We start from the raw sequence: 72,089 nt of genomic DNA on the forward strand, positions 1-72,089 counted from the left end.
TCAAAAGGATTCATCCATGATCATCACCATACGCATCATATGCATAAAAATTATTTTCAGATCTGATATTTAACTGATTATTTCATCTCATGACTTGCTGATCATGCTAGATTTGACTCTAAATATTTGTAATCAGATTATCAAAGCATTGGAATCATTAATCTAAGCATCTAAATATTAGTATGCAGAAAAATCAGCAAGCTGAAAATTCTGCATACATAAATTTCAGCAAGCATAATCCCTTAAATTTCAGATCTAAAATACCTTAAAAAAATTTAATTCTAATCTTAATCTACATAACCTGGCTCTGATACCACTGTTAAGCATCCCTCATATGCCATGAAAATTTCGAAATAATTTTCAGATTGCAGCGGAAAAACATATGCGGGATCTGTTCATCGCATGAACGTATTTTAAAACCATTCGTTTGTAGATAGATTAGAATTAAATTATTTTAAACTATTTTAAAATTATTAAGAAGATCAGATCTTCACCTTGTGCGGGTTGATGGTCTCCGCAAATCTGATTCACGTGGATTTGTAGAAGGTTCGATGGAAGCCGCACACGCGTCCGGCCTCTACATGTATCCACACGAGGTAATGATTCGATCGAAGCCTACGTATCTCCCCGGCGTGCTAGCTCCCTTGCAGAGATGGCTTTTGATGGCTGAAGTCCTCCCTTTCAATCAACTCTTAAATGCTTAGGGAGGAGGAGGAAGAAGGATGGATCAAAAGGAACAAGAACAAAGCCCTACAGCCTTTTTCTTTTTCTTCCCTTTTAAAACCGAAATGAAGAAGGAAGAGGGCGATCAAGGCTCTTCTTTTTCTTCTCTTGATGGCGGCTCAAAAGAGGAAGATGGAGGAGAAAGGTTGCTGTCGAAATGCATCAGGAAAGGATGAAGAAGAGGGGTCACACGCCTCCTCTTTTAATCCCTAAAGTGATAAGGATGAGTTCCTATTTTTTAGGAACTCATCTTTATCTTTTGTTTTGGCCAACAAGGAGGGGCGTGCACCCCTCCTCTTTCTCCCACGCATACCCCAAGGGGAGGGGCGTGGGCCTCTCCCTCAAGTTCATTTAAATCTGCTATTTAAATAAATTAAAGGAGGTTTTAATTTGGGTCCATTGCATGAGTCCAATCCTAGTCAAAATAGGATTTTTATGAACCCATTTCAATTTCCTCCAATTTCTAATCCAATTAGAATTTAATTGAGCCATGACTCTATTGAACTCTTCAATCATAATCCAATTATGAGTCATAAAATTAATTAGATTAAATTTAAAATTAATTAGGACTTAAGAAAATCCTAATCTAATCAGGACTTGTTCAATTTTCAGCCCTAAGACAATTAGGACTTTAGAAATCCTATTCCAAATAGGATTCTAATTTAATTTGAAATCCTAATCCAATTAGGACTCCAAAGATCCTACTCCAAGTAGGACTCATGATCAAGTCCAATTAATTAAATCCAATTAATTAAATTAAATTGCAATCCGATTGCAATTATTCCTTCTTCTAACCACTAACTCTTAGCGGGTTTTCATTTATCAATCTAATTGATTATTTGTGATTCCTAATCACATTCAACCATCGGATCGGTCATTACCTAATATGTGTGACCCCATAGGTTCCATTCTGACTGGTAGTGAGATATATTGTGATCTCTATCACAATATCATTGAAAACTCTTTTCAATGGGTTGAAACAATTTTAACTCCACTCATCAGGGTTTATCGACCATCAAGATGATCCCTGTGAGTCTCACCATCCACCAGTGACACCTAGCAGTATGTAGTGGCCACCCAGCAGAATAGAATGATGAACCTCTAGGTGCAGTTATCGTATGATATAGTCCTTCTATCGTGGATTCCTACAGATCGGAGGTCATGGATAACTCGTCAAACCCCGTCGTCTGTCATATGTCTAGATTTATTCGACTTGAGTTCGATAGTGGAAAACTCTTTCTCCACTGTATATTATTGCCCTGGCCAAGGTCTTAGAACTCTGTCTAATAAATCACATAGGATCACTCTTCTTCTATCAAGGTCGATAGATTCCATGTAAGTGCATACCCTACTCCTACAGTGAACCTACTGTAGCCAATCTACACAACAAGGACCCATATGACTAGAGACCATGTATATGTGCAGTCAAACTACAATAACCTCACTGTGAGTAGCTGAAGCACCGCAGGTCAAAGGACCAGTCATACTACTGCAACATCAAGTAAGTCACTGACGAGTGGATAGACATCCAAGTGACTTCTTGTCTTGGTCACGCTCAGTACCCTTGTTCTCTAACAAGCACCTGCACTCTCACTTCAGTGTCCTTACACTGTGGACTCGAGTCTCGTCCATCCATAAGGAAAGCGATCTGTGCACTGATCGGATCGATCACCATCCTCGTGATGATCCATTGATCAGGAGCATTTAGAAATTAATCACCAATGATACATGGCTCAAATTCTCAACTCTTGAGAATATGTATCATCATCTTATTAATTTCTTGGACGATTCATAGATACATAAATAATATGAATGAAAAGATGCCCATTTATTATTCAATAATTATAAAGTCAAGTACAAAATTTATGTTCCAGATAGCAACGTGAATAGGAGGAATTGAAGAAACCAATAGAGGCACCTGCACAATAGGGAGAAAGCTCAAGCGGTAAAGAGGCCCGCACAGAAGAGGGAGAGGCCCTGTTTTTCAGACATAAAGTTTTGGTCCCCTGTCTCGGCTACAAGCTCAGGATTTCAGTCTTCAGCTATAAGAACATTCGAACAGAGCATAGCTTGCCTTACCCTTACTCTTCTTCGCATCTCGAAAGATAAATCGCCTTTGAAACGATAAGCGCAAAATAATGTGTCTGCCAGATTGGCTTCTAGGGCATACATCTAACAATCTCCCACTTGCACTAAAGCCAATCAGCCATATATCTAAGTCCCATCTTCTTAAGATGGGCTTCAGTCTTCTGCTGACTTAGCTATTTAGTGAGCGGGTCTGCCACGTTGTCCGCGGAGTCTACTCTCTGTACCTCAACATATTTCTTCTCGAGATAGTCGCGTATGAGGTGGAAACGTCGCTCTATGTGCTTGGACTTCTGATGAGACCTTGGCTCCTTAGCGAGAGCTATGGAGCCATTATTATCGCAGTAGAGTGTGATGGCATCTGATGGCATTACATCTAGCTCTGCAATGAATTTCTTGAACCAGAAGGCTTCCTTTGCAGCTTCAGAGGCGGCGATATACTCAGCTTTCATGGTAGAATCAGCAATGATCGGTTGTTTGGAACTCTTTCAATTTACCGTACCACCATTGCACAAAAACACATATCCAGATGTAGACTTTCTATCATCAATATCAGTCATAAAGTCTGAATCTGTGTATCCTTCTACCTTTAACTCCGATGCTCCTCCAAAGACCAAGAACAAATATTTAGTTCTTCTTAAGTACTTAAGAATGTTCTTCACAGCTGTCCAGTGCTCTTCGCCTGGATTCGACTGATATCTGCTAGTGACACTCACAGCAAGGGCTATATCAGGTCGTGTACATAGCATGGCATACATGAGGCTCCCTATTGCAGAAGCATAAGGAATCCTGCTCATGCGTTGAATCTCTTCAGATGTGTTGGGGTACATCTTCTTGGAGAGATGAATCCCATGCCTAAGGGGTAATAGACCCCTCTTGGAGTTTTCCATACTGAACCTCTTCAGTACCTCCTCTATGTACATCTTCTGTGATAGGCCAAGCAACCTCTTAGATCTATCTCTATTGACCTTAATCCCCAAAATATAGGATGCTTCTCCAAGGTCTTTCATGGAGAACTCTTTTGACAACCAGACCTTGACCGAGGTTAGCATGGGAACATCATTCCCAATCAAGAGGATGTCATCCACATACAGTACGAGGAACACGACAGCACTCCCACTAACCTTCTTGTAAACACACGGTTCCTCTTCGTTCTTGATGAAATCAAACGATTTGATTGCATCATTAAAACGAGTATTTCAGCTCCGAGATGCTTGCTTTAGTCCATAGATGGACCTTTGCAACTTGCAGACCTTGTGATCTCCATCACTGGAAGTGAAATCCAAAGGTTGCTCCATATAGATATCTTCATCAAGATATCCATTCAGGAAAGCAGTTTTCACATCCATCTGCCATGGCACTGATCTTAAAGTTTTTTAAATTACTGTTTATTTACAATTATGAAAATGTATTGGTTATGATATATTTTTCTCAAAATTAGGATCAAGTATATGATTGCATGTGATTCATGAATTTGATTAAAGAGCATCCTTCATGAATATTTGATGGTGTATGAGTTTTGAAATTATGATTATATTAGACTGTATGAAAAAAGATATTTGAGGCATGTTTATGCATTTTAAATTATATAATGCCATTTATCATTTTCCAACCTATTTATGATGATTATGATTTATGAAAGAAAAAGAATATGATTTATGAACTCTCAGATAGCTATGAGCACCTCTAGAAATAGAGGCCAGTCGACACCCTGGAGCTAGCATCCAAAGAATAACAGGCCCTCTGCCAACGGGTTAAAGTTGGTAACAAATAACAGAATTAGTCGACTAAGATTAACAGGCCCTGTCTGTTAGAAAGCCCGCCCATGCCGCTGATATTTCAAAAAAAATTTAGATGGCAGCGGAATCGGCATAAGCGGGATCGACGTTCATCGCATGAACGTTGTTTCATGAACCGTTCGTAGATAGGTAAGGATTAAAAACTTTTAAATATATTAGAAAGATCAGATCTTCACCTTGTGCGGGTAGATGATCACCACAAACTGAAGTTCGTGGTTTAGGATGAAGGTTCGCTTGAAGCCGTTCAAGTGCCCGGCCTCTACGGGTATCCACACGAAGTAGAGGACCGATCAAAGCTTCCTTGTCTCCCCGAAGTGCTAGCTCCCTTGCAGAGACAACTTTGGATGGCTGATTTCCTCTCTATCAATAAACCCTTGATTGTGCTTGAGAGGAGGAAGAAGAAGAAGGGATCTTGAAGAAGAACCAAAGCCTTCACTGCAGCCTTTCTTTTCCCTGCGTTGGATGAAGGAAGGGAAGGGGAGGAGGCCGCCAAGGCTTCTTCTTCCTTTCTTCTTGCTTTCGGCTGAAACAAGGAGAGGAGGAGGGGAGGGCATACGGCAGCAAGAGGAGGAGCTTCTCTTCTATTAGGTCAGCCCCCAAGCCTCCTCTTTTTATAACATCTAGGGCTCCTACAAGTTAGGAGCCCTTGATGTATTACCAAGAGGGGCGCCGGCCCCTCTTGTTGCCGCACCAAGGGATCAAAGGAGGAGGGGCGTGAGCCCCTCCCTCTCATGTTGCCCTAATCCTCATCTAATGAGGATTGGGAGGCCCTAATGTGGTTTAGCCCTAATCCAATTAGGCTTAGCCCAAGGGTGAACCAATTTGGATCCAATCTAGGTAAGTCCTAATCCAATTAGAACTTAAATCAATTTTGACTCAATTGAACTCTTCAATCCTAATCCAATTAGGAGTCTTATTGATTCATTAGATTAATAATTAATTGTGACTTAAGAAACTCTAATCCAAATTAGGACATATTTAATTTTAGTCCTAATCCAATTAGGACTCTATTTGAATCTGAAGTCCTAATCCAATTAGGACTCTATTTGAATCCGAAGTCCTAATCTGATTAGGACTCTAGGAATCCTACTCCAAGTAGGAATCCGATTTTAATTCAAAACTCCTAATCTCATTAGGATTGTAGGAATCCTATTTCAAGTAGGAATCCCAGTCCTACTCCAACTAGGATTCCCAGTCCTAATCCAATTAGGACTCTAGGAATCCTACTCGAAGTAGGACTCTTGTTTCAAGTCCAATTAATTAATTCCCTTTGTTCCTTCTTCAACTGAATATCAATCGAATTGATTACTTGTGATTTCTAATCATGATTCAACCATCGGATCGGTCAATACTTCTAGTGTGTATGACCCCATAGGTTCTACTCTGACTGGTAGTGAGATATATTATGATCTCTATCATAATATCATTGAAAACTCCTTTCAATGGATTGGAACGATTCCAACTCTACTCATTAGGGTTTATCGATCATCGAGATAATCCCTGTGAGTCCCACCATCCACCAGTGACACCTAGCAGCATGTAGTGGCTACCCAGTAGAATAGAATGATGAACCTCTAGGTGTAGTTATCATGTGATACAGTCCTACTATCGTGGATCCCTACAGGATGGAGGCCATGGACAACTCGTCAAACCCCATCGTCTGTCATATGTGAAGATTTATTCGACTTAAGTTCGAGAGCGGAGAACTCTTTCTCTACTGTGCAATCTGCCCCGGCCGAGGTCTTACGAACTCAGTCTTATAAATCACATAGGATCTCTCCTTATCTATCAAGGTTGATAGATTCCTTATAGGTGCATACCCTACTCCTACAGTGAACTTACTGCAGCCAATCTACACTGCATGGACCCATATGGCTAGAGACCATGTATGTGTGCAGTCAAACTACAATAACCTCACTGTGAGTAGCCGAAGCACCGCAGGTCAAAGGACCAGTCACACTACTGCAACATCAAGCAAGTCACTGACGAGTGGATAGACATCCAAGTGACTTCTTGTATTGGTCACGCTCAGTACCCTTGTTCTTAACAAGCACCTGCACTATTACTTCAGTGTCGCTACACTGTGGACTCGAGTCTCGTCCATCCATAAGGAAAGTAATCTGTGCACTGATCTCATCGGATCGATCACCGTCCTCGTGATGATCCATCGATCAGGAGCGTTTAGAAATTAATCACTAATGATACATGGCTCAAATTCTCAACTCTTAAGAATATGCATCATCATCTTATTAATTTCTTGGACGATTCATAGACACAATAATAATATGAATGAAAAAGATGCCTTTCATTTATTCAATAATAATAAAGTCAAGTACAAATTATGTCCTAGAATTAATAATGTGTCAGCCAAAATTGGCTTCTAGAGCATACATCTAACACTGTCATGGGATTATAGTGACCATAGCAGCACATCCGTCTGAGAGTATGTTTTATAAAGTATGGATAAATGGCAATATTTCTATATGACTTGCATTATCATGGTTATGAACTTTCATGGATGGATCATGCATTGCTTTATAACTTGATTTGTGTATATCATCTATAAAATATTTTATTTTACTACAACTGTTGTCTTTTTGATCACTGCATTGGCATAATTGTACTTGATCCAATAAGATAGTACCTGGTTACTTACTGAGCTGTGTAGCTCATATCTTTTCATCTATTTTTTTCTACAGATGAATAAGACTACTAGGAGCAGGGAGCTTGGTGTTATTCAGGGTTGGGATAACTGAAATGTCATGTAATAATTAATTTTAGAAGCTCTGTACTGTTCCAACTTCATGAATAATGTTATGACACTAGTAAATGAAACTATTTATTTTTATTATAAAATTTCAAGTGGCTTCGTGTTATTGTGTGCATAAGATTGCAATAGCACGGCCGTGTCATGATCCGGATTTGGGGCGTGATATTTAGTAGTATCAGAGCAATAGGTTTAATCAAGAGTGAAAAAAAATAGTAAGGGAAATGGGTAGTTAATCCTCGTTCAATTAAATTCGGCATATTCAAAAGAAAGAAAATTAGTTAATTGAATTATGCTAATATTTTTGATAGGTGAAAATGAGGAACGGAGAGGAGGAAGTCTTGGCAATATTGCAGCTCGGAGAAGAGGAGCAAGAGGGAGAGGACTTGCCAGGCAGCTAGCTGAGCAAACTCCGAACCCAGCTGCCACCCAGGCCGATTTTGCCGGAGCAAGTCAGATGATGACTCAGCTCCTTCAGATGCAGCAGGAGATGCAACAACAGGTGCAGCAGCAGATGTAGATGCAGTAGCAGGTGCAGTAGCAGATGCAGATGCAGATGCAGCAGCAGGTGCAGACCACTGCCCGACCTGCACAGCCCATTGAGTCCTACTATGAGCGATTCCATAGGCTCAACCCACCTATGATTGATGGTGGAGCTGACCCTCTGGTTGCTGAGACCTGGATTCGGAAGGTAGAGAAGATGTTCATGTTGGGAACCCGCCCATGCCGCTGATATTTCAAAACAAAAATCAGATGGCAGCGAAAAGGGGGCATGTGCGGGATCGACGTTCATCGCATGAACGTTGTTTCGAGACCTTTCGTAATTAGGTAAGAATTAAAACTTTTAAAAACCTTTAGGGAGATCAGATCTTCACCTTGTGCGGGTAGATGATCACCGCAAACTGAAGTTCGTGGTCTAGGATGAAGGTTCGCTTGAAGCCGTTCAAGTGCCCGGCCTCTACGGGTATCCACACGAAGCAGTGATCCGATCAAAGCTCTTTTGTCTTCCCGGGGTGCTAGCTCCCTTGCAAAGACTTCTTTTGATGGCTGATTTCCTCTCTTTCAATCAACCCTTGATTGTGCTTGAGAGGAGGAAGAAGAAGGATGAAGAAGAGGAAGAAGAACGAAGCCCCTTGCAGCCTTTCTTTTTCTCCCTGCGTTGGAGCCAAGGAAGAAGACCAAGAGGAGGGAGATGCCTCCTCTTCTTTTTCCCTTTGCTGATGGCGGTTGAACCAAGGAAGGGAGAGGGGTGGCCACGGCTTGGAAGAGGAGAGGGAGAGCTCATCTAGGGCGCCGGCCCCATTTGCCCCTTTTTATAACCATCTAGGGCTCCTACAATCTAGGAGCCCTAGAGTAATTACCTTTCTCTTCTCCCTTCTCCACATGGAAAAGGGAGGGGCATATTCCCCTCCTCATGGTTAACCCTAATCCACATTAAGTAGGGTTTGAAATGCCCTAATGTGGTCAAGCCCTAATCCAATTAGGCTTAGCCCAAGGGTGAACCAATTAGGATCCAATCTAGGTAAGTCCTAATCCAATTAGAACTTAAATCAATTTTGACTCAATTGAACTCTTCAATCCTAATCCAATTAGGAGTCTTATTGATTCATTAGATTAATAATTAATTGTGACTTAAGAAACCCTAATCCAAATTAGGACATATTTAATTTTAGTCCTAATCCAATTAGGACTCTATTTGAATCCGAAGTCCTAATCCGTTTAGGACTCTAGGAATCCTACTCCAAGTAGGAATCCAATTTTGATTCAAAACTCCTAATCTCATTAGGATTGCAGGAATCCTATTCCAAGTAGGAATCCCAGTCCTACTCCAACTAGGATTCCCAGTTCTAATCCAATTAGGACTCTAGGAATCCTACCCGAAGTAGGACTCTTGTTTTATGTCCAATTAATTAATTCCCTTTGTTCCTTCTTCAACTTCTTATCAATCAAATTGATTACTTGTGATTTATAATCACTTTTCAACCATCGGATCGGTCAATACTTCTAGTGTGTGTGACCCCATAGGTTCTACTCTGACTGGTAGTGAGATATATTATGATCTCTATCACAATATCATTGAAAACTCCTTTCAATGGGTTGGAACGATTCCAACTCAACTCATTAGGGTTTATCGATCATCAAGATAATCCCTATGAGTCCCACCATCCACCAGTGACACCTAGCAGCATGTAGTGGCTACCCAGTAGAATAGAAAGATGAACCTCTAGGTGCAGTTAACGTGTCATACAGTCCTACTATCGTGGATCCCGACAGGACGGAGGTCATGGACAACTCGTCAAACCCCATCGTCTGTCATATGTCAAGATTTATTTGACTTGAGTTCGATAGTGGAAAACTCTTTTTCCACTTTATATTACTACCCTGGCCAAGGTCTTAGAACTCAGTCTAACAAATCACATAGGATCACTCCTCTTCTATCAAGGTCGATAGATTCCTTATAGGTGCATACCCTACTCCTACAGTGAACTTACTGCAGCCAATCTACACTGCATGGACCCATATGGCTAGAGACCATGTATGTGTGCAGTCAAACTACAATAACCTCACTGTGAGTAGCCGAAGCACCGCAGGTCAAAGGACCAGTCACACTACTGCAACATCAAGCAAGTCACTGACGAGTGGATAGACATCCAAGTAACTTCTTGTCTTGGTCACGCTCAGTACCCTTGTTCTCTAACAAGCACCTGCACTATCACTTCAGTGTCCCTACACTGTGGACTCAAGTCTCGTCCATCCAGAAGAAAAGTGATCTGTGCACGGATCGGATCGATCACCGTCCTCGTGATGATCCATTGATCATGAGCATTTAGAAATTAATCACCAATGATACATGGCTCAAATTCTCAACTCTTGAGAATATGTATCATCATCTTATTAATTTCTTGGACGATTCATAGACACATAAATAATATGAATGAAAAGATGCCTTTTATTTATTCAATAATAAACAGTCAAGTGCAAAATTATGTCCCTAGAATCAACAATGTGTCAGCCAAATTGGCTTCTAGGGCATACATCTAACAATCTCCCACTTGCACTAAAGCCAATTGGTCATATATCTTAGGCCCATCTTCTCAAGGTGGGCTTCAGTCTTTTGCTGACTTAGCTGCTTAGTGAACGGGTCTGCCACGTTATCCGCGGAGTCTACTCTCTGCACCTCTACATATTTCTTCTCAACATAGTCGCGTATGAAATGGAAGCGCCGCTCTATGTGCTTGGACTTCTGATGAGACCATGGCTCCATAGCTAGTGCTATGGTGCCAATGTTATCGCAGTAAAGTGTTATGGCATCTAATGACATTACACCTAACTCTGCAATTAACTTTTAACCAGAAGGTTTCCAATGCACCCTTAGATACGGCTTAACATTTAGCTTCTAAGGTAGAATTTATAATGATCGGTTGTTTGGAACTCTTCCAATTTACTGAACCATCATTGCACATATTCTGATGTAGACTTTCTATCATCAATATGTGTGCATCCTTCTACCTTCAACACTGATCTTCTCCCAAAGACCAAGAATAAATCTTTAGTTCTTCTCAAGCACTTAAGAATATTCTTCACAGCTGTCCAGTGTTCTTTACCTGGATTCGACTGATATCTGCTTGTGACACTCACAGCAAGAGCTATATCAGGTCGTGTACATAGCATGGCATACATGAGGCTTCCTATTGCCTATGCATAGGGAATCTTGCTCATGCGTTGAATCTCTTCAGATGTGTTGGGGCACATCTTCTTGGAGAGATGAATTCCATGCCTAAGGGGTAAGAGACCCCTTTTGGAGTTTTCCATGCTGAACCTCTTTAGCACCTCCTTTATGTACATCTTCTGTGAAAGGCCAAGCATCCTTCTAGATCTATCTCTATAGACCTTTATTCCCAAAATATAGGATGCTTCCCCAAGGTCTTTCATGGAGAATTCTTTTGACAACCAGACCTTGACCGAGGTTAGCATGGGAATATCATTCCCAATCAGGAGAATGTCATCTACATACAGTACGAGAAAAACGACAGCACTCCCACTAACCTTTTTGTAAACACACGGTTCCTCTTCGTTTTTGATGAAATCAAACATTTTGATTGCGTCATCGAAACGAGTGTTCCAACTTCGAGATGCTTGCTTTAGTCCATAGATGGACCTTTGCAGCTTGCAGACCTTGTGATCTCCATCACTGGAAGTGAAATCCAAAGGCTGTTTCATATAGATATCTTCATTAAGATATCCATTCAGGAAAGCAGTTTTCACATCCATCTGCCAGATTTCATAATCATGAAATGCTGCAATGGCAAGCAGTGTTCGGATGGATTTCAGCATGGCTATAGGTGAAAAGGTCTCCTGATAGTCAATGCCTTCGCGTTGACTATACCCTTTCGCCACCAGCCTTGCCTTAAAGGTCTCTACCTTTCCATCCGAACCTATTTTTCTTTTGTAGATCCATTTGCATCCAATAGGTACAATACCTTCTGGTGGATCTACTAAGGTCCAGACTTGGTTGGAATGCATGGAGTCTAACTCTGACTTCATAGCTTCCAGCCATTTCTCGGAATCGATATCAGATATCGCCTCGTTGTAGGTTTTGGGATCCTGTATGTGATCCCTATCTCCCACTAGGAACATTTCCTCGGTATCCTCTTCTAATATACCTAAGTATCTATCGGGAGGATGGGAGACCCTACTAGATCTACGAGGTGGTCGAGGGACATCGTGTACTGGCTCTGTATGAATGGGTTCAATAGGATCCATGACTCGTTGCTTTTCAGAGACTTTCTCTTCAAGCTCAATTTTCCTCCCACTGCCTCTATCAAGGATAAACTGATTTTCCAAGAAGATGGCATGACGGCTCACAAACACATTGTGATCCTCTGAGACGTAAAAATTGTATCCTAATGACTCTTTAGGATATCCTATAAAACGAGCACTTATGGTCCTAGCCTCTAACTTGTCTGCCTGTAGTCGCTTTACGTGGGCCGGACATCCCCAAATCTTGAGATGACCAAGACTTGGTTTCTTACCATGCCATATCTCATACGGTGTGGTAGGAACGGATTTAGAGGGAACTCTATTCAATAAATAAATCGCTGTGAGTAAGGCATCTCCCCAAAGGAACATAGGTAAATCAGTGAAGCTCATCATGGACCTGACCATATCCAATAGGGTCCGATTCCTCCTCTCTGACACTCCGTTGAGTTGAGGTGTACCCGGAGGTGTCCATTGTGAGACTATGCCATTTTCTTTGAGATAGTCCCGGAATTCCCCACTAAGGTATTCTCCTCCTCGATCTGATCGAAGAGCCTTAAGAGATTTTCCAGTTTGTTTTTCTACTTCATTCTTGAACTCTTTGAACTTTTTAAAAGACTCAGACTTGTGTCTCATAAGATACACATACCCATACCGTGAATAATCATCGGTAAAGGTAATGAAGTAAGAATAACGTCCCCTGGCTAGCACATCGAATGGGCCACATACATCTGTATGTACTAGGGTAAGTATTTCAGTGGTCCTCTCTCCATGTCCTACAAAGGGCAGTCTAGCCATTTTTCCTTGAAGACAGGACTCACAAACTGGATATGACTCGGAAGTCAATGAGCCTAAAAGCCCATCTTTATCCATTTTGTTCATTCTGTCCTCTCCAATATGGCCAAGCCTGAGGTGCCACAAATATCTTTGGTTTATCTCATCTCTGGATCTTTTGGATCCTTTGGCACTCACATCTTGCTCGGTAACATTCACAGATACATCCATATGTAAATGATAGAGACTGTCGATCATGAAACCACGTGCTACTATTTTATTTCTTAAATAAATAGAACAGCAGTCTTTGTCAAATGTAAAAACATGACCTTCCTGTGCTAGACATGAAACAGAAATCAAATTTCTGCTAGCAGCAGGTACATAATAGCAGTCTCTAAGTAATAAACTAAATCCAGACGGTAGTCGCAGATGGTAGGTGCCCACAGCCACAGCAGCAACTTTTGCCCCGTTGCCAATCCGAAGGGTTACCGCACCTTCCGCCAGCCTTCTACTTTCCTTTAGACCCTGCATGGTAGTGCACAAATGAGCACTAGAACCAGAATCTATAACCCAACTAGAAGTAGAAGAAACCGTTAGATTAGTTTCAATAATGAGCAAGTCTATACCTTCTGAAGGTGTGTCACCTTTCTTGTTCTTCAGGCTCTCGAGGTATGAAGGACAGTTTCTTTTCCAGTGGCCTTCGACATTGCAGTGGAAACATTTTCCTTTGTCGTTAGCCTTTTTCTTTTGAACTTCCTTCTTTGGCTTCTTGTCTTTCTTCTGCTTCTTAGCAGGCTTCTTTTTCTTCCAAGTAGACTTTCTTTTGGAACCAGAAGTCAACTCAGCAGCAAGGACATTGCCCCTTAAACCTTTCAAGGCTCCCTCAGCAGTTACCAACATGTTGATTAGTTCAGTCTTAGTGCATTCAATCTTATTCATGTGGTAGTTTACTATAAACTGACCAAATGAATCAGGAAGTGACTGTAGGATCAAATCCACTTGTAATTCCTTGTGCATGTCCATACCGAGCTTCTCAAGCTCCTCTAGGTCCTTGATCATGGTCAGACCGTGATCATGGACAGACTGCCCCTCGCGCATCTTTGTTTTAAAAAGCCTATTGGACACTTCAAAACGAGCTGTGCGACTCTGCTCACCATACAACTCTTGCAGGTGTGCCAGTATGTCCCTAGCAGTCTTCATATTGGAGTTCATTTGACATGGATGCCATCATATAGCATTTTACTCTAATGTCATCATCCAACCACTTTTTATGCATCTCACGCTGAACATCAGTAGGACGTGTTGGTAGTGTGGGGATATCTGAATCGAGTATGTAGCCTATTTTCTCACAGTCCAAAACAATTTTGAGATTTCTAAGCCAGTCCTTGTAATTGGTTCCGGTCAGTCGGTTGGTCTCAAGAATACGGGTCAAAGGGTTTGAAGCTGACATTGTATCTGCAGAGAGTAAAGATTCTAGTTAGACTTTTGTACTTGATCCTAATCTGTTCTAAGGTCTTTTAGAACAAATGTAACTCCCACTATTTTCTCGAATCCCTCACACTCCCCTGGTAGGGAAACGGAAATCCCACACGACTAGGGTTTCTAGTGGGTACTGCGGTCCCACCGATTTACATGCCACCTCACCTAACAGTTATTGGTGACACATAGATGGATGAGTGTACAACTCTTGTACAATGCTTCTCAAGCATGGTGCAGTGTAACTTGGTCTCTAAGCCATGAAGACCTCACCTAACAGTTATTGGTCCCATTTCTTAGTTAAGTCAGACCCACCGTATAACCGTAGGAATAAAGTCGTCATTGGGTCCTCACCTAACAGTTATTGGTGCCCAACCCCACCTTTACCCTACAACATCTCATGTCTATAGAGAGGTCCAGCCCTCCGATGCAACTTGACCACTATATCCAGCCGAGACAAATCAACATCAGAAAGGCCTTAGCAGCTCTACTACAGTGGAAGACCTATTGACTTAATATTGGTTAATCAGGTCTTAGTGTTTGCAACTTGAGCTCTTCATAAGAGGTAATCGAACAATTGGCCAGGTAAGCAGGTGGGAGGCTCTCCTTACTCAGAGAGTAAGGTCCTAATTAAGTAACCACCTTTCATGCTTTCCTAGACACCAATTAGATCAATTAATCTAATATGACTCGCTCATGTCGGTTCACTCTCGACTTGATTGAGGAGGTTTTGATTTAGGTCTCAATTGGGTTTGCTACATCACATGTAAACCTATCTACCCGACTCGCATTCACATCACATGCAAACGGCACATCACAGGCAGTTATAATCGCAGCATCAAATAAAGCTAAACTTTAAATAGGTGATGATCATGGATTCTAGTTAGGTCGTATTACAAGCACATGCACGTCAATCGATCAACTGGTCTTCAACTCTTGAATTGGTTCTAAGCCTCCTTGATTCGATCCTTGACCAACTCTTGATCCAATCGCCATCAACCGCTTAGACCCCTGTTCATCTCATGCATCGTCTTCGACTTGATCGTTGACGTACATCACATCACAGAAATACAACCAGATGTAAAATAAAAATAAAAATAAATTACATCTCCTTTTAGGAGGCACGCAGGCCTCTCAAAACATCAAATAAGATGCATGCAAGCATCTGAAAAATTACATGACATCGCAGATCACATCGCAGGTCATTACATTTGATACCAAAAGGGTTTGAATCCTATGATCATCACCATATGCAACAATTATAATTTTCAGATCTGAAAACTAACTGATTATGTCATGACATAGGTTGCTGATCATGCTAATCATGATTCTAAACTTTGTAATCTCATTAACAACGCAATTAGAATCATCATTTTATCACATAAAAATCAGCATGCAAAAATCAGCACCCCTGAAAAATCTGCATGCAGAAATTTTCAGCATGCATGATCATTCAATTTTCAGATCTAATAAGCCTTTAGATATTTAATTCTTACCTTAATCTACGAAGCCTAGGCTCTGATACCACTATTGGGAACCCGCCCATGCCGCTGATATTGCAAAACAAAAATCAGATGGCAGCGGAAAGGGGGCATGTGCGGGATCGACGTTCATCGCATGAACGTTGTTTCGAGACCTTTCGTAATTAGGTAAGAATTAAAACTTTTAAAAACCTTTAGGGAGATCAGATCTTCACCTTGTGCGGGTAGATGATCACCGCAAACTGAAGTTCGTGGTCTAGGATGAAGGTTCGCTTGAAGCCGTTCAAGTGCCCGGCCTCTACGGGTATCCACACGAAGCAGTGATCCGATCAAAGCTCTCTTGTCTTTCCGGGGTGCTAGCTCCCTTGCAAAGACTTCTTTTGATGGCTGATTTCCTCTCTTTCAATCAACCCTTGATTGTGCTTGAGAGGAGGAAGAAGAAGGATGAAGAAGAGGAAGAAGAACGAAGCCCCTTGCAGCCTTTCTTTTTCTCCCTGCGTTGGAGCCAAGGAAGAAGACCAAGAGGAGGGAGATGCCTCCACTTCTTTTTCCCTTTGCTGATGGCGGCTGAACCAAGGAAGGGAGAGGGGTGGCCACGGCTTGGAAGAGGAGAGGGAGAGCTCATCTAGGGCGCCGGCCCCCTTTGCCCCTTTTTATAACCATCTAGGGCTCCTACAATCTAGGAGCCCTAGAGTAATTACCTTTCTCTTCTCCCTTCTCCACATGAAAAAGGGAGGGGCATATTCCCCTCCTCATGGTTAACCCTAATCCACATTAAGTAGGGTTTGAAATGCCCTAATGTGGTCAAGCCCTAATCCAATTAGGCTTAGCCCAAGGGTGAACCAATTAGGATCCAATCTAGGTAAGTCCTAATCCAATTAGAACTTAAATCAATTTTGACTCAATTGAACTCTTCAATCCTAATCCAATTAGGAGTCTTATTGATTCATTAGATTAATAATTAATTGTGACTTAAGAAACCCTAATCCAAATTAGGACATATTTAATTTTAGTCCTAATCCAATTAGGACTCTATTTGAATCCGAAGTCCTAATCCGATTAGGACTCTAGGAATCCTACTCCAAGTAGGAATCCAATTTTGATTCAAAACTCCTAATCTCATTAGGATTGCAGGAATCCTATTCCAAGTAGGAATCCCAGTCCTACTCCAACTAGGATTCCCAGTCCTAATCCAATTAGGACTCTAGGAATCCTACCCGAAGTAGGACTCTTTGTTGCCCAGATAGACAACCCAAGAGGGGGGGGGTGAATTGGGTTTTAAAATGACTTAGCTATTTAAAACGTTTGTGGATGACTAATTAATGCTTTAGCGTGATGATTGATTCGTTTATATGTGCTGTGAATGAAATGAGAGAAATAGAGAGAGACAATCAATCACAAACACAATGTTTTATAATGGTTCGGAGCTAACCCTTGCTCCTACGTCCACTCCCCAAGTCTCACTTGGGAATTCACTATAACCCCTTGGATTACAGCCGGTTGTTTTACAAGCTCACAACCAAACTTGTTGTTTTACGAGCTCACAACGAACTCGGTCGGTTTTCCCTGGCTTACCGACTAGAACCACCCCGATTATTTTCCCGGGATCACAATCGAACCCTTACACACGTTGGTTTTACACTCGGCTCACCAACCAACCTCTATACCCTTGATTCAATCCTCCGATTGAACCAAGCAAAGACAAGATGTAAATAAAAGGGACAAACAGAAAACAAAGCTTCTCAAAAGCAGATAAATAACAATATAAACTGAAGAGAGGTTAGAAGCCCTCAAACACGTTTGAGTTGGAGTTGAGTAGGGATTCTTGAACTTCGGGTCTCCTCTTGAATGTCTGGTCGACTTGAATGCAGGAGGAGGCTTCTTTAAATGCTGGGAAGAGGAAGTTGGATGGAGTTAATGCCGCTCTTCCCTCTTTTCATTGAAAACCAACTTGCAGAGAATGAAAGCTTGATCTCTTTGAATGGAATGGTAGTTTTCTACCTTGCTACAGTCCTCTGTGGCTATTTAAACCATCCCCCACGGAAACTAGCCGTTAGAGACCTTTTTCTGCCCGTTCTGCATACTCTGCACAACCTGACAATATGTCCGTTGGGGGGTCGGAGTCGACTCGCGCGATCAGGAGTCAACTCGGCTGTAGCGAGAGTCGACTCATGCTTTTCTGGAGTCGACTCGGCAACTGTTCCGGATTTGAATTAAAGTAGCCTCTTCGACTGGGAGTCGACTCGTCTTGACCCGGAGTCGACTCGCCAACTTCTGGAGCTGACTTGGCATTTTCGGAGTCGACTCATCTCATGAAATCCACGGAGCCAATTTTCAACTTGGCCCACTCGAGTCGACTCGATAATCCTGGAAGTCGACTCGGCGCTCAGAGCCCGAACTCCCGATCTTCTGTCTTTTGGCTCGTCCAGTCTTGGAGTCGACTCGAACTTCTCCGGAGTCGACTCGGCTCTCAGTTTCCGAAACTTGGCCTTCTGTCTTTTTGGTGGAGCGCTGCCTTGGAGTCGACTCGTGTATTGCGGGAGTCGACTCGAATCTCAGAGTCCGAAAACTCCTCTCTGACTTTTTCTTTGTGTACCACTGAGAGTCGACTCTCGCTTTCTTTGGAGTCGACCTGCCAACCATCGGAGTCGACTCGCGTTCCACAGGAGTCGACTCGAATCTCAGGGTCGAAATAACGCTCTCTGACTTTTCTGTCTGTAGCTTCTTGGAGTCGACTCATATTACTCCGGAGTCGACTCGGTAAGCATCGGAGTCGACTCGCGCACTTCAGGAGTCGACTCGCTGACAGGTTTTAAGTTGATGCTTTCTGTTCGTCTGTCTGTTCTCAGTCGGAGTCGACTCGTACTGGTCTGGAGTCGACTCGAGCCCGTGCCAGTGATTCTGATACGCTTGGAGTCGACTCGTAATATCCTGGAGTCGACTCGAGTCTCAGACTTTGGTTCAAACTGACTTCATACCTTATCCAAAATATCTTGAACCAAGTCTAGAAATACTTAGACACGATTTTCACTGAAACACTTAATTGAATTCATTAGTAAACATAAGATATACTCAAATGCTTTGAGCTCATCAAAATCAAATAGGGATTTTAATCAATCACTCCACAATCTCTCCCTTTTTGATGATGACAAAACTTTGAGTATATGTAAAGTGAATTGCTCAATAAACAAGGAAATAAAATACATAAATGAATTCAAATGTCTGGTAATTTAATATATCCAAGCTTGAAAGGTGTGAAGCAATAAATTTTGGAATTAAAGCTCCCCCTTTCATTTGGAATTATATAAGCCTTCATATCATGCAATCAATTGTTTGGCTTATATATATTTAATGATTTAGCTTTCTTAAAAACATTCAGATTCTCCCCCTCAACATATGCATTCCACTTATGATTTGATTCTCTGAATTTTCTTTTAATGTATTGAATTTTTTGATTTTAAATTTTTGGTTTTTAGAGGGAAAATCTGTCAATTTGTTCTTGAGTTGGATTCAGCTAATCTCCGAATATTCCTTGAATAGATTCTGGAGATTACTCCATTAGGAGCCCCAACAGAGAGATAATGAGCCTCGAGGTACCAAATCCACTAAGAACAAATTATGTTTTAATTTTCATGTTGATTCCTTTTATGTTGATTCCATTTACATATCTATTAAATATTTCTCCCCCTTTTTGTCATCGTATCAAAAAGGAGGTAATCAGAACACACAATCAATCATAGATCAAATGGCACAGAATTGCAGAAAATATGGCTACTCATTGTATTGATTTGTATGTAAATACATTTGAGAATACAATAAGTAAAGCAAAACAATACATGTCAACACAAAAACAGCTAAGGTCTCCTCGAGGATGTAACTCCTCCTCTTGAGGATGTATCTCCTCCTCTCGAGGATGTGTCTCCTCCTCTCGAGGATGTGGCTCCTCGAGGCATGGTTGACCTAGAATGGGATGAAAACCTAATGGGCGATGAAAAATCGACGGGAAAAGGACCTAGGGGCGGCCGGAGACGATCTACGAGTCGACTCTAGGGTTTTGAACAGTGGCGGCGGTGAAAAGAAATGTTTTCTAAGCGATGAAGTTAGGGTTAAAAAGTCGGATCCCGACTGCGAGTCGACTCCTCTGAGTCGCGAGTCGACTCGACCTCGAGTCGACTCCAAAGTATGCGCGAGTCGACTCTCCTTATGCGCCTATTGACCTTGAGTCGACTCCCGACTGTATGCGAGTCGACTCACCCTCTGCGACCATTGATCTCGAGTCGACTCCCGTAAATGTGCGAGTCGACTCCCCCTTACGAGCCGACTCTGAAACATGCTCGAGTCGTCTCGAACCCTGGCACGCACCTTAAAATCATGCTATATTCGTGCCGAATGAGGGAAAATCACTAAATTATGATCTAATTTGATGATCATTGAAAAGAAACTCTATTTTAACCACAATCTAATCATCAAAATCAATGAATCTAGTGGAAACTACCACTAGGATGGATCAATCACTCCTAATCCCCTCCTAAGCACACTAAATCTCTCTTCACTTAAGAGTTTTGTAAAAATGTCAGCTAATTGATCATCAGTACAAACAAATTGAAGTGTCACATCACCATTCAGTACATGATCTCTTATGAAGTGATGTCTTATCTCAATATGTTTAGTTCTTGAATGCTGAATTGGATTTTTAGTTAGATTAATGGCACTTGTATTATCACAATTAATGGGTATTTTATCTTGTTTAATGCCATAATCTTCTAATTGTTGTTTGATCCATAAGATTTGAGCACAACAACTCCCGGCTGCAACATATTCAGCTTCAGCAGTAGATAATGCAACCGAGTTTTGTTTCTTGCTAAACCATGAGATTAGGTTTTCTCCTAGGAATTGACATGACCCGCTGGTGCTTTTTCTATCAAGTTTACATCCAGCAAAGTCTGAATCTGTATATCCTATTAAGTTCAGACTAGATTCTTTAGAATACCATAAACCTATGTTCTTAGTTCCTATTAGGTATTTAAAGATTCTCTTAACTGCAATTAGATGTGATTCCTTAGGATTAGACTAATATCTTGCACACATGCAAACACTAAACATGATATCAGGCCTACTTGCAGTAAGATACAATAAAGATCCTATCATACCTCTATATAGTTTCTGATCTACAGATTTACCTGATTCATCTTGGTCTAATTTACATGATGAGCTCATGGGGGTGCTGATTGACTTGTTTCCCTCCATATCAAACTTCTTGAGCATCTCCTTGATATATTTGGCTTGATTGATGAAGATGCCTCCTTCGGACTGTTTGATTTGAAGCCCGAGGAAGTAGTTCAGCTCTCCCATAATGCTCATCTCAAATTCACTCTACATCAAATCAGCAAATTCTTCGCAGAGGTGATTGTTAGTAGCACCGAAAATGATATCATCAACATAAATCTGTACTAACAACATATCTTTGTTTTGCTTTTTCAGAAATAGTGTTGTATCTACATTACCCCTAGAGAACTCATGTTCTAATAGGAATTTGCTAAGCCTTTCATACCATGCTCTGGGTGCTTGTTTCAAACCATAAAGTGCTTTGTTCAATTTATATATGTGATTAGGGTATTGATGATTTTCAAAACCAGGAGGTTGTTCTACATATACCTCCTCATTGATATACCCATTTAAAAATGCACTTTTTACATCCATCTGAAATAGTTTGAAGTCCTTAGAGCATGCATATGCTAATAATAATCTAATAGCTTCAGGTCTAGCTACAGGAGCAAAGGTTTCATCAAAATCTATACCCTCTTCTTGATTATAACCTTTTGCTACTAGTCTAGCCTTATTTCTTATAACTATTCCATTTTCATCAAGTTTATTTTTATAAATCCACTTGGTACCTATAATTGGATATTCAGATGGTCTTTCAACTAGATTCCATACTTTGTTTCTAGTAAATTGGTTTAATTCTTCTTGCATTGCATTTATCCAATTTACATCATTTTCGGCTTCTTCTATGTGTTTGGGCTCGAAATGTGAAACAAAGGCTAGATGATTATTTAAGTTCCTAAGGGATGCTCTAGTCCTAACAGGTTGTGATGGATCATCTAGAATTAATTCCTTAGGATGCCCGTGAGCATACCTCCAAGCCTTAGTTAGCCCATGATCTACTATAGTCTCTTGGCTTGATGATGCATCTTCAATTAATTTTTGATTGTTATCTTGTAATGTCATCTCATCTATCTTTTCTTCAAGAATTTCAGCATCATCATCAAAATTAACTCTCTTACTAGAAGAAATGTCACTAGAATCATCAAATACAACATGTATAGATTCTTCTATAACTAAGGTTCTTTTATTAAAGACCCTATAGGCTTTGCTAGTTGTAGAATATCCTAAGAATATGCCCTCATCAGATTTAGAATCAAATTTACCTAGATTATCTTTCCCATTATTATGAACAAAACACCTACATCCAAAAATATGAAAGTAATTTACCTTTGGTTTTCTATTTTTCCAAAGTTCATAAGGTGTTTTCTTTATAATGGGTCTCAATAAAACTCTATTTAATATATGACAAGAAGTATTAATGGCTTCTCCCCAAAAGTACTTAGGGAGGTTACCTTCACATAACATAGTTCTAGCCATTTCTTCTAGAGTTCTATTTTTCCTCTCCACAACTCCATTTTGTTGTGGTGTCCTAGGTGCAGAAAAATTGTGTGTTATTCCCTTTTTACTACAAAACTCATCAAATAAATGATTTTCAAATTCGGTACCATGGTCACTTCTAATAGCTATTACTGAGGTATCTCTAGCATTGGTTACTTCTTTATGGAATTTCTTGAAAACAGAAAATGCTTGATCCTTATGAGCTAAGAACATGACCCATGTGTATCTAGAATAATCATCTACAATAACTAGACCATATTTATTTCCACCTAGGCTTGTTGTTCTAGTTGGTCCGAATAGGTCCATGTGTAATAATTCTAGAGGTCTAGAAGTAGAGACACATTTTATGGATTTAAAGGAGTTCCTAGATTGTTTGCCATATTGACAAGCTTCACATATTTTATTCTTTTCAAATCTTAGTTTTGGCAAGCCTATCACGGAATCTCTTTTAACTAATTTAGATATTGTGTCCATGCTTGCATGACCTAACTTACGGTGCCATAGCCAACTAGCATCATTGTCCTTAGTTTCATTAACAACTAAGCATGGGTTGTGTTTGGCAAGATCCTCAAGATCTACAACATACACATTTCCACGTCTTATTCCTTTAAAAACTAAACTATTGTCATTTGGGTTTGTTACGATGCATAGTGATGGTTTAAACATAACATCATAACCTTTATCACATAATTGACTAATGCTTAATAAATTATGCTTAAGACCGTCAACATACCTAACATTATCAATAAAAGTAGAAGGGGTAATTTGTACTTTACCTATACCAATGATGTGACCTTGGTTGTTGTCTCCAAAAGTCACAGCACCTCCCTTCTTAGCTTCAAGGGTGAAGAATTGATCCTTGTCACCCGTCATGTGTCTTGAGCAGCCACTATCTAAGTACCAGCAATTTTTGTTGACCTTGGCTGCAAGACACTCCTACACAAGCAAATCATGTAATCTTAGGTACCCAAGTTTTCTTGGGTCCTTCATGGTTAGTCATGTTGGTTCCTTTTGGAACCCATACCCTATTAATTTTTCTTTTAGTTTTACCTTTTCTATAATCGCACACATTTGCTTTATGTCCTAAGGTTCCACAACAAAAACAGGTTATTTTCTTAGTTTTACTTTCCCCAGCTTTAACAAAGAAGTTACTAAAAAATTTTTGCTTATTTTTTGGTTTATACCCTAAACCCGCTCTATTAAATACTGCTCGTTGACTATTAAGTATCATATTCAATTTTTCAGAACTATATGTAAACTTTTCAACCAAAGGTTTGTACTTTTCAAGTTCTTTAGTTAGAATTTGTTTTTCGGTTTTTAGAATGTTTAAATCTTTTATGAGATTTTCGTTTAAGATTTGTTTATTGTTTTTAAGTTCTGAAATTTTCTTAGTTAATTTTTCATTATCTTTACTCAAGGTATTAGTCTTTTGAGTTAAGAGTTGATTGCTTGTCTTAAGTTCTAAATTTTCTTTGGTGATAGAGTCCTTATCCTTAACTAATTTATCATATTTATGTAGGTATGATTGATTAGCTATCTTTAGCTCTTTATTCTTAAGATTTATGGCCTTATATTCAATCATTAGTTCATTAAATGCATCATACAATTCATCAAATGTAAAATCTAGATGCGATTCGGACGTTACCTCATTTTCATTGGCCATGAAGCAGAAATTGGCCTTTTCTTCTTGTTCATCATCCGATGATGTAGATTTAAGAGCTATTACCTTTTTCTTATGGGAGGACTCTTCTTCGCTGTGCTGCTTCATTGTTAGCTCGTGAGTCATTAGGGATCCAAGGAGCTCTTCAAGTGGAAACTTGTTCAAGTCCTTAGCTTCTTGGATTGCCGTCACCTTGGCTTCCCATGACCTTGGTAGACAGCGAAGAATTTTCCTGACAAGATCACTGTTAGTATAATTTTTGCCAAGGCTTTTTAGGCCATTGACAATGTCAGTAAACCTAGTGAACATGCATGTGATTGATTCATTAGAATCCATTTTAAATAGTTCATACTTATGAACCAATATATTTATTTTGGATTCTTTGACTTGATTCGTGCCCTCATGGGTCACTTCAAGTCTATCCCAAATCTCTTTTGCAGAATTGCAAGTAGAGACTCTATTGAATTCATTCCTATCTAGTGAACAATAGAGCACATTCATTGCTTTCGCATTGAGTTGTGCCTTCCTAAAGTCATGGTCATCCCAATCCTTTTCTAGTTTGGGTACATTGACACCCTCTACATAGATGGATGGGATGTATGGTCCATTCACTATAATGGTCCACATCTCATAATCTTGGGTTTGAATAAATATTCTCATCCTAGCCTTCCAATATGAGTAGTCGGATCCATTAAAGAAAGGGGGTCTTTGGGTGGACTGACCCTCAATGTGGGAAGATCCAAATGGGGTTGTCATTTTGATCTTTGACTCTAAGGTAGAAGAGTTTAGGCTCTGATACCACTTGTTGCCCAGATATACAACCCAAGAGGGGGGGGTGAATTAGGTTTTAAAATGACTTAGCTATTTAAAACGTTTGTGGATGACTAATTAATGCTTTAGCGTGATGATTGATTCGTTTATATGTGCTGTGAATGAAATGAGAGAAATAGAGAGAGACAATCAATCACAAACACAATGTTTTATAGTGGTTCGGAGCTAACCCTTGCTCCTACGTCCACTCCCCAAGTCTCACTTGGGAATTCACTATAACCCCTTGGATTACAGCCGGTTGTTTTACAAGCTCACAACCAAACTTGTTGTTTTACGAGCTCACAACGAACTCGGTCGGTTTTCCCTGGCTCACCGACTAGAACCACCCCGATTGTTTTTCCGGGATCACAATCGAACCCTTACACACGTTGGTTTTACACTCGGCTCACCAACCAACCTCTATACCCTTGATTCAATCCCCCGATTGAACCAAGCAAAGACAAGATGTAAATAAAAGGGACAAACAGAAAACAAAACTTCTCAAAAGCAGATAAATAACAATATAAACTGAAGAGAGGTTAGAAGCCCTCAAACACGTTTGAGTTGGAGTTGAGTAGGGCTTCTTGAACTTCGGGTCTCCTCTTGAATGTCTGGTCGACTTGAATGCAGGAGGAGGCTTCTTTAAATGCTGGGAAGAGGAAGTTGGATGGAGTTAATGCCGCTCTTCCCTCTTTTCGTTGAAAACCAACTTGCAGAGAATGAAAGCTTGATCTCTTTGAATGGAATGGTAGTTTTCTACCTTGCTACAGTCCTCTGTGGCTATTTAAACCATCCCCCACGGAAACTAGCCGTTGAGACCTTTTTCTGCCCGTTCTGCACACTCTGCACAACCTGACAATATGTCCGTTGGCGGGTCGGAGTCGACTCGCGCGATCAGGAGTCGACTCGGCTGTAGCGAGAGTCGACTCATGCTTTTCTGGAGTCGACTCGGCAACTGTTTCGGATTTGAATTAAAGTAGCCTCTTCGACTGGGAGTCGACTCGTCTTGACCCGGAGTCGACTCGCCAACTTCTGGAGCTGACTTGGCATTTTCGGAGTCGGCTCATCTCATGAAATCCACGAAGCCAATTTTCAACTTGGCCCACTCGAGTCGACTCGATAATCCTGGGAGTCGACTCGGCGCTCAGAGCCCGAACTCCCGATCTTCTGTCTTTTGGCTCGTCCAGTCTTGGAGTCGACTCGAACTTCTCTGGAGTCGACTCGGCTCTCAGTTTCCGAAACTAGGCCCTCTGTCTTTTTGGTGGAGCGCTGCCTTGGAGTCGACTCGTGTATTGCGGGAGTCGACTCGAATCTCAGAGTCCAAAAACTCCTCTCTGACTTTTTCTTTGTGTACCACTGAGAGTCGACTCTCACTTTCTTTGGAGTCGACCTGCCAACCATCGGAGTCGACTCGCGTTCCACAGGAGTCGACTCGAATCTCAGGGTCGAAATAACGCTCTCTGACTTTTCTGTCTGTAGCTTCTTGGAGTCGACTCATATTACTACGGAGTCGACTCGGTAAGCATCGGAGTCGACTCGCGCACTTCAGGAGTCGACTCGCTGACAGGTTTTAAGTTGATGCTTTCTGTTCGTCTGTCTGTTCTCAGTTGGAGTCGACTCGTACTGGTCTGGAGTCGACTCGAGCCCGTGCCAGTGATTCTGATACGCTTGGAGTCAACTCGTAATATCCTGGAGTCGACTCGAGTCTCAGACTTTGGTTCAAACTGACTTCATACCTTATCCAAAATATCTTGAACCAAGTCTAGAAACACTTAGACACGATTTTCACTGAAACACTTAATTGAATTCATTAGTAAACATAAGATATACTCAAATGCTTTGAGCTCATCAAAATCAAATAGGGGTTTTAATCAATCACTCCATACTCTTGTTTTAAGTCCAATTAATTAATTCCCTTTGTTCCTTCTTCAACTTCTTATCAATCAAATTGATTACTTGTGATTTATAATCACTTTTCAACCATCGGATCGGTCAATACTTCTAGTGTGTGTGACCCCATAGGTTCTACTCTGACTGGTAGTGAGATATATTATGATCTCTATCACAATATTATTGAAAACTCCTTTCAATGGGTTGGAACGATTCCAACTCAACTCATTAGGGTTTATCGATCATCAAGATAATCCCTATGAGTCCCACCATCCACCAGTGACACCTAGCAGCATGTAGTGGCTACCCAGTAGAATAGAAAGATGAACCTCTAGGTGCAGTTAACGTGTGATACAGTCCTACTATCGTGGATCCCTACAGGACGGAGGTCATGGACAACTCGTCAAACCCCATCGTCTATCATATGTCAAGATTTATTTGACTTGAGTTCGATAGTGAAAAACTCTTTTTCTACTTTATATTACTGCCCTGGCCAAGGTCTTAGAACTCAGTCTAACAAATCACATAGGATCACTCCTCTTCTATCAAGGTCGATAGATTCCTTATAGGTGCATACCCTATTCCTACAGTGAACTTACTGCAGCCAATCTACACTGCATGGACCTATATAGCTAGAGACCATGTATGTGTGCAGTCAAACTACAATAACCTCACTGTGAGTAGCCGAAGCACCGCAGGTCAAAGGACCAGTCACACTACTGCAACATCAAGCAAGTCACTGACGAGTGGATAGACATCCAAGTGACTTCTTGTCTTGGTCACGCTCAGTACCCTTGTTCTCTAACGCACCTGCACTATCACTTCAGTGTCCCTACACTGTGGACTCAAGTCTCGTCCATCTAGAAGGAAAGTGATCTGTGCACTGATCGGATCGATCACCGTCCTCGTGATGATCCATTGATCAGGAGCATTTAGAAATTAATCACCAATGATACATGGCTCAAATTCTCAACTCTTGAGAATATGTATCATCATCTTATTAATTTCTTGGACGATTCATAGACACATAATAATATGAATGAAAAGATGCCTTTTATTTATTCAATAATAAACAGTCAAGTACAAAATTATGTCCCTATAATCAACAATGTGTCAGCCAAATTGGCTTCTAGGGCATACATCTAACAGTTCAAAGCCTTGCAATATCCCGAAGAAGTGAAGGTCAGATTGGCTATTCCTATGCTAAAATGGAATGCAGAGTTTTGGTGGACGGCCATTGAAGCTGCACTCGAGGGTGAGGATGAGCTACCGACATGGGAGGAATTCAAGAAGATGTTTTATGACCAGTATTTTCCTGAGTCAGTCAGAATATCTAAAGAAAATGAATTTTTATCTCTAAGGCAGACAGATGATATGATTGTGCTAAAATATGCCAACAAATTTACTAAGCTGGGTTGGTTCTGCCCTCAGATGATAGAGATTGAGAGAAGCAAGGCTAGTAGATTTGAGCAAGGCTTGAGGGACGAAATTCGATCCCGATTGTCAGTTTTGATTTTTACCAGCTATGGAGAGGCCCTGGAGAGAGCACTGAAGGTAGAAGCAGATCTGAAGAAATCAGGGAAGGAAAGAGGTGAGCAGAAAAGGGCCGAGACGTCAAGGAATCTGATGAACCGACCAAGAAACTTTGAAGGCCCTCCTAACAAGAAGAAGAAATTTAAGACTTGTTATTACTGTGACAAAATGCATTCTGGTCCTTGCTTGAAGAGGATGGGAGCCTGTTTTATATGTTGGCAGCCAGGACACATAGCCAGAGATTGCCCGAACAAAAAGAAGGTTGAATCTGGACCTTCTAGACCAATTGTTCAGATGTAGAGAGGAGCTGCATGGGTGTACGCACTGACACGATAGGATGCTAGTGCCAGTGACAGAGTTGTGCCAGGTATGATTCCCATCAACTCTGTTGATGTTTTAGTTCTATTTGATTCTGGTGCTACACATTCCTTTATATCCTCCAGGTTCTCTGCATCCTTGCATCTTATGCCTGATAAGTTAGATGAGCCTTTACTTGTTGCCACCCCTCTCAAGAAGACAGTAGTGGTAAATTCTGTTCATAAAAATTGCATAATTCAGATAGAGGACAGAAAATTATTGGCTGACTTAGTACTGTTAGACATGTATGATTTTGATGTAATCCTTGGTATGAATTGGCTGTCTGAATATCATGCTCACATTGATTGCTTTGGCAAGAGGGTAGTGTTTCAGATACCTGGTGAATAGAAAATCTTCTATCAGGGTGATGCACCTACTATAAATCCCTCTTTGCACATTATCTCTGCAATGAGTGCAAGGAAGGCCCTCAGAAAGGGGTGTCAGGCCTACCTAGCTTGTGTGGTAGACACTACAAAAGAAACCAAGCTAGAGGATATCCCTGTTGTGAGAGAGTATCCAGAAGTATTCCCTGATGATCTACCTGGATTACCTCCTGATCGGGAGATTGATTTTCGGATCGATCTCTTACCGGGTGTTGGGCCTATCTCGAAGGCTCCTTATCGGATGGCCCCGGCAGAGCTGAGAGAGTTGAAGGTTCATCTACAGGAACTTCTAGAGAAGAAATTCATCCGCCCAAGTGTTTCACCATGGGGAGCTCCTGTACTATTTTTCAAGAAGAAGGATGGAAGTATGCGGCTGTGTATTGATTACCGGGAGTTGAACAAGGTGATAGTGAAGAACAAATATCCTCTGCCCTGGATTGATGATTTATTTGATCAGCTACAAGGTGCCCAAGTCTTCTCCAAGATAGATCTGCGATCTGGGTATCATCAATTGAAAATCCTAGCAGATGATGTGCCGAAGACCGCATTTCGAACCAGGTATGGGCACTATGAATTTTTAGTTATACCATTTGGACTAACCAATGCGCCAGCTGCTTTTATGGATCTGATGAACAGGGTCTTTAAGCAGTATTTGGATCAGTTTGTTATTATTTTCATTGATGATATACTGATCTATTCTAAGAGCAAAGAAGAACATGAAGATCACTTGAGAGTGGTATTACAGATTCTTCAGGAGAATAGATTATATGCCAAACTGAGCAAATGTGATTTCTGGCTGGATAGTATTGCATTTCTTGGTCATGTAATCTCTAAAGAAGGGGTATCAGTGGACCCAAAGGAAATATAAGCAGTGGTGGATTGGCCTCGTCCTACTAATATCACTGAAATCAGAAGCTTCTTAGGTTTGGCTGGTTATTATAGAAGATTTGTTGAAGGATTCTCTCGGATCGCTACTCCTTTGACTCGTTTGACCCAGAAACGAGCAAAGTTTGTATAGAGTGAAGATTGTGAGCAAAGTTTTCAAGAGCTAAAGCAAAGGCTGGTATGTGCTCCTATTCTTACTTTGCCAACCAATACTGGGGGTTTCATCATTTATAGTGATGCCTCCAAGAAAGGATTAGGCTGTGTACTAATGCAGAATAATAAAGTAGTAGCCTATGCCTCTAGACAGCTGAAGCCATATGAGCAGAACTATCCGACACATGATTTGGAGTTGGCAGCAGTGGTCTTTGCTCTGAAGATTTGGCGACATTATCTATATGGTGAGCCTTGTGAGGTTTTTACTGATCACAAAAGCCTAAAGTATATATTTACTCAGAAGGAATTAAACATAAGGCAAAGAAGATGCCTTGAGCTACTAAAAGATTATGATCTAAGCATCAAATATCATCCAGGAAAGGCTAATGTTGTGGCAGATGCTCTCAGTAGGAAGTCAGCAGTGGGCTCCATATCTTTGCTTACCACTCAGAAGCAGATTTTGAAAGATTTTGATATGATGCAGATCGAGGTGATTACCAAGGGTGCTGGGAGTATGTTGGCTAGTTTGTTGGTGCATCCTACCTTGATAGAAAGAATAAAAGTTGCTCAACAGACAGATGCACATTTGTGTCAGCTTAGAAATGATGTGGAGAGAGGGTTACGACCCGAACTCCGAATCCATCCGGATGGTACTCTGCATTTTGGCAGTAGATTATGTGTGCCTAGGGATGCTGATCTAAAAAGAGAGATTCTGGAGAAAACTCATCAGTCTCGTTTCTCTATTCATCCCGGCAGCACTAAAATGTATAGAGATTTACGGAAACATTTCTGGTGGAACGGCATGAAGAGAGAGATAGCAGGATTTGTAGCTCGGTGCTTGGTATGTCAGCAAGTAAAAGCTGAGCATCAGAGGCCGGCTGGTTTGCTAGAACCACTAGAGATTCCAGAGTGGAAATGGGAGCACATTACTATAGATTTTGTTACTGGGCTTCCAAGGACAGTAAGGAGGAATGATGCAGTATGGATGATTGTTGATCGCCTCACGAAGTCAGCTCACTTTTTACCCTTTAGGGTTGGCACTTCACTTGATAGGCTGGCTCAGAGGTATATTGATGATATTGTGCGCTTACATGGGGTACCAGTAAGCATTGTATCTGATCGGGACCCCCGCTTTGTATCTGGATTTTGGAGATGATCTGAGACTCAGCACTGCTTATCACCCTCAGACTAATGGTCAGTCAGAGAGGACGATTCAGACCCTGAAGGATATGCTGCGGACTAGTACTGTTGATCTGGGAGGTTGCTGGGATGATCATATATCACTAGTGGAGTTTGCTTACAATAATAGTTATCATTCTAGCATCCAGATGGCACCTTATGAAGTCTTGTATGGAATAAAATGTCGGTCTCCTTTACATTGGGATGATGTTGGAGAGAAGAAGTTGTTGGGCCCTGAATTAGTTCAGAGTGCTAGGGAGAAGATTCTACTGATCAGGAAAAGGCTCAAGGCAGCACAAGATAGACAGAAAAACTGGGCAGATAAGAAAAGAAGAGAAGTGAAATTTCAGGAGGGGGACTTTGTATTCTTAAAAGTTTCACCTTCGAAGGGTGTTACAAGATTTGGAAAACATAGTAAGCTGAGTCCTCGCTACATTGGCCCCTTTGAGATTCTGAACAAAGTAGGAGAGGTTGCTTACAGATTGGCTTTGCCACCAGAGTTATCCAGTGTGCATCATGTCTTCCACGTTTCTCTTCTACGGAGATACATTCCTGATCCCAGCCATATAGTACAGCATGAGCCCCTGCAGATTTATAAAGACCTAACTTACGAAGAGTATCCTCTACGCATCATTGATCATAAGGAGCAGGTCCTGAGGCGGCGTATTATGCTCTATGTGAAAGTTCAGTGGAGCAATCACTCGAAGAGAGAGGCCACATGGGAACTTGAGGAGGAAATGCGGGAGAGGCATCCGCAACTCTTTGAAAATGCAGGTATGTAAATTTCAAGGATGAAATTTTTTTTTTATTAGGAGGGAAGAATGTGATAACCGTTCCCGTTTCTAGTAGAAACGGAGGAGGCCAGCACACCAAAGGGCAGGCATTTGGGTTGCCTGATGGCGGGCGGTTACAACCATCCGCCTTCCCCTGCAATCAGAGGCTACAAGAAGCCCCGATCGGTAGAGACTTTCATCACCCTCTTCCTTTTTCTCCACTGTCTCTCTCTCACAACCCTTCACGGTTGGCAGGACCTGGTGTTGGACTCGCGCCGCTAGAGCAGAAGGCTGCATTGCCGGAGTAGGAGGCAGACGACCACCTTCAGATCAGGTAAGCTCTAATTCCTTTCCTCTACAAATTATGCTTTGTAGAGTAGATTTAGAACAAAATAAAAATTAAAACGGGAAGGGAAGAAGAGGGAAGAAAGAGAGATGAAGAGGGGGAGGCAAACCGCGGCTACCGAGGCTGCCATAGGCACAGCTGGTGCCGCCGGCCTCAAGCCGGCCCTCTCCCGAGCCGATCCCCCTCCCCCTTCACGGGAGAAGGAAGGGGGAGGAGATAGGAAAAAAAAAAACTTACCAGTGGGTGATCCGCAGCCACAATCGCGGGTGCCGGCCTCGGCCACAAGTCGCAGGCCGTGGGTTGCCGGCCGCGGGACGCCGACGCAGCTGTAGGCCGCCAATGCGCCCCCGAGCACGACCACGGGCACGGCCACGAGTGTGGCCGTGGGCGCCGCAGGCCGGCCACCTGTGTTGGGAACCCGCCCATGCCGCTGATATTTCAAAACAAAAATCAGATGGCAGCGGAATCGGCATGCACGGGTTCGACGTTCATCGCATGAACGTTGTTTCTAGACCTTTCGTAATTAGGTAAGAATTAAAACTTTTAAAACTATTAGGAAGATCAAATCTTCACCTTGCGCGGGTAGATGATCACCGCAAATCTGAATTCGTGGTTTTGGAAGAGGGTTCGCTTGAAGCCGTTCAAACGTCCGGCCTCTACGGGTATCCACACGAAGCAGGATCCGATCCAAGCTCTCTATCTCACCGGGGTGCTAGCTCCCTTGCAGAGATAGCTTTTGATGGCTGATCTCCTCTCTTTCAATCAACCCTTGATTGTGCTTGAGAGGAGGAAGAAGAAGGATGAAGATGGGAAGAAGATCAAAAGCCCCTGCAGCCTTCTTCTTTTTCCATGCGTTGGAGCCAAGGAAGAAGACCAAGGGGAGGGAGACGCCTCCTCTTCTTTTCCCTTTGCTGATGGCGGCTGAACCAAGGAGAGATGGAGAGGGGGTGGCCACGTGATGAAGAGGAGAAAGGTCCATCTAGGGCGCCGGCCCTAGTCCTCCTTTAATAAGGATGAAGGGCTCCTACAAGTTAGGAGCCCTTGACTACTTTCCAAGAGGGGGCGCCGGCCCCCCTTCTCTCTTCATGTCGCACCAACTAAGTGAAGAGGGGCTGATGCCCCTCTTACTTGGTTAACCCAATCCTCTTCCAAAAAGAATTAGGTGCCTCTCTCATGGTTTAATCCTAATCTAATTAGGATTAGCCAAATTTGGGTTCAATCTACGCTAGTCCTAATCCAATTAGGACTTGAATGAATCATGACTTAATTGAACTCTTCAATCCTAATCCAATTAGGAGTCATGTTGATTCATTAGATTAATAATTAATTTAGACTTAAGGAATCCTAATCCAATTAGGATTTGTTTAATTTTAGTCCTAATCCAATTAGGACTTTATTTGAATTCGAAGTCCTAATCCAATTAGGATTTCTAGGAATCCTACTCCAAGTAGGAATCCAATTTTAATTCAAAGTTCCTAATCTCATTAGGATTGTAGGAATCCTATTCCAAGTAGGAATCCCAGTCCTACTCCAACTAGGATTCCCAGTCCTAATCTAATTAGGACTCTAGGAATCCTACCCAAAGTAGGATTCTTGTTTCAAGTCCAATTAATTAATTCCCTTTCCTTCTTCAACTTCTTATCAATCAAATTGATTACTTGTGATTCCTAATCACGATTTCAACCATCGGATCGGTCAATACTTCTAGTGTGTGTGACCCCATAGGTTCTACTCTGACTGGTAGTGAGATATATTGTGATCTCTATCTCAATATCATTGAAAACTCCTTTCAATGGGTTGGAACGATTCCAACTCAACTCATTACGGTTTATCGATCATCAAGATAATCCCTATGAGTCCCACCATCCACCAGTGACACCTAGCAGCATGTAGTGGCTACCCAGTAGAATAGAAAGATGAACCTCTAGGTGCAGTTAACGTGTGATACAGTCCTACTATCGTGGATCCCTACAGGACGGAGGTCATGGACAACTCGTCAAACCCCATCGTCTGTCATATGTCAAGATTTATTCGACTTGAGTTCGCTAATGGAAAACTCTTTTTCCACTTTATATTACTGCCCTGGCCAAGGTCTTAGAACTCAGTCTAACAAATCACATAGGATCACTCCTCTTCTATCAAGGTCGATAGATTCCTTATAGGTGCATACCCTACTCCTACAGTGAACTTACTGCAGCCAATCTACACTGCATGGACCCATATGGCTAGAGACCATGTATGTGTGCAGTCAAACTACAATAACCTCACTGTGAGTAGCCGAAGCACCGCAGGTCAAAGGACCAGTCACACTACTGCAAGATCAAGCAAGTCACTGACGAGTGGATAGACATCCAAATGACTTCTTGTCTTGGTCACGCTCAGTACCCTTGTTCTCTAACAAGCACCTGCACTATCACTTCAGTGTCCCTACACTGTGGACTCAAGTCTCGTCCATCCAGAAGGAGAGTGATCTGTGCACTGATCGGATCGATCACCGTCCTCGTGATGATCCATTGATCAGGAGCATTTAGAAATTAATCACCAATGATACATGGCTCAAATTCTCAACTCTTGAGAATATGTATCATCATCTTATTAATTTCTTGGACGATTCATAGACATATAAACAATATGAAAGGATGCCTTTTATTTATTCAATAATAAATAGTCAAGTACAAAATTATGTCCCTAGAATCAACAATGTGTCAGCCAAATTGGCTTCTAGGGCATACATCTAACAATCTCCCACTTGCACTAAAGCCAATTGGTCAAATATCTTAGGCCCATCTTCTCAAGGTGGGCTTCAGTCTTTTGCTGACTCAGCTGCTTAGTGAACGGGTCTGCCACGTTATCCGCGGAGTCTACTCTCTGCACCTCTACATATTTCTTCTCCACATAGTCGCGTATGAGGTGAAAGCGCCGCTCTATATGCTTAGACTTCTGATGAGACCTTGGCTCCTTAGCAAGGGCTATGGCGCCATTATTATCGCAGTAGAGTGTTATGGCATCTGATGTCATCACATCCAACTCTGCAATGAATTTCTTGAACCAGAAGCCTTCTTTAGCAGCTTCAGAGGCGGCGATGTATTCAGCTTCCATAGTAGAATCAGCAATGATCGGTTGTTTAGAACTCTTCCAATTCACCGCACCACCATTGCACAAGAACACGTATCCAGATGTTGACTTCCTGTCATCGACATCAGTCATGAAGTCTGAATCTGTGTACCCTTCTACCTTTAACTCTGATGATCCTCCAAAAACCAAGAATAAATCTTTAGTTCTTCTCAAGTACTTAAGAATATTCTTCACAGCTATCCAGTGTTCTTCACCTGGATTCGACTGATATCTGCTTGTGACACTCACAGCAAGAGCTATATCAGGTCGTGTACATAGCATGGCATACATGAGGCTTCCTATTGCCGATGCATAAGGAATCTTGCTCATGCGTTGAATCTCTTCAGATGTGTTGGGGCACATCTTCTTGGAGAGATGAATTCCATGCCTTAGGGGTAAGAGACCCCTCTTGGAGTTTTCCATGCTGAACCTCTTCAGCACCTCCTCTATGTACATCTTCTGTGAAAGGCCAAGCATCCTTTTAGATCTATCTCTATAGACCTTTATTCCCAAAATATAGGATGCTTCCCCAAGGTCTTTCATGGAGAATTCTTTTGACAACCAGACCTTGACCGAGGTTAGCATGGGAATATCATTCCCAATCAGGAGAATGTCATCTACGTACAGTACGAGAAAAACTACAGCACTCCCACTAACCTTTTTGTAAACACATGGTTCCTCTTCGTTTTTGATGAAATCAAACGTTTTGATTGCGTCATCGAAACGAGTGTTCCAACTCCGAGATGCTTGCTTTAGTCCATAGATGGACCTTTGCAGCTTGCAGACCTTGTGATCTCCATCACTGGAAGTGAAACCCAAAGGCTGTTCCATATAGATATCTTCATCAAGATATCCATTCAGGAAAGCAGTTTTCACATCCATCTGCCAGATTTCATAATCATGAAATGCTGCAATGGCAAGCAATGTTCGGATGGATTTTAGCATGGCTACAGGTGAAAAGGTCTCCTGATAGTCAATGCCTTCGCGCTGACTATACCCTTTCGCCACAAGCCTTGCCTTATAGGTCTCTACCTCTCCATCCGAACATATCTTCCTTTTGTAGATCCATTTGCATCCAATAGGTACAATACCTTCTGGTGGGTCTACTAAGGTCCAGACTTGGTTGGAACGCATGGAGTCTAACTCTGACTTCATTGCTTCCAGCCATTTCTCGGAATCGATATCAGATATCGCCTCGTTGTAGGTTTTGGGATCCTGTATGTGATCCCTATCTCCCACTAGGAACATTTTCTCGGTATCCTCTTCTAGTATACCTAAGTATCTATCGGGAGGATGGGAGACCCTACTAGATCTACGAGGTGGTCGAGGGACATTGTGTACTGGCTCTGTATGAATGGGTTCAATAGGATCCATGACTCGTTGCTTTTCAGAGACTTTCTCTTCAAGCTCAATTTTCCTCCCACTGCCTCTATCAAGGATAAACTGATTTTCCAAGAAGATGGCATGACGGCTCACAAACACATTGTGATCCTCTAAGACGTAAAAATTGTATCCTAATGACTCTTTAGGATATCCTATAAAACGAGCACTTATGGTCCTAGCCTCTAACTTGTCCGCCTGTAGTCTCTTGATGTGGGCCGGACATCCCCAAATCTTGAGATGACCCAGACTTGGTTTCTTACCATGCCATATCTCATACGGTGTGGTAGGAACGGATTTAGAGGGAACTCTATTCAATAAATAAATCGCTGTGAGTAAGGCATCTCCCCAAAGGAACATAGGTAAATCAGTGAAGCTCATCATGGACCTGACCATATCCAATAGGGTCCGATTCCTCCTCTCTGACACCCCGTTGAGTTGAGGTGTACCCGGAGGTGTCCATTGTGAGACTATGCCGTTTTCTTTGAGATAGTCCCGGAATTTCCTACTAAGGTATTCTCCTCCTCGATCTGATCGAAGAGCCTTAAGAGGTTTTTCAGTTTGTTTTTCTACTTCATTCTTGAACTCTTTGAACTTTTCAAAAGACTCAGACTTGTGTCTCATAAGATACACATACCCATACCGTGAGTAATCATCGGTAAAGGTAATAAAGTAAGAATAACGTCCCCTGGCTAGCACATCGAATGGGCCACATACATCTGTATGTACTAGGGCAAGTAATTCAGTGGTCCTCTCCCCATGTCCTATAAAGGGCAGTCTTGCCATTTTTTCTTGAAGACAGGACTCGCAAACTGGATATGACTCGGAAGTCAATGAGCCTAAAAGCCCATCTTTATCCATTTTGTTCATTCTGTCCTCTCCAATATGGCCAAGCCTGAGGTGCCACAAATATCTTTGGTTTATCTCATCTCTGGATCTTTTGGATCCTTTGGCACTCACATCTTGCTCGGTAACATTCACAGATACATCCATATGTAAATGATAGAGACTATCAATCATGAAACCACGTGCGACTATTTTATTTCTCAAATAAATAGAACAGCAGTTTTTGTCAAATGTAAAAACATGACCTTCCTGTGCTAGACATGAAACAGAAATCAAATTTCTGCTAGCAACAGGTACATAATAGCAGTCTCTAAGTATTAAACTAAATCCAGACGGTAGTCGCAGATGGTAGGTGCCCACAGCCACAGCAGCAACTTTTGCCCCGTTGCCAACCCGAAGGGTTACCGCACCTTCCGCCAGCCTTCTACTTTCCTTTAGACCCTGCATGGTAGTGCACAAATGAGCACTAGAACCAGAATCTATAACCCAACTAGAAGTAGAAGAAACCGTTAGATTAGTTTCAATTATGAGCAAGTCTATACCTTCTGAAGGTATGTCACCTTTCTTGTTCTTTAGGCTCTCGAGGTATGAAGGACAGTTTCTCTTCCAGTGGCCTTCGACATTGCAGTGGAAACATTTTTCTTTGTCGTTAGCCTTTTTCTTTTGAACTTCCTTCTTTTGCTTCTTGTCTTTGTTCTGCTTCTTAGCAGGCTTCTTTTTCTTCCAAGTAGACTTTCTCTTGGAACCAGAAGTCAACTCAGCAGTAAGGACATTGCCCCTTGAACCTTTCAAGGCTCCCTCAGCAGTTACCAACATGTTGATTAGTTCAGTCTTAGTGCATTCAATCTTATTCATGTGGTAGTTTACTATAAACTGACCAAATGAATCAGGAAGTGACTGTAGGATCAAATCCACTTGCAATTCCTTGTGCATGTCCATACCGAGCTTCTCAAGCTCCTCTAGGTCCTTGATCATGGTCAGACCGTGATCATGGACAGACTGCCCTTCGCGCATCTTCGCTTTGAAAAGCCTCTTGGACACTTCAAAACGAGCTGTGCGACTCTGCTCACCATACAACTCTTGCAGGTGTGCCAGTATGTCCCTAGCAGTCTTTATATTTTCATGCTGGCATTGGAGTTCATTAGACATGGATGCCATCATATAGCATTTTACTCTAATGTCATCATCCAACCACTTTTTATGCAACTCATGCTGAACATCAGTAGGACGTGCTGGTAGTGTGGGGATATTTGAATCGAGTATGTAGCCTATCTTCTCACAGTCCAAAACTATTTTGAGATTTCTAAGCCAGTCTTTGTAATTGGTTCCGGTCAGTCGGTTGGTCTCAAGAATACGGGTCAGAGGGTTTGAAGCCGACATTGTATCTGCAGAGAGTAAAGATTCTAGTTAGACTTTTGTACTTGATCCTAATCTGTTCTAAGGTCTTTTAGAACAAATGTAACTCCCACTATTTTCTCGAATCCCTCACACTCCCCTGGTAGGGAAACGGAAATCCTACACGACTAGGGTTTCTAGTGGGTACTGCGGTCCCACCAATTTACATGCCACCTCACCTAACAGTTATTGGTGACACATAGATGGATGAGTGTACAACTCTTGTACAATGCTTCTCAAGCATGTTGCAGTGTAACTTGGTCTCTAAGCCATGAAGACCTTACCTAACAGTTATTGGTCCCATTTCTTAGTTAAGTCAGACCCACCGTATAACCGTAGGAATAAAGTCGTCATTGGGTCCTCACCTAACAGTTATTGGTGCCCAACCCCACCTTTACCCTACAACATCTCATGTCTATAGAGAGGTCCAGCCCCCCGATGCAACTTGACCACTGTGTCCAGCCGAGACAAATCAACATCAGAAAGGCCTTAGCAGCTCTACTACAGTGGAAGACCTATTGACTTAATATTGGTTAATCAGGTCTTAGTGTTTGCAACTTGAGCCCTTCATAAGAGGTAATCGAACAATTGGCCAGGTAAGCAGGTGGGAGGCTCCCCTTACTCAGAGAGTAAGGTCCTAATTAAGTAACCACCTTTCATGCTTTCCTAGACACCAATTAGATCAATTAATCTAATATGACTTGCTCATGTCGGTTCACTCTCGACTTGATTGAGGAGGTTTTGATTTAGGTCTCAATTGGATTTGCTACATCACATGTAAACCTATCTACCCGACTCGCATTCACATCTCATGCAAACGGTACATCATAGGCAGTTATAATCGCAGCATCAAATAAAGTTAAACTTTAAATAGGTGATGATCATGGATTCTAATTAGGTCGTATTACAAGCACATGCACATCAATCGATCAAGTGGTCTTCAACTCTTGAATTGGTTCTAAGCCACCTTGATTCGATCCTTGATCAACTCTTGATCCCATCGCCATCAACCGCTTAGATCACCTTTCATCTCATGCCTTTGCTTCAACTTGATCGTTGATGTACATCACATCACAGAAATACAACCAGATGTAAAATAAAAATAAAAATAAATTACATCTCCTTTTAGGAGGCACGCAGGCCTCTCAAAACATCAAATAAGATGCATGCAAGCATCTGAAAAATTACATGACATCGCAGATCACATCGCAGGTCATTACATTTGATACCAAAAGGGGTTGAATCCTATGATCATCACCGTATGCAACAATTATAATTTTCAGATCTGAAAACTAACTGATTGTATCATGACATAGGTCGCTGATCATGCTAATCATGATTCTAAACTTTGTAATCCCATTAACAATGCATTTAGAATCATCTTTTTATCACATAAAAATCAGCATGCAAAAAACAGCACCCCTGAAAAATCTGCATGCAGAATTTTTCAGCATGCATGATCATTCAATTTTCAGATCTAATATGCCTTTAGATATTTAATTCTTACCTTAATCTACGAAGCCTAGGCTCTGATACCACTGTTGGGAACCCGCCCATGCCGCTGATATTTCAAAACAAAAATCAGATGGCAGCGGAATCGGCATGCACAGGTTCGACGTTCATCGCATGAACGTTGTTTCTAGACCTTTCGTAATTAGGTAAGAATTAAAACTTTTAAAACTATTAGGAAGATCAAATCTTCACCTTGCGCGGGTAGATGATCACCGCAAATCTGAATTCGTGGTTTTGGAAGAGGGTTCGCTTGAAGCCGTTCAAACGTCCGGCCTCTACGGGTATCCACACGAAGCAGGATCCGATCCAAGCTCTCTATCTCACCGGGGTGCTAGCTCCCTTGCAGAGATAGCTTTTGATGGCTGATCTCCTCTCTTTCAATCAACCCTTGATTGTGCTTGAGAGGAGGAAGAAGAAGGATGAAGATGGGAAGAAGATCAAAAGCCCCTGCAGCCTTCTTCTTTTTCCATGCGTTGGAGCCAAGGAAGAAGACCAAGAGGAGGGAGACGCCTCCTCTTCTTTTCCCTTTGCTGATGGCGGCTGAACCAAGGAGAGATGGAGAGGGGGTGGCCACGTGATGAAGAGGAGAAAGGTCCATCTAGGGCGCCGGCCCTAGTCCTCCTTTAATAAGGATGAAGGGCTCCTACAAGTTAGGAGCCCTTGACTACTTTCCAAGAGGGGGCGCCGGCCCCCCTTCTCTCTTCATGTCGCACCAACTAAGTGAAGAGAGGCTGATGCCCCTCTTACTTGGTTAACCCAATCCTCTTCCAAAAAGGATTAGGTGCCTCTCTCATGGTTTAATCCTAATCTAATTAGGATTAGCCAAATTTGGGTTCAATCTACGCTAGTCCTTAGGACTTGAATGAATCATGACTTAATTGAACTCTTCAATCCTAATCCAATTAGGAGTCATGTTGATTCATTAGATTAATAATTAATTTAGACTTAAGGAATCCTAATCCAATTAGGATTTGTTTAATTTTAGTCCTAATCCAATTAGGACTTTATTTGAATTTGAAGTCCTAATCCAATTAGGATTTCTAGGAATCCTACTCCAAGTAGGAATCCAATTTTAATTCAAAGTTCCTAATCTCATTAGGATTGTAGGAATCCTATTCCAAGTAGGAATCCCAGTCCTACTCCAACTAGGATTCCCAGTCCTAATCCAATTAGGACTCTAGGAATCCTACCCAAAGTAGGATTCTTGTTTCAAGTCCAATTAATTAATTTCCTTTCCTTCTTCAACTTCTTATCAATCAAATTGATTACTTGTGATTCCTAATCACGATTTCAACCATCGGATCGGTCAATACTTCTAGTGTATGTGACCCCATAGGTTCTACTCTGACTGGTAGTGAGATATATTGTGATCTCTATCTCAATATCATTGAAAACTCCTTTCAATGGGTTGGAACGATTCCAACTCAACTCATTAGGGTTTATCGATCATCAAGATAATCCCTATGAGTCCCACCATCCACCAGTGACACCTAGCAGCATGTAGTGGCTACCCAGTAGAATAGAAAGATGAACCTCTAGGTGCAGTTAACGTGTGATACAGTCCTACTATCGTGGATCCCTACAGGACGGAGGTCATGGACAACTCGTCAAACCCCATCGTCTGTCATATGTCAAGATTTATTCGACTCGAGTTCGCTAATGGAAAACTCTTTTTCCACTTTATATTACTGCCCTGGCCAAGGTCTTAGAACTCAGTCTAACAAATCACATAGGATCACTCCTCTTCTATCAAGGTCGATAGATTCCTTATAGGTGCATACCCTACTCCTACAGTGAACTTACTGCAGCCAATCTACACTGCATGGACCCATATGGCTAGAGACCATGTATGTGTGCAGTCAAACTACAATAACCTCACTGTGAGTAGCCGAAGCACCGCAGGTCAAAGGACCAGTCACACTACTGCAACGTCAAGCAAGTCACTGACGAGTGGATAGACATCCAAGTGACTTCTTGTCTTGGTCACGCTCAGTACCCTTGTTCTCTAACAAGCACCTGCACTATCACTTCAGTGTCCCTACACTGTGGACTCAAGTCTCGTCCATCCAGAAGGAGAGTGATCTGTGCACTGATCGGATCGATCACCGTCCTCGTGATGATCCATTGATCAGGAGCATTTAGAAATTAATCACCAATGATACATGGCTCAAATTCTCAACTCTTGAGAATATGTATCATCATCTTATTAATTTCTTGGACGATTCATAGACATATAAACAATATGAATGAAAGGATGCCTTTTATTTATTCAATAATAAATAGTCAAGTACAAAATTATGTCCCTAGAATCAACAATGTGTCAGCCAAATTGGCTTCTAGGGCATACATCTAACAACCTGGCGCCATTGGCCGCTGCCCGTTCCTCCCAAACCTCCCGAGCTCGCCCTCCTCCCTCCACGGGAGAAGAAATGAGAAGAAAGGGGGAAGGAGGAGTCGGGAGAAGAGAAGAGGAAGAGAAGAAAAGAAAAAAAAAAGAAAGAAAGGGAGAAGAACCTTCGGGAAGGAAGAAGGAAGAAAAGAAAAAGAAGAAAAGAAAGGAAAAAAAAGGAAAGAAAAGAAAAGAAAAGAAAAAAAAGAGAGAGAGATCCTTAACGGGTCCGACCTAAAGGGTCGGATCCGAGTTCGGGTCCGAACCTGTTAGGCCCAAATAAAAGAAAAGAAAAATGGGTTTAGTCAAATTTGACTAAAACCGAAACCAATCAGATGGACTAAGTCCGGAAGAACCCAAACTATAAATTGGGTTAAATTCGAACCAAATTAAGCCCAATTGAGTTAGATCTGAACCCAATTAAACTGAGTTAGTCTCAGCAGACCCAAATTGAATATGAATCAAGCCCAATTCAAAACCAGTTTAACTAAATTGAGACCGAATTGACTTTGGCTGACCCTGACTCAAGCCTAGATGAGCCACATTGATCCCAGACCAAAATTAAACCTAATTGGACTTGAAATTGAGCCCAATAACATAATCAGAAGACCAAATTGACCCGATAGGGCTAGACCCAATCAGGAACCGAGCCCAATTCTTTAATTAAAGATCCAATTGACCTACGTGAACCCAATCTGGTTCTAAATCGAGGCCAAGGGCTCTAAATTAAGTAAATTGGACTTGAGATCCAAGCAAGTAAATTCATGTTATGATAAATTAGAAAATTATGAAATAAATAGAGAATAATGTGACCCCTATGTGATTTATTTAGGTGATCAAGGATTTGTCATCCGGACGTAAGAAATTGAAAAGCAAATTGCTGTAAGTAACCTTGGTACTGATCTTAAAGTTTTTTAAATTACTGTTTATTTATAATTATGAAAATATATTGGTTATGATATATTTTTCTCAAAATTAGGATCAAGTATATGATTGCATGTGATTCATGAATTTGATTAAAGAGCATCCTTCATAAATATTTGATGGTGTATGAGTTTTAAAATTATGATTATGTTAGACTGTATGAAAAATGATATTTGTGGCATGTTTATGCATTTTAAATTATATAATGCCATTTATCATTTTCCAACCTATTTATGATGATTATGATTTATGAAAGAAAAAGAATATGATTTATGAACTCTCAGATAGCTATGACCACCTCTAGAAATAGAGGCCAGTCGACACCCTGGAGCTAGCATCCAAAGAATAACAGGCCCTCTGCCAAGAGGTTAAAGTTGGTAACGAATAACAGAATTAGTCGACTAAGATTAACAGGCCCTGTCACGGGATTATAGTGACCATAGCAGCACATCCGTCTGAGAGTATGTTTTATAAAGTATGGATAAATCACAATATTTCTATATGACTTGCATTATCATGGTTATGAACTTTCATGGATGGATCATGCATTGCTTTATGACCTAATTTGTGTATATCATCTATAAAATGTTTTATTTTACTACAACTGTTGGCTTTTTAATCACTGCATTGGCATAATTGTACTTGATCCAATAAGATAGTACCTGTTTACTTACTGAGCTGTGTAGCTCATATCTTTTCATCTATTTTTTTTCTACAGATGATTAAGACTACTAGGAGCAAGGGGCTTGGTGTTATTCAGGGTTGGGATAACTAAAATGTCATGTAATAATTAATTTTAGAAGCTCTGTACTGTTCCAACTTCATTAATAATGTTATGACACTAGTAAATGAAACTATTTATTTTTATTATGAAATTTTAAGTGGCTTCGTGTTATTGTGTGCATAAGATTGCAATAGTACGGCCGTGTCATGATCCGGATTTGGGGCGTGACATATCTAGAGAGGAGAAAACTGCAAAAGGTAAGGGTGGACCAAAACACCTGAATACATATCTTGGGGCCAACAGAATTTTGATCTGCTTGTTGGCATCGCACTCTGCTCTCAGCATGCACTGGGGAGAGGTTCCAGGTTCAAAGGCAGAAAATGGCATTGCCACAGTTATTCGCAAAATGAGTACAATCTAATTTCAACACAATGAAAAACATAAATAGCCAAAGTGAAAAAACAATTAGAAAATTGATATTGTTAGCATCACGTTCCTACTTATTCTGGATGGTTATTTGCAAATAAAACATGAACCTGTTCCAGTCTGAATGCCATACTCTGGGTTTATCATCTGCAGGCAGATCCAGATATTTGGTTTCAATAGATTGTGAAAAAGCTCTCTTGGAAGCAACTTCAGAAATTGGCTTTCATACAACATACAAAAGGCAAAACTTCATAGCGCAGCAGGAATTAACAAGATAGAGGATGCTACAGAAGCTCCAAATAAAAGATGCGAAATTGAATATGCTGTTAGAAATCTCACAAGATCCATATCAATAATTGATAAGCGGAAGCGTACCTGAATCCATAACAATCCTATCTCTGTAGAGTCGTGTGGTTGTTCTTCTAGATCAACACGTTCTCATGGAGAATCCCCTTTTTTTTTTAGCTTCTCCCTGTTCTCTATCTGATGATGGGATGTCAGAATAGAATCATGCATACGTGTGATCCAGGGACCATAACCACCATTAAGATAACCTTTAGTATACCACCATTAAGATAACCTTTGGTATACCACCATTAAGATAACCTTTGGTATACCACCATTAAGATAACCTTTGGTATACCACCATTAAGATAACCTTTGGTATACCACCATTAAGATAACCTTTGGTATTCCTATGATTACCTTTTGGTATTCCTATTTCAGCCCATCATAGAAAATAAGAATAACCCTTAAGTCTCTACACATTAAAGGCCCACACCCTATCAGATACATTAAAGCCTAAATAGTCCATACCTTAGTAGATCACTTTTAAATGGGTTTAACCTTATATGACAGTCTGCAATGCATAATTATTCACATATAAGCCCAACGTTGGATTAAGGATCCAACAATCTCCCACTTGGACTATATGTGTAACCTTATAATTATGCATTGTAAAAATAACCGTACGAGCTCAACTTTGCTGTCATTACCGAAATGTATCTATAACCAATCCGGTCCATCAATCATACCAACATAGGATCAAAGCGGCCTTTGTTACAACTGTCGTAACTCGACCCATCAATGGTCACGTATGCCAATACAACTGAATGACATGGATTATGATGTGGTTGTGTAGCATGGAAATTTCATGTAATGTGATCTTAACATGCCTATTTCCAACTGGTCCGTCTTAACTTTAGTGAGATCAAACCATACCAAAATCAGAGTGTGAATAAACCAAAACTTTATTTCTGCAGAAAATATTTACAGACTGTAATGACTGAAAAATAAGTCTTTGTTAGAGCAACATCTATAATTACAAACTCTCACTAAAACCAAATATCCTGAAATGATATGACACCCATACGAGCAGTGTGCTCATGAAACACTTTAGGTGGCAATCCCTTAGTAAGCGGATCTGCAACCATGGAGTTTGTACCGATGTGCTCTATAGACAACTGTCCACTCTGAACTCTTTCCTTGACAACTAGGAACTTGATGTCAATATGCTTCGACTTCGTCGAGCTCCTGTTGTTATTGGAATATAGCACTGCTGACTTATTGTCACAAAATAACTTGAGTGGTCTTTCAATATCGTCCACTATGTGCAGCCCCGTGACAAAATTCCGCAGCCATATTCCGTGATTGGACGCCTCATAACACGCTATGAACTCTGCCGCCATGGTAGAGGAGGCTATAAGAGACTGTTTAGCACTCTTCCAGGAGACAGCACCTCCAGCTAGCAGATATATATAGCCCGATGTAGATTTCAAACTATCTTGGCATCCAGCAAAATCAGAGTCAGTATACCCAACGATCTCAAGCTGATCTGACCTCCGATACATGAGCATGTAGTCTTTTGTTCTCTGTAAGTACCGCATGACTCGTTTGGCTGCTTTCCAATGGTCTACTCCTGGATTGCTTAAATACCTTCCTAACATCCCAGTAACGTACGCAATATCCGGACGCGTACAAACCTGAGCATACATCAGACTTCCTATTGCTGACGCATAAGGAATCTTCTGCATTTCCTTTTTCTCAAAATCATTCTTAGGGCACTGATTGAGACTAAACTTATCTCCCTTAGCCACAGGGGTATCTCCTGGTTTACAATCCTGCATGCCATATCTCTTGAGAACCCTTTCGATATAGCCCTTTTGTGATAATCCTAGAATACCTCGGGAGCGATCCCGGTGTATCTGTATACCTAATACAAAAGAGGCGTCACCAAGATCTTTCATCTCAAAATTCTTAGCTAGAAATCTCTTGGTTTCGTGCAATAAGCCTATATCGTTGCTGGCAAGCAAAATGTCATCAACATATAAAACCAGAAAAATATACTTACTCCCACAGAACTTATGGTATATGCAATCATCGACCAAATTCATCTCAAAACCAAAGGAGATGATCACTTGATGAAACTTGAAATACCATTGTCTAGATGCTTGTTTGAGCCCATAGATGGATTTCTTAAGTTTGCAGACCATATTCTTTGGGTCTCTTGACATAAAGTTTTCTGGCTGCACCATATAGATCGTCTCATCAATATTACCATTGAGAAACGCTGTCTTCACATCCATCTGATGTAACTCAAGATTGAAATGCGCCACTAATGCCATTATAATCCTAAAAGAGTCTTTCGAAGAAACTGGAGAGAAAGTCTCTTTATAGTCGATGCCTTTTTTCTGTGTAAAACCTTTTGCGACAAGACGAGCCTTGAACCTCTCCACATCGCCTTTCGAATCCCTCTTGGTCTTAAATATCCATTTGCAACCAATGGGTTTCGCACCTTCAGGCAATGGGACAAGTTCCCACACGTCATTGTCCTTCATGGACTTTATCTCCTCATTCATGGCATCTATCCACTTTTGAGAGTTAGAACTCTCCATGGCTTGATGGAAGTTGATCGGATCATCTTCCATCACTCCAATATCTACCTCATATTCTTGGAGAAATACAATGTAATCATCTGGCACTGCACTTCTCCTTTCTCTAGTGGATCTCCTTAATGGCATAGGATCTTGAGGTGGTAGAGTTTGTTCTTCTGGAACAATTTCTTGAATGGAGGGTTCTCCGACATTGTCTTGATCTATTGCATCTTGAACAAGGTCAGGAATAGAATCCTGAACAATGCCAATAGCATCTGTGGGAATATCAATATATTCCTCTTCAAAGACAAAGTCCCTAACTGTATCTCCCCCCGCAAACTCGACATCCTCAAAGAACCGGGCATTTCCTGACTCGAAAATCGACTTAGTCGTGGGATCATAAAACTTGTACCCCCTGGATCTTTCAGAGTATCCAATAAAATAGCAACTCACCGTCCTTGAGTCCAGTTTCTTTTCATTAGGCCTATAAGGCCTTGCCTCAGCTGGACATCCCCAAATGTGCAAGTGCTTTAAACTAGGCTTCTTGCCTGTCCAAAGTTCATAAGGGGTTTTGGCAGTTGCTTTAGTTGGAACCCTGTTAAGGATATATGCTGCAGTCTTAAGTGCTTCTCCCCAGAGTGAATCTGGTAAGGTAGAATGACAAATCATACTCCTCACCATGTCTTTAAGCGTCCTGTTTCGTCTTTCAGCAACACCATTCATAGTGGGCGAACCCGGCATAGTGTACTGCGGGACGATACCGCATTCCTCTAGGAACTTAGCAAAAGGTCCTGGACGTTGTTCACCTGAACCGTCATATCTGCCATAGTACTCACCACCACGGTCAGATCTGACGCTTTTAATCCTTTTGCTTAGTTGGTTCTCAACTTCAGCCTTATAATTTTTGAACATATCCAGCGACTGTGCCTTTTCGTAAATGAGATAAATGTAGCCATATCTAGAAAAATCGTCTATGAACGTTATAAAATATTGTTGACCATTCCAAGCAATCGTAGGGAATGGCCCACAAATATCCGTATGTATAAGTTCTAAGACGTCCAAAGTCCTGTTGGCTACAAATCTCCTTTTATTGGTTTGTTTTCCCTTTATACAGTTAACACAAACATCAAAATCTGTAAAATCTAAGGGGTCCAGAATGTCGTCTGACACAAGTCTCTCTATTCTCCTTCTGGAGATATGACCTAATCTCTTGTGCCATAACGCAGCTGAATTCTCATCGGTTAATTTTCTCTTTATACCTCGTGTACTTAATTGCAGGGATTCACTAAATGAGGTAATTGTATCAATTAAATAAAGATTATCGTAGCTTGACAAAGAACCAGATCCAACCAATTTTGAATCATGAAACAAACTGAATTTTCCATTTCCAAATGAACAAGAATAACCAAATTTGTCCAAAACAGAAACAGAAATCAAATTCCGTCTAAAAGACGGTACAACAAAAGTTTCATTAAGATCCAAATAAAATCCAGTCTTTAACAATAATCTAAATTTTCCTATTGCCTCAACTCGAACTGTCTTGCCATCGCCCACATAGATGTATCTTTCACCATCACTTGTCTCTCGGCAACTCAGGCAACCCTGCATAGACACACTGATGTGAGTGGTTGCACCAGAATCTATCCACCATGTGTGTCTAGGTACCGAAGTTAAATTAACCTCAGAACAAACCAAATTAAGAAGCATACCTTTCTTAGCACGCCATGCGTGATAGTTGGTGCAATGCTTCTTCTGATGCCCTTCAGCTCCACAGAAGAAACAACTAGTACCTGCCGGCTGATCCGATTTCTTTTGTTGTTTCTTCTGAGATGCTGTATCTGCAGCTTCCTTACCCTTCTTTCTTTTCTGTCCCTTGTTCTTGTCCTTAGAGGTTGAGGCCAGGTGAGCACTTTCTACCTTATCTTGCTTCAGCCTTTCCTCTTCCTGAACACAGTGTGAGATGAGCTCATTCAGAGACCAAGTCTCTTTCTGACAGTTGTAGCTCACCTTAAACTGATTAAACTGTGTCGGAAGGGATATCAAAACCAGATGCACCAGCAAGTGCTCAGAGAGTTCAAGCTTAAGTGCTTTCAGCTTGGAAGCAAGATGAGACATCTCCATGATGTACTCCCTGATATTGCCTTTCCCCTTATACCTCATTGAAATTAGACTTGTCAAGAGCGTACTATTTCAGCCTTTTCGTTCTTGACAAATCTCTTTTCAATGTCTGCAAGGAACTCCTTAGCCGTAGTAATTGTTTCAGATATTGTGCCCCTGAATGCTTCAGGAATGGCTTTCTTCATGATCATCATACACATGCGATTTGATCTCTCCCACCTTTCTTTCTCCCTCTTGTCATCAGAGGTACTCTTATCTGTAAGAGATGGTGGAGAATCAGCCCTTAACGCAAGGTCAATATCCATGACTCCAAGAACTATCAAGAGGTTCTCTTGCCAAGACTTGAAGTTAGTGCCATTCAGCATAGGAATAGAATTGATGCTAGCAGTAATATTAGCAGGAGTGAAAGCTGAACAGAGAATAACAAACAAACAAAACAAGCTCACATAAGTCTCAAAACAAAAATAAAAATAAATAAATAAATAAATTCAAATAAAGGTAAACCCCATCTCAAGGTATCGGTCACTCTATTAATATTTCGTCTTTGGACAACAATATTAACTTGTAAGTGATACCTTGGCGCAGTAATTAAACACTGATATAAGAGCATGTCAAACAATAAATCTTCCTTTGGGCTGATTCATTGTTCACATGTAATAGAAAACCGAATTATTATCACGTGTTTATTACCACAAGTGCACATATAAATTTGTCAAATATCAACCTTCCTTTGGGCCGGTCAATATTTACATAGGTTACATGCACACAACCGTTTATATTTCAAAACAAATTAATTTCCGCAAGAGAGGTCACTTTGGCGACATGTTGCTTCAATTAATTTGTCCCAAAATACATATAACTTTACCAATATTTGAATTTAAAAATTGCACCAAAAATTCCCACAATTTGGTCTGCGGTCTCGGCCTGAACCGGAGTCGGCTCGGGGTAACCTGGAGTCGACTCGAGTTCGGCACGAACAGATTTTCACGGGAACCTTTCAGATTTTCACATTCATAACCCTACCCACGGGAACACAAGGGCCCGTGCAGAACAAAACAAGAATCCCGAGGGGTTTTAGAGATCAAAAACACGAGAATTTGCGATCCAAAAACCATCAAAAATTGTTCTTTTGAAAAAACAATACCAAAAGATAATCATAGATCGAAAATATATTCGATCCTCAATGATTCAACATGAAAGGGCTCTGATACCAATTGTTAGAAATCTCACAAGATCCATAAAAAAAAAAAATGATGAAGACCATCATCTAAATCCCAAGAACCATCATGTTGGATCACCAAGAATCAATAATTGATAAGCGGAAGCGTACCTGAATCCATAACAATCCTATCTCTGTAGAGTCGTGTGGTTGTTCTTCTAGATCAACACGTTCTCATGGAGAATCCCCTTTTTTTTTTTAGCTTCTCCCTGTTCTCTATCTGATGATGGGATGTCAGAATAGAATCATGCATACGTGTGATCCAGGGACCATAACCACCATTAAGATAACCTTTAGTATACCACCATTAAGATAACCTTTGGTATACCACCATTAAGATAACCTTTGGTATACCACCATTAAGATAACCTTTGGTATACCACCATTAAGATAACCTTTGGTATTCCTATGATTACCTTTTGGTATTCCTATTTCAGCCCATCATAGAAAATAAGAATAACCCTTAAGTCTCTACACATTAAAGGCCCACACCCTATCAGATACATTAAAGCCTAAATAGTCCATACCTTAGTAGATCACTTTTAAATGGGTTTAACCTTATATGACAGTCTGCAATGCATAATTATTCACATATAAGCCCAACGTTGGATTAAGGATCCAACATATGCTGCACTCAGCTGTGGCTTCTTCAGAGGCAGATGCGGTGATAATGGACGGTTTGAAACAACTTCAGTGGATTCAGATAAGGCTCGACTTGCATGGAGGGCTCGGCTTCCATGTGAAGAATTCATTGGCTGTGAAGTTCCCAGATAGAAAGCAGATCCGCAAGGAGACCTGGTGAAAGTTCTGTAGACCCCAACACACAAGTTGCTCAAGGATTGGAACTGACCAACAAAACGAACCTGTATTACAATATCCAGAACTGGTGCCTGTGAAAGAATTTGAGACAATTGAATGCAGCATGAAGTTAGCACCATAATGAAGCAACTGTAAACACATAGTACCATCAGAACTCAAGAAACCTAGTGAATATTAGTAGCATAAGCTCAGATGCAAGACATAGGCGGCTAGCTGAGATCAATAGGAATAGCTGAACTAGTGAACCTCTTAATTAAAACAAGCTTGTCACAGATGCATGGCTAGCAACCATAGACTTTTTTTTTAAGTCTGTGCGGAGGAATTCAAGGTGAGTTGCTTCCTCGCAGAGATTTGCACCAACAAGTATATTTCAAGGAACAATTGAAACAAGAGTTATAGAGCGAAACATTAAATGCATGCTTAAACAACATGTTAATAATTAACTAACAGGTGGTATAGATGACATGAAGATCCCTTGATTGCATCATCCAGTGCCGTAAAAGGAAATTACATCTTCATGTTTTACTCAGCCGAATTTCAGAGACTGGTATACTTTTCCCTTGCAAGAGCATTTTCAGATCCTCTGTTTTCTTATTCTGATCTTAGTGTTTCCAGATCCTGCAAACCTCTAATCTTCCACCTCCCCCCTCTTCCTATAACTTCTCTGTAATTTTACTTTCTTAATAAAGCTGGGTGGCTGTTTCGCTGCTCCATCAAAAAAGATAATGAGGATATTTCTTAAATCCATGGAAATATGAACTGACGAAGCAAAACGAAGAAAAAAGCTAGAAAATAAGGACTTTGTGAAGCTATTATCCTTGTTTATAGTCGTAATCTGGAGTCACTAATACATAAACAATGCAAAAATGTAACTAGGATATATACGTGTACATGTATCTTTATACAGAACTTGAAGGTTACCTGAAGAATGGCTGTAGGAGTGGCATCGAATTCCCTTTTCACAGCATTTGTATGGTTTCGGAATCAATACGTATGAAAGGTATGTGAGCAATCTTTGGCCAATCAGCTCCTCCTCTTTGGCATCGGTCCTTCAACAAAGGGCATGCATCGATGAGTAATCCTTCAAGCGAAGTAGACAAGCCATTCCCTGGTAGTGAGCTAACCTTAGGGCAGGCGAGTATATGTAACTTCCTGATAGAGGGAAAATTTTTCAAAGAAGAAGGTAGGCTTTCAAGGCTCTGGCAGGAATTAATCTCCAGCTCTTGAAGGGATGTCAGTTGCTGGAACCATAGCTCCTGTTCCCCTGTAAAGTTGGTCATACCATGACACCAATTAATACGCATCCACTGCAGTGAGGGGAGGCTTCCCAACAGAATCCACAGATTTTGAAGTAGGACCGTGTCGGCTATGGTGAGACCATTGAGAGTTCGCAGTCCCTGCTGCTCGTGGAGCTGCACAGGCTCTGAGGACTCGATGAGCTTCGGACAATCTGTGAGATCTAGGCTTTCAAGAGTAGTAAGGAACTGTAACCCACCCCCAACTAACTTCATCTCCGGGCAATTCGAAAGCTCCAAATATTTGAGAGAACTCAAATTTGATAAACAAAGAGATACTTGGAAGTGGTAATCCCTGATCCGTAGATCGGTGAGAGAGGTGAGGCTCTGCAAACATCCGGGCAGTGCATTGCCAAAGTCACCACAGTATCCGATGCGGAGCTCTACAAGCGATGAGGTCAGGAAGAGGAGGGGAACTTTCCATAGCTTGTAGCAACCTTGGAGGTAGAATATATGGAGGCGAGGTAAAAATTGTGCGCCATCTGCTTCCAACCACTCCTCGCATTCCTTGAAGTCGTTAAATTTTAGTACCTCGAGGGATGGAAATGCCACACCAGTGTCACCATAAAATTCACGACCAATTCGTTTTACAGCATGCATGTTGGCAAGATGAAGTTCCTTGAGGACAGGCAGCTGCCCTAGTGGCGGCAGACTCTCCAACCTGACACAATAATCTAGAGAAATAAATTCTAGATTGCTGAGAAACTTGCTTTCCACCATCCAAGTTGGAAATCTGGTACCTCCATAGCCCTTGATGCTCAGCTCTTTAAGACTGGGATGTGGTTGGAGGCCTTCAAATATCTCCGTCTCCGCATCAGGAAGACTTCTTGGATCTAAATTCTTTATTAAATTCAATGCAGTTAGGTGTTCTTTGTCTTTCAACATCGCTTCCATGGCCTCCTTCTTACTATTGACATTCTCAAGATTCTTGATCGCAAGCCGTCTCCGAAGATTTCTCAAGCCCTTCAACTCTCCAATCTCATGTCGCCTCTTCTTTGTGACTCGGAATTCCTCTAATTCTTGAAGGTCAATAAGATCTCCAATCCCAGTAATTAGAGAAATTGTGTCTGCTTCTCCATATAAATGCCGCAAGTTGATTAATTTGTTCATGTCTTCGGGTAACCTTTTAAGATGGCAAGATCGCATCCTCAGAACTTGAAGATGGCAAAGCCTACCAAATGATTTGGGCAGCTGTTTGATCTTAGTGCAGGAGACATCCAAGTATCGTAGATGTGATAACCCACTGATAGCATCCGGTAGCTTCTTCAGCTTCACGGAACTGTAAGATAAATCCAAAACACGCAGGCTTTTTGATTGTTTTAACATGCCATCAAGAAAATCGTAAAATCTTTCAGAATCATAATCACCAAACAATAAAATGGACCGTAGGTTTTGAAGTCTACACGTGTCGGTTATTGCATCCAATCTATCAGTCCTCAGAGTCAGGTGGCGAATTGTCTCTGGAATTTCTCCTTTCTCATCGCTGATGACCAAGCATTCATCCAACGAAACAAAAACTGCCAATTCTCTTATCAGATCATGCATCACATGCTTGTCATTCAGAGTTGGTAGAAAGAAGTACCTACTAGTTAATTCGTCAAATATCTGACCCCCGATGTCTTCCATTCTCATTCTTACCCGACTCTTGTTCTGGATAAAACCTTGAGCCATCCACATCTGGACTAACCGATCTTTTTCCAAAACATAGCCCCTGGGAAATATGGAACAGTAAGCGAAGCACTGCTTTAGATTTGCATTCAAGTGTTCGTAACTTAAAGCCAGAGATGGAAGGATATTATCTAAAACATATTCATGTTCCCACCACTCACTTGCTAAGATCGTCTTCCAGTAATCCTCATCCAGTTTCGAGTTCAATAAACTTCCCAGTACCTTTCCAGCTAGAGGTAAACCATGCAGTTTTTCAGATATTTTCCTTCCTATTGTTTGCAATTTTTCCCTTCGCTCTTTCTCAAGAATTTTTTCACCGAACGCACAATGTTCGAAAAGTATCCAGTAGTCATCTTCCTGTAGGCTCTTCAATTCTATCGGGTCCATCGTGCCCATAACTTCCGCTACTACTGGACTCTGTGTTGTCACCAGAACCATGCTTCCTTTCGCTCCAGATGTTAAGATACCACGGAGTTCTCTCCACTTGCTACCTGTCTCATCCCACACATCATCAAGGACAAACAAAAACCTCTTGTTCCTCGTAGCATCTCCAACTTTCCCTAGAATGCCATCCAAACTAATATCGTCCGGGATTCCGTCGTGCACCGAGTCATATACCAGCTCTTTAGAAATCCGCTTGACATCAAAATAGTCAGACACATAGACCCACTTTCTCAGCGCAAAATGCCTTGCTACTCTTTCATCATTATAAATAAGTTGAGCCAGAGCAGTCTTGCCAACACCTCCAATGCCTACTATAGGAAGAACACCAAGACTCGGATAGCTACTACTCCCGGCCCCACATTTGATGCTAGATTCCGGTTCATCAGCTAAATGCAACAACACATCTAATATCATGTCTCTCTCTTTGTCTCTCCCAACCACAATGTCCTGGATAATCGAGCTGGTCTCTCTGGTCACACTTCTCTGCTGTGAGTTGTAGTCCTTTAATTGTTCTTCCATATAATTGATATCAAGATAAATCTTTTCAAGATTTCCCGCAAGATTCTTCAAGTTTTTCAGGTCATCATCGGACATTATAAAATGCTTGAGAAGCTTAACAGCGGGGGTTACGAAGTCGCTCACCTTGCTCTTGCTATGCAGCTTATCATGAAGCTCCTTGAATTCAAACTCATCCAGCAGGTCGTCAGCCTCGTAGGCAGCATCTTTGAGTTGCCTCAGCCATGCGGCCAGAGCTGGGTCCCGGATCGGCCTCCCCTCCGCTGCCTGGATCACGGCTCGGATACGAGGAAGTCTAGCCTTCACATCCTCCGCCATAGCCTTCGCACCCGTGAGCAGATCATATCGGTCGTCCAAATGCAGCGAAAACTTCTCAGCCAGTTTATTTCCGACGTAGGTTGCAAACCATCCACCGACCATCATTCCGATCATCCCCAGATCCATATTGGAGGACACTCCGGCTGCACAGTGGTAGTCTTGTTCTCGGTGACCTGAAGACAGGAAGCCTGACCGCTCGGCCTACTTCCTAGCTTGCAATTTTAAGCGGTGTGATTAAACCTACAGTCAAGGTGCATCAATTGAAGACCGCGTGCTCGTGGACCGCGTCTACCAATGCATCGATTGAATAAAATATAGCTCCCAAGCTCGCCTTCCTCCCTTCACGGGAGAAGAAAGGGAGCAGAAGAGAAGAAGAAAAGGAAAGGAAGAAGAGAGGAGGAGGAGGAGAGGAAAAGAGAGAGGGAGAGAGCTACGGGAAGAAGAAGAAGAAGAAGAAGAAAAAAAGGAAACAGGGAAGCTTAGGGAAGATACAGGAAGAAGGAAGGAAAGAGAAAAGAAAAAGAAGAAGAAAAAGAGAAAGAAAAAGAGAGGAAAAGAAAGAAAGAAAAGAAAAGAAGAAGAAAAGAAAAAAAAAAAAGAGAAAGAAAAGAAAAAAAGAAAAAAGAGGCGGCCCACCGTGGGCCGAACTGGGCAAGCTTGTGCTCTGTTCATTGTGGGCCTAACTTGGGCCCAGTTCAGCCATGTTAGGCTCAGTTCAGTCGTACCCTTTGTCAGCCCAAGTTGGCTCAGTCGAGCCTTATTAGGCCCTATTTGGATCGTACCCATTGTGGGCCCAACTTAGGCTCAGTGCAACCGTGTGGAATTCTGTTGGACCGAAAATAGTATTTTTGGTTTTGCTTAGCCCTAAAATTAACAAAGAAATTTGTAATATTTAAACACGTGCACTTGATCCGTTTGTTTGAAGTGGGATTTAAGCAAGAAAAGGTAAGTAACTCAATACTTCAAATTGTATTTTCTAGAGCACTTGATAAAATGATTATTAGTGATTAAATTTTGAGACATTTTGTACTTAGTAAAATGGGTCACACATGTTAAACATCATTTGAAATTTATGTTATATGTTATGAAATCTAAAAAATGTGACTAGATAAATGATGAAAAAATCTATTTTGTATACATATATATATTCTCAGTATGGCTATGATCTGGCCCCACCAATGGAGATTATTCATTGGCCCTGTCGACTTGTATCTGTGAGAGACCGGTTTCGACACCGTATCACTGGTGATTAGAATAGTAGTATTTGGACACCATAGCACCGGTAATTAATAATAGTGGTATTTGGACACCGTACCACGGGTGATTAATAATAGTGGTGTTTGGCACTTTGTGCAACCCATGCTACTGGGTTACGTGGCCGTAGCCTATATATGTTGGGATTTCCGTATTAGAGTTTTTATGAAAATGCTTAGTAAATTTCAAAAGAAAAAAATATGCTTATTTATGATTAATTTTTCAGTCATTATTTTGTGTTTTAATTAAACATTTGATATACTTTGACCCCACTCTAGGGTATTATGTTGCTTATTGGGCTAATGTAGCTCATTATCCTATTTTATTTGTTTTTCAGATCCAGAAGCTCGATCGCACGGGACTAGGAAGTGCGATAAATTTTGAAATTTTTTGCTAAAATTAGAATTTTGGTTAGTTTAACTAAAATATTTGAATTATGTTGATATATGCAAATTTTGGAAACTTTGTAAGATTGTTTTGTATATATATTAATGTTTAAGTAAATTTTTAAACATTTGTAATAATATTGATATGGCCAGCTGCCTTGCACACCGATACGGCCCGCTGTGTAGGCATGGGGCGTCTGTCGCACTTTGGGCTCGGGGCATGATTGTCGCCTTGTCACTCTACATTCTAGATCCACTCAATCACCATGGCTGATCACCTTCTAGAAGGATATTGTTAGCCCCTAGGATACTCCTCGCATATATGATGCCCTCCCATGCTGCCCTGAGGTTCGTTCCTATAATGATCATGTCACAGGTACGCCGTCCACCTGTAGCAACCAACCTAGAGTGGTGATCTCGAATCACAAAGCCTGTCCCTCTTCTGTCTCCTCTCGCCGAGACACTGCCATCGAAGTTTACTTTGAGAAAACCAGGAGGTGGGGGCTCCCAAGTGACACTAGTAACTCTAGGCACTATAACAGCAATATGAGAATCCTAGATGTCTCTAGCCCTCCTAGGTGAACTCTCTCTGGTAGATGTGATGATCTCGATCGCTTGACTAATGGCTTTGTCCACCATGGCTCTCAAGGGTGCCCTCCTATCTCAAAAAAAGCGGGTATTTCTGTCCAACCAAATATGGTACGCCAAGTAGGCATAAGTGATGCCCTGCTCTACAGTATCTGGTCGCCTCGCCAAATCCCTCAGATGGTGTAGCAGATCCTTCGTCGATCCCACATCCCGCAAAATGGGGAGTGACGCCCTCCTCCAAATCTGCACCGCTCGAGGGCATCCTAGAAGAGCATGGCTGATGGACTCCTCAGTATCCGGGCACTCCTCACACATTAGGATGATCCTCTCTCCTTCTGGCCAGCACACTGCGAATCAGTAGACAACCCCAAGATACCTTCCAGATGAACAACGACACTCGAGGGTTCACCCGCAGCCTCCAAATCCACCCACCCTCGATTTGCTTGGTGGGCTCCCTCCCCAACAATGCCTGCAAATCTCTGGCACGCACCCTCACCCTCTCTATCAGAGTCCACAACAATCTATCCATCGTCGCCTCAGCAGGGATTGGAAGGGCCAGGATCCTCTCAGCCATCGACTCCCCAAACGCATCCCGAATCAATGTCTCGTTCCATCTACCTCCATCCGAATTAAATAAATCACAGACTATGCATTCCTCCAATCTCGTTGAGTCTACCATCGTTGGCATCCATCCCAAAGGCTGGTCAGTCATCCAGGCATCTCCTAAAATATCAATGGACTGATCATCACCGATTTTTAATTTGATTGTATAAAGCACCATCGAAGTATAGTCGCATATTGTTTTTTAGATAAAAGATCCGAAAGTTAGCTACCGTCGAGCATGTTCAATACTTGTCCCTCACCAGGCATTTTATAGGCGATCCAATTTCAGAATGTACTCAGTTGTGCGTCGCGCCGCCGGAATCCTTCTTTCCTTGCCGCCCACGAATGCACCCCCAAGCCCCCGGACATGGTCAAGGACTTTTCCTGTTCGCTTCGAATCAGCATTAAAGTCATCAAATAAAATATTATGTGTCGGGTACGAGACTCTCCTAACTGGTGAAAAGTAGGTTTTAGAGATAATGCTGTCAGAACTTCCTCTGCAGTGGGGACCTAGTTTGATGCGACTTAAGACAAATATGTAGAACCCTAGCTATTACAAGCTCCTTTTCTTTTCTCTGTTGCAAAATTATATGGTTTTTTTAATGGTTCTGGTTGATTTACGTTTTTGTTTCGACATCTCTCCCCCCACTTGCGTCGGTTCAGGGTGAGAGGAAAAAGTCTGTCATGATGATCCACTTGGACAACGACCGTTATGATGCAATGATAAATTTCTAAAATAATAATCTGGTACAACATTAAAATAGCGAGGTATAAGAGCATAAGAGGTAGAGAAAGCAGGGTTTTTTTTTTATTATTTTTTTATTTTTATTTTTATTTTTTATTTTTTTATTTATAAGAGGTAGAGAAAGCAGGGTTTTTTTATTTTTTTATTTTTATTTTTATTTTTTATTTTTTATTTTTTTATTTATAAGAGGTAGAGAAAGCAGGGGTTGGAAAAAGCAGCGAAAGGGCGTTTGGAGTCGAAAATTTTGGTCCTGAAGCCGGGCTGATTTTTTAGGCAGGAAACCTGAAACCCACCAGTATGCTCGAGTTAGACTTTTATGGCCTGTGCAATTTTAAGTGGTAAGATAAAATCTGTGCATAAGAGTCGAATGTTCGTGGATGGTAAGCAAGCAATGTTGGAATATTTCAATAATTTTTATGCATCAGCCAAGGAGCATTAATTTTTTGCTTCTGTACATTTGTATCTTTTCCATTTTGAATTAAACAAGTGGTGATTAATTAACTACCTTGTCTTAATGGTCAGAGATATTTTATCTCATTCATTGATGATCATACTCGGTATATGTATCTCTATCTCTTATATGATAAGGTTGAGGCACTTGATGCTTTCAAAACATATAAAGCAGAGGTAGAGAAACAAACCGAAAGGAAAATTAAAATTGTAAAGTCAGACAGGGGTGGAGAGTATTATGGAAGGTACACAGAATCTGGACAGATGCGTGGGCCATTTGCTACATTCCTTAAAGAAGAGGGCATAATTGCTCAATATTCAATACCGGAAACACCACAACAAAAAGGTATGGTAGAAAGAAGGAATCGTACGCTGATGGACATGGTAAAGAGCATGCTTAGTCATTCGAATATTCCAATCAAGCTATGGAGTGATGATGGGGACATCAGAGCCCTTCATCCAGATGATCCTGAGCCCCCAGATTGAGCCAGACCCGTTTATTTGCATATTTATTTTATTATTTTATTTTTGGGCTTATTTGCATTCTAGGGTTTATTTGTGGTTTATTTTATTTCTGGGCTTATTTGCATTTTAGGGCTTATTTGTGTTATTTGTGGGTTCATTAGGATTTATTTCTGTGTAAAGGGGGTTTATGCAAGTTGTGTATTTGGGCCCTATATATAGGGAACTATTTTCATGATTAGGGTTTAATGAAGAATTAAAGATTTCTTTTCCCCACGTTTCCTCTTCTTCTCTTCTCCTCCCTTCTCCTTCTTCTCTTCTTCTTCCTCCTTCTCTTCCCCTCCTCTCCTGCTTCCATTTAAAATTTGGTCCGGCATCAACTTGGTATCAGAGCAAGGCTGGCTTTGCCCCTGCTGCCAAGGCCACGATCCAGCTCTTTCCTTCTCTGTCACTCTCGGTTTTCAACAGATTAAAAAAAAAAAAAAAGAAAATCCTTTCTTCCCTCTCTCGGTTCTCACACAAGGAACAGGCCCTAAATCCCTTCGCCAGGTCCACCCCACCCGCCGTCACACCTGCGCCCACCGCCGCCACCAGTCGCCGCCAGCAGCGCCGAGCCACCGTCGGACGTCCTCGCCGCCGCCGCTGCCCAGTGAAGGCCCGAGCCCGCCGTCGAAGGATCCATATCCCCACGGAAACCCGCCGCCCCTGGTCCGACGGAAAGCCTTTTCGGCCGCGACCTGCCGCCACCGTCTGTGGCCGGATACGGGAGAGGAACGCCGCCAAGGGTTCCAACCACGCGGTCCACAGTCGGCCGGAGAAGACCCCTCGCGCCACCGATCGCTGCCCGTCGCCGCGGACCACGGAGCCGCAGCCGAGATCACCGCTCTCCGCCACGGCCATCGGAGCCCGCCCCGCCGCCGCCACCGCGAAGTACGGGACGCCCTCCCGAATCCGTTGGGAGGTTGAAGAAGGTTGGGGCCACGGGTAAGTCTCAGACCCGTTAGTCCGCCCCACTAGCCCGGATCCGTTCCGGAGGAAAAAAAAAAGCACGTGTCTTGCACGTGAGGAACTAACGGGTTATCGGAGCGGTTCACGCCCGACAACCCGAATCCGACCGGATCCAAGGTTTTAAAAAAAAACACATGTGATCTCACGTGTCTAAAAAAAAAAAAAAGAAAGAAAAAAAAGAGCAAAAAAAAAAAAAAAAATTGCTCACCTTTCTTCCCCGAGAACTCCACCGCAGCGCCGCCTCCCCGCCGACGAACGCCGCCGCCGAGCATCCCATCCGAGCTCCTCCGCCCGTGCCGCTCCGCCTCCGCCGCCTCCGCCCGTGCCGCCTCCCACCGCCGCCGAGATCCGCCATCGCCCGAGCCCCGTCTTCTCCCTCCCCACCGAGCCGCGCCGCCTCGCCGTCGTCGTCCCCGCCGCTCTCGCGACCGCCCGATTGCCACCACCGCTGCCTCCTACCCCTCCTTGCTTCGCCGCTGCCCCCTCTGCTCGCACGCCGCAAAACCACCGCCTCCACCACCATTTCACCACCTTCCCCCCCCCCCACCGAGCTGCGCCGCCTCTCCATCGCCGTTGCACGCCACCGCAGCTCCGCCCCTCCTCCTTACCACTGCCGACCGCCGCCTGCCGTTTTCCCCCTTCCGCCGAGAAGCACCGAACCACCACCCCCCCCCCCCCTCCTCTTCCTTCACGGGCTTTGTTCCTTCACTACCATAGCATACCAGAACACCCCTCTCTCCTCATTAGCCTTCGGGCCAGGTCCGAACATCACACCAGAACACCGCCGATCCATTGGTCCAACAGGGCCCTCCTGCCAATCACTCCCATCAGATTCGAGCCGCGCCCCTGAGGCCCATCATCAGACCCACTGAATTTTTTTGATCAGGCCCCCAAGTTGTTGATATCAAGTCCACCGAGTTGCTGTGATTTGACCAGATTCGCGCCATCCGACGAGGCGACTCACCGCGCACCGATCGTCGCCCCAGTCCACAAGCACACAATTTTGGTCGACTACTTCACGACAGGTGATAGGTTTCCACTTTTCTTGGGCTTGTTCATTTAATTATGTTCTAGTTCTCTTGCATGATAGCCATATACTTGAAAATTTATATTGTTGTCAAAATTCAGAACATAAAACCCCTACTTTCAAACCCATCTATTTGCCCTGTTAAAATCTAAATATTAAATTAGCACACCCTAACAACTGGATGCTTCTCAACATTCTTCGATCATATTGATTTAGGATCAGAACAACTGTACTACTTGATTGCAATCTAACTTCTTAAATTGAATAATCTTAATCCTTAATTCTGAATAACCGAAATAAAAATCAGCAATATTTAAATTTTAAGTTATTATTGTGAAGACTTGCTGATTTCTGAAATCATAGTAGATTGCATTAGTAGGTTGTCCTGCATCAAATTTGGTCCTACATTATAGTTATTAAGGTTTCATTAGTGACACTGCATTTCACATCATCACCCAGTGTCATCATTGCATGCCAACCTGTAGTGATATGGAGTACCATCTCAGTCAACCTAAAACCCCTGTAGCTACCATGAATTCCGACATTTTGAGGTCTACCAAGGAACAAATCGTTGCCATACGGGCTGGATACAAGGAATTCACACAAGAGATCCGTGAGCTCAGGCAAAATTTTAGGACCCCTACACCGCCAACCCCTGTTGCAGCCCAACCTAAAATCGGTTTGGTTGCACCACCTGTAATCCTTCCCCATTCTCTTGGGCACCAAACCCAATGCTCAATATGTCAACAATTCGACCACATAGCATCCCAATGTCCCATTAGGACCTACCTGAGTACTGAACCAGAAGCTAGGAGCCAAGAGGTCGAATATGTCGAAGAAGTCTATGAACCAAATTTAGAAGACTATGAAGAAGACTTTGAAGACGAACCTATAGAATTAGATTTTGTCCAAAATGATTTCCAAAGGGAGACTATTGATCTAAGTACAACCAAGTCATTTCACATCACTACTGTGGAAGAAATAGTGACAGATATTGAGAGTCAGTCACCTGAATTGGCACTTGTAGCTAAAGATACCCATGTGGAGTCCAATCTTGAACATTCCCCTATAGTAGTTTCCCTTCTAGAGGAGCTTAATGATGTAGTCCCTGATGATCTTCCGGATGCACTTTCTCCGATGCGTGATATCCAACACGCAATTGATCTAGTTCCCAGAGTATTTCTGCCCAACCTTCCACATCATAGGCTCAACCCAAATGCATATGCTAGGACTTGGGATTTAATTTTACCGACAATTGAGTTTGCATATAATAGTTCGGTTCATAAGTCCATAGGCATAAATCCAGTCGAAGTGGTGCATGATTATAAACCTAGGCAACCCATAGACCTGTTTTTCATGTCTCATCAGTATAGAGTCTTTGAGTCTGCACAATCAATTGCTTCACATCCACATTCATTGCATCAAGAAATCAGCAATTGTAGTCATTTTAATAACTTAAAATATAAATTTCTTGCTGATTTATATAGACGTTATAAAGAGTTAAGTGAAAAGGATTACGTCATGATAAGAATTAGACTTGAACGATTTTCTTCAGATACGTTTAAGAAATTGCAAACTTGTAGTGCAGAACCGTTCAAAATCTTAAAGAAAATCAGTTCGAATGCATATGTTGTGGATATTCCTGATGACTATGGGATTAGTGCGACATTTAATATTGAAGATTTGGTCCCATACAAAAAGATAATATTCATGCCTTCTGACCCCTTTATTGATAGACCTACCCATGTTGGACACCCTGCCCTATTACCTGCTGTTGAGCCACCACCTCCCAAATTTCATGCACGCAGAGAACAAATAGAACATATATTGGATGAGCAGGTTATTTCAAGCAGGAACGGTGGTTACCAACGTTACCTTGTTCGGTGGAAAGGTCGACCAAAGTCTGATGTGACGTGGATTTCCAAAGCACAGTTGCAGCGCATTGACCCCGATCTTCTGGAGCAGTACGACAGCCGGCCAGACCTGTACTCGACGGGGTCGAGTTTTTCTCACCCGGGAGGAGTTGATGGGGACATCAGAGCCCTTTATCCAGATGATCCTGAGCCCCCGGATTGAGCCAGACCCGTTTATTTGCATATTTATTTTATTATTTTATTTTTGGGCTTATTTGCATTCTAGGGTTTATTTGTGGTTTATTTTATTTCTGGGCTTATTTGCATTTTAGGGCTTATTTGTGTTATTTGTGGGTTCATTAGGATTTATTTCTATGTAAGGGGGGTTTATGCAAGTTGTGTATTTGGGCCCTATATATAGAGAACTATTTTCATGATTAGGGTTTAATGAAGAATTAAAGATTTCTTTCCCCCACGTTTCCTCTTCTTCTCTTCTCCTCCCTTCTCCTTCTTCTCTTCTTCTTCCTCCTTCTCTTCCCCTCCTCTCCTGCTTCCATTTAAAATTTGATCCGGCATCAAGTGAAGCTTTAAAAACCATTGTATATGTACTAAATAGGGTTTCATCTAAGGCTGTTCCTAAAACTCCTTTTGAGTTATGAAAAGGATGGAAACCAAGTTTAAGACATTTATACATATGGGGTTGTCCAGTTGAGGTGAGGATTTATAATCCACACATGAAAAAATTAGACCCCAGGATAGTTAGCGGTTTCTTTATTGGGATGCTGAAAACTCCAAGGGATTCAAGTTCTATTGTCCCACACACACACCTAGAATCGTTGAAGCTAGAAATGCTATTTTTTTTGAGGATCATGAGTTTAGTGGGAGTGATTTTCCTCGAACCATATCGTTTGAGAAAATAAAGGAACCAATTGGTGAACCAAGTGGAAAATCAATTGGGAATATGGTTGTTTCTCAAAATCCAGTTCCAAATATAATTGAAGAACAACCAATTCAAGAGCAACCACACCTTGAGGAACAAACTCATATAGAATCTCTTATTGAATCAAGACGATCCTCAAGAATAAGGAGACCAGCAATATCTAGCGACTACCTTGTATACCTTCAAGAATCTGACTTTGATATTGGACCTCAAGTTGATCCTAATTTGTTTTCAGAAGCTATGACAGGGGATCATTCCTTTCTATGGCATGATGCCATGAAGGAAGAGATAGAATCAATGGCTAAAAATCAAGTCTGGAATCTCGTCGAGTTACTACAAAGAGCAAAAGCCATTGGCTGTAAATGGGTCTCTAAGACCAAAAGAGACTCCTCTGGTAATGTTGAACGATATAGGCTAAACTTGTGGCCAAAGATTTTACTCAAAAGGAAGGAATTGATTTCTATAATACCTTCTCTCCAGTTTCTAAGAATGACTCTTTTAGGATAGTCATGGCATTAGTAGCTCATTTTGACTTAGAGCTACTTCAGATGGATATTAAAACAGCTTTTTTGAATGGTGATCTTAAGAAAATGGTATACATGGATCAGCCTGAAGGATTTTCATCTAAGGATAGTCATCTGGTTTGCAAGTTAAGAAAATTCATATATGAACTTAAATAGGCCTCCCGCCAATGGTATATCAAGTTTCACAACATTGTTACTTCATATGGTTTTACGAAGAATATTGTTGATCAATGTATATACCTTAAGGTCAGTGGGAGTAAATATATCTTTCTAGTCGTATATGTGGATGATATTTTAATTGCAACCAGTGACTTGGGTTTGCTACGTAAAACTAAAGATTTTCTTTCTAAACACTTTGAGATGAAGGATTTGGGTGAAGCCTCATATGTCATTGGTATAGAGATTCATAGAGATAGATCCCAAAGGATATTGAGATTGTCTCAAAGGGCCTACATCAAAAAAGTTTTAGAAAGATTTAATATGAAGTTTTGTTCACCTTCAGTAACACCCATTGTCAAAGAAGACAAATTCAGTTTAAGACAATCACCACAAAATAGTTTGGAACTCGAGCATATGAAAAGCATACCTTATACTTCTGCAGTTGGTAGCTTGATGTATGCTCAAGTATATACTTGTCCAGACATTGCAATTGCAGTAAGAATGTTGGGAAGATACCAAAGTAATCCAAGACAGGAATATTGAAAAGCTGCTAAGAAAGTGATGTGGTATCTACAAGGAACCAAGAACTTCAAGCGTACTTATACACATACAGATTCCTTGGAAGTTGTTGGATATTCAAATTTAGATTTTGCTGGATGTCCGGATATAAGGAAGTCTACTTCAGGATATGTTTTTTTCTTAGCTAGAGGAGCTATATCTTGGAGAAGCATCAAGCAGTCTATAACTGCTTCATCAACTATGGAAGCAGAATTTGTTGCATGCTATGAAGCAACTTCACAGGCTATATGGCTAAGGAATTTCATCGCAGGACTAGCGGTCGTTGATTCTATATCAAGGCCAATAAAGATCTATTGTAATAATTTAGCTGCAGTTTTCTTCTCTAAGAATAATAAAAGTGGCAGCCATAATAAGCATATAGATATAAAGTATTTGGTTGTGAGAGATAAAGTAAAATCTAGAGATGTGTTTATTGAACATATCAGTACTGAGCTGATGATTGCTGATTCCATGACTAAAGCATTGTCGGCTAAAGTTTATACTGATCATGTGGATCATATGGGACTTATTAGCTCATTTGATGTATGATTTTTTCTCTCATTTTGGTATTCACATTTGTGAATAATGCTTACAGCTTTGATGAATAATACATGATTATGGTTGTGCACATAAAGTTTATTTTTGATGAATAATACATGATTATGATTTTGCACATAAAGTTTATTTTTGTCATGTATGGTATCTTTTGATGCATAAAGAAAGGACCCTAAGGAACTATTATTTAGTCATTCGGTAAGATATGGATATAACTTATAAAGTACACATCAATAAATATCTTACATTGTAATACATAGAAGGAAATATCTTCATAATAAGATATAACCGCTATGATTCATGTAATAGTATTTGTTGATAAAGGATACAAGATTGGATAAATTTAATGGTCATAATACAATTTTGTCACCTTTATGTTACGTGGGCCAAGTGGGAGAATGTTAGCATGATGTGGCCCACTTGATCAAGCTTATCCCACATCAAGATAAACCTCGTTTATCTTGGTGACTTAATTCAATCTCATTAGAGGAGTTTATCTTATCAGGTAGTTTCTTGATGGATAGGAACTAATTAAAGATAAACTTTAAGGATAAGGATTTGGATCCCTAACCTAGCACTATAAATAGCCTATGGATTCATCAACTAAGGCACTCAAGTTCTGCATGGGTTAGAAGCCCCAAATTCTCTCTCTCTCTGTGGTTTCTCTCCCTCGCATGTCTCTCCCTCCTCAGTTAGTCTGGGTGCTTAATCGGTGCTGAGTCGTCTCTTCTTCCTCTTGTGTGGGCGATCAAAGATTGGTGCTTGATTAGAAGGGCTTAATCTCCAGAGTGTTTAATCAATGATGGCCGGAGGTTAGTAAAACTATTTACGTTTTATTATTATTCCGCTGTGCATAATTTTTCCAACACCTTCTAATTTCCACCTCGAGTTTGCTGGTCCTGAGGATCAAGTAACTAATCCTTTTCCGGTCGGCTTGGCCTATATATACAAGAAAACTCTTAAGGCCATGCTAAGATTTTCCCTTCACTTCTTTATGGTTGGGCTAATGAAATATTATAATTTGGTCCAGACCCACCTTGTTCCCAACTATTGGTGGGTCATCATTGGGTTTTTTTTTGTTTTTTTGCCTCTTTTATGATATACATCTTACCGTCATCATTTTCCGAGGTTGCTTTACTCTAAAACGGTATTCGCTAGAAAAGAATTGGTGATATATTTTTTTCCGAAGTATTTCTATTATCTTTTTTTCGAGCTTGCTTTACTCTAAAAAGATATTCTCGGAAAAAAAAAACTGCTGGTATTTTTCTCGTTGAAATGTCCATTAGCTGATTGGGAAGGAGGAAACTTCCTCCTTTGTCCATTAGTCCATGGGTTGAACCTATAGTCAAGGTGCATCAAGTGAAGACCGCGTGCTTGTGGACAGAAAAGAAAAGAAGGAAGACCGCGTCTACCAGTGCATCAATTGAATAAAATATACCGCCAGTCAAGGTGGGCCGGGCTGAATTTGATAAAAATTTAAAGAAATGGTTTCCCTTCTGGTTCAAGGACTTTCCTCTTCCCTTCAAATCAGCATTAAAGTCATCAAATAAAGGAGTTTGGAGTGCAGATGGATGAATTGTGAAGGTTGGATTGTGCAATAACCACTTTGAGACCATTGCAGATTGATGAATAAAGAAGTTTGGAGTGCTTTGAAAACTATAGAGGGTGCAAAGCTGCTGCAAGCATTGGCTTTCATACATCATACATGAGGCTAAACTTAATAGCAGGAGCTAAGAGGATTATAAATGCCATAGAACCTCTAAAAATACGATGGGAAATAGAATATGCCGCACTCAGCTGGGGCTTCTTCAGATGTAGTCTTGTAGATGAGGTGACAGCGAACGGTTTGAAACAAACTTTGGCGGTCTCAGGAAAGACCCGGCTTGCATGCAGGGCTCAGCTTCCAAGTGATAAAATCTTTGGCTGGGGAATCCAAGTGGAGAGAAGGACCATAGTCTAGTAACAGTTTAATTTGCAGCTCCCAGGTTGCTGGAAGCTTTGTGGTGGCCAAGGAGAGGTGGCATTCTCTCCTTCCTCAGAGCTCCGGGAGCCACCAGCTGCCCCTCCTCTTCGGGCCAGCTCAGGGCTCAGCTGCCGAGGAGGAGGAGGTGGCGGGCTCTTGTTTTACATACCTGTGGGAGTCTCTCCGTTGGCCATCTGGTGGTCCTGTCCTTTCAGCCCCATGCGGAGGATGACAATCCTGCTCTTCATGGGCCAGTGTGGCCCGCTAACCCCTCACCCGGGCTCAATACCCTTCAACTGGGCCTTACAGTATTGGGCCCGGACATTACAAAATTCATGCATGCCCTGCTGAAAAGATCGAACAAAACATGCTGTTAGCACATTGAAGCAACGACGCGCATCTGCGAACCCAAACCTTTTGAAGGGACAGTGCTACTACTAGAGCAATACCTTGATCGGGCGATTTGTATAGAAAGGAGCGTTAGAATTTTCAGTGGAGGAAGCAAACTGCAATAGATATTAGCAAAGAGTCGGGGCTGGCCGAGGGACTGGTTTAGAATGTGCCCCAGCAAAACTTGGGAGGAGGTTTGAGGATCCGTTCCGTGTAAGTTCGGGCTGGGTTTTGTTTTCTTTGTTCGTTGCTGTTGTTTAGCTATATTGTTAGCTGGTAGCTTCGATCCTTGTATCACTCGAGGAGCTTTCATTTCATTACCTCGAAGAATTCGATTAGGCACATTTTGCTTAATCTTCCCCTTGGAAGAAGATGTACCATACCTTGATGCATGAAATAGACTGCAAAGAGCAAGGAGAGAGGATAAGGCTTGATATTAGGTGTTCAATTGGACTTGACATACACCTTCCAATCCTGAAGAGCTACACATCTTCTTATGTCATTCTTTTGACTGGACAAGAACTTGGGGACAGAGCAGCAGGCTGTAGTTTTGCAGTATAGGTTCTTTATGTCCTACCTGTGGATAAATTGATGTAGACTTTACCATATCTCATTGTGTGCTGGGCTTATGATGTTTGTTCCATATTGTCCATATTTTTCATTGTTAGTGAATGGTTAATTTGTGGTAGTAAAATATGAAGGATATGCCGTGAATCAGCTCAATCAGTCTTGTACTTCTGTAACCCTAGTTTTGTAGTCATCATCTGGTGAATGCTTCATATTATATGATACTTAAATTAGTTGTCTTGCTTGTTCATGGATGTGTTTGGCCTGATTTGGACCTGCAGGTGTAACATGATAGCACCTTGTCGGTTATATATTTATGCAGATAATTATATGAAGGGTTTATAATGATGATGTAAAGCTGAACCTCTAGTTGCAGGTTTCCATATGCAATAGCAATACAGATCCATGGGAGTAATAGAGAAACAAAAAGGAAAAGAAAATTGTCAGACAAGGCATATCCATTACACACCAAGAGAAGTTTCTTTTCTTCATCAATGTTATGGTCTCATCCATGGAAGGAAGTGTCAAAACTATGAAGGACAATGATAGTGTCTTACTATCTTATCTAGTTAGTTTTTTTTCTGATAGTTTCTCTTAAGTTAGTTATTATTCTAATGTAAGATGATAAGCTTATAGTTTATTAGCTTTTATGGTATATAAGATTGCCAACTGTGACACAATCTATGTTGATGAGAGTAACAGAAATGCCATATGCACCTTCAGATCCTGCAGAACATTTTATTTCTTCACACACATGAATGTTTCCATTTGTGTATGTGGCAATTTTGTTGGTCCACTCTTCATTTCCATTATTTATAAACTTTAGCTTTGTACCACAATCATCTGTGACTGTTTCTTGTTTTGCATGTGTTTGAACTAGCACAATATATCATATCATGCATTACAGTTATGATAGTGTCATTTCTCAACTTCATAAATGAAATTTAGAACCACCATATTCACCTTCCACCCTGTTAGATAACCTGTGATCCATCTTCTAGTTTTCGAGGTAAGACTCGCTTGGTGTTGCCTTGGCCTTGTTGGAGGTGCTGTGGCCATGAACTTAACCTGACCTGTAAGCCAACACAGAGTTGTGCTTCACAAACCCCTGTTATAATGGGAAAATTGCAGATTATAACTACTCTGGCACAAATTATCTTGGATCTGTATAGATATGTGGTAAGAGCCTTCTTGAACAAAGTGTACACCATATGGAGCATTAATTTTGTTTCAGTAATATTCTTCACTCTTGTTTACCAAATATCATGAAAGAATCAGAAATCGGAGAAGTCTCATAATAACAATTTAGCAAAAAAAAAAAATCTTTGTAATGATATTATACTTCATTTTGCTGAAACCTCATCACCTCTCCCACACCACCCGATGCAAAAATTCATGGTCTGAAGATGCTGACTTGTAGTACATTTTCATGAAAAACTCTTTAAATTAAAATTCAATTACCATTTCCAATAATAAACAATAAGAATGTATAATTTCTGTGCCTCATCTCAATTAAAAAAGGCAAGATTGTCAGTTTTTTTAGATCTCATATGCCTATAAGAAAGGAGAATACATAATATGT

General features: G+C 41.4%; 2 protein-coding genes across 8 annotated transcripts in view; both read right to left on the reverse strand.

Moving 5' to 3' along the window:
• Positions 1-45,233: 45,233 nt before the first annotated feature.
• Positions 45,234-56,967, reverse strand: LOC120106776 (putative disease resistance protein RGA4). 5 transcript variants are annotated; one of them, XR_016413167.1, is made up of 4 exons: positions 53,156-56,967; positions 52,683-52,939; positions 52,045-52,305; positions 45,234-45,528 (listed from the first exon to the last, which is right to left on the reverse strand). XR_016413167.1 is itself a non-coding variant. In XM_039119831.3 (3 exons), the coding sequence occupies exons 1-2, from the start codon at positions 56,233-56,235 to the stop codon at positions 53,194-53,196; spliced, it is 2,967 nt and encodes a 988-aa protein (XP_038975759.3). In that variant the 5' UTR covers positions 56,236-56,277; the 3' UTR covers positions 50,676-52,305; positions 53,156-53,193. The 5 variants fall into 5 exon arrangements, 2 of the variants coding, with proteins under 2 accessions (XP_038975759.3, XP_038975757.3); XR_016413166.1 differs by lacking the exons at positions 45,234-45,528; positions 52,683-52,939 and adding an exon at positions 50,676-51,706 and having other exon boundaries at positions 51,759-52,305; XR_015987892.2 differs by lacking the exon at positions 45,234-45,528 and having other exon boundaries at positions 50,676-52,305.
• A 14,307-nt stretch (positions 56,968-71,274) lies between these two features.
• Positions 71,275-72,089, reverse strand: part of CLS (cardiolipin synthase) — a 6,970-nt gene continuing 6,155 nt past the window's right edge. For 2 of the 3 annotated variants that reach the window (XR_005511718.3, XR_015987899.2), the window contains exon 9: positions 71,275-71,615. The gene's annotated coding sequence lies outside the window, so the exon portion shown is untranslated. The remainder of the gene's footprint in view (positions 71,616-72,089) is intronic. The other variant, XR_005511717.3, reaches the window with a different exon arrangement.

This window comes from Phoenix dactylifera, chromosome 1 (genome assembly GCF_051530095.1).
Source record: "Phoenix dactylifera cultivar Ajwa chromosome 1, Ajwa_hap1_PhDact_Kaust_v1.1, whole genome shotgun sequence".
NCBI classification, from domain to species: Eukaryota; Viridiplantae; Streptophyta; class Magnoliopsida; order Arecales; family Arecaceae; genus Phoenix; species Phoenix dactylifera.

Coding starts and splice junctions, on each gene's coding strand:
- LOC120106776 (XM_039119829.3), bottom strand. CDS start 56,601: ATGGATCTGGGGATGATCGGAATGATGGTCGGTGGATGGTTTGCAACC.